Source organism: Arachis hypogaea, chromosome 13, assembly GCF_003086295.3.
Source record: "Arachis hypogaea cultivar Tifrunner chromosome 13, arahy.Tifrunner.gnm2.J5K5, whole genome shotgun sequence".
Lineage (NCBI taxonomy): Eukaryota > Viridiplantae > Streptophyta > Magnoliopsida > Fabales > Fabaceae > Arachis > Arachis hypogaea.
In genome coordinates, this window is record NC_092048.1 from 121,540,484 (window position 1) to 121,612,572 (window position 72,089).

At 35.1% G+C, this 72,089-nt stretch overlaps 4 protein-coding genes across 7 annotated transcripts in view; 1 reads left to right on the top strand and 3 right to left on the bottom strand.

Annotated features, from left to right (window-relative positions):
• The first annotated feature begins 26,726 nt into the window (after positions 1-26,726).
• Positions 26,727-31,211, top strand: LOC112733022 (uncharacterized). Its single transcript, XM_025781866.3, has 10 exons — positions 26,727-27,348; positions 27,582-27,702; positions 28,005-28,090; positions 28,656-29,073; positions 29,172-29,272; positions 29,372-29,438; positions 29,529-29,756; positions 29,996-30,454; positions 30,573-30,645; positions 30,804-31,211. The coding sequence occupies exons 1-10, from the start codon at positions 26,972-26,974 to the stop codon at positions 31,040-31,042; spliced, it is 2,169 nt and encodes a 722-aa protein (XP_025637651.1). The 5' UTR covers positions 26,727-26,971; the 3' UTR covers positions 31,043-31,211.
• Positions 31,212-31,267: 56 nt separating this feature from the next.
• Positions 31,268-32,232, bottom strand: LOC112733023 (uncharacterized protein At4g08330, chloroplastic). Its single transcript, XM_025781867.3, has 2 exons — positions 31,939-32,232; positions 31,268-31,819 (listed from the first exon to the last, which is right to left on the bottom strand). Exons 1-2 carry the CDS (start codon positions 32,034-32,036, stop codon positions 31,429-31,431), a joined length of 489 nt encoding a protein of 162 aa, XP_025637652.1. The 5' UTR covers positions 32,037-32,232; the 3' UTR covers positions 31,268-31,428.
• Positions 32,233-33,223: 991 nt separating this feature from the next.
• LOC112733024 (CBS domain-containing protein CBSCBSPB3) lies at positions 33,224-38,832 on the bottom strand. 2 transcript variants are annotated; one of them, XM_025781869.3, is made up of 14 exons: positions 38,359-38,832; positions 37,760-37,928; positions 37,541-37,673; positions 36,751-36,906; positions 35,888-35,966; positions 35,662-35,781; positions 35,424-35,490; positions 35,173-35,278; positions 35,036-35,094; positions 34,709-34,815; positions 34,499-34,629; positions 34,100-34,182; positions 33,913-34,002; positions 33,224-33,804 (listed from the first exon to the last, which is right to left on the bottom strand). In XM_025781869.3, exons 1-14 carry the CDS (start codon positions 38,487-38,489, stop codon positions 33,604-33,606), a joined length of 1,632 nt encoding a protein of 543 aa, XP_025637654.1. In that variant the 5' UTR covers positions 38,490-38,832; the 3' UTR covers positions 33,224-33,603. The 2 variants fall into 2 exon arrangements, with proteins under 2 accessions (XP_025637654.1, XP_025637655.1); XM_025781870.3 differs by having other exon boundaries at positions 36,769-36,906; positions 38,359-38,790.
• Positions 38,833-70,494: 31,662 nt separating this feature from the next.
• The window catches only part of LOC140177995 (uric acid degradation bifunctional protein TTL-like), an 11,005-nt gene continuing 9,410 nt past the window's right edge, over positions 70,495-72,089 (bottom strand). For 2 of the 3 annotated variants that reach the window (XM_072212411.1, XM_072212412.1), the window contains 2 exons: positions 70,893-70,986; positions 70,495-70,789 (listed from right to left, as the gene is read on the bottom strand). In XM_072212411.1, the coding sequence (XP_072068512.1) occupies positions 70,897-70,986 (90 nt within the window). In that variant the 3' untranslated portion in view covers positions 70,495-70,789; positions 70,893-70,896. Of the gene's footprint in view, positions 70,790-70,892; positions 71,012-72,089 lie in introns of all 3 variants that reach the window. The other variant, XR_011869932.1, reaches the window with a different exon arrangement.

The window sequence follows — 72,089 nt, forward strand, 5'->3', positions numbered from 1 at the left end:
GTCTCAGATATCATCATTTCATAAGCCGTTTGATATTCATAATCATAGAATAATCATTCATCAAAGCCATGACATCATAACTTCATTTAACATCTACATCTCTTTCTTATATTTCATCATGTTTACCTCTTTCTTCTTCCCCAAGCTACCTCAAATTCCTAACTTCCACTAAGTACTAAGCTTACTATTAAAATCTAAGGTTAACAGGGCAAAGCTAGAGGTTTAAGCGTTTAAAACCATGTTTAGATCATAAAAACACAGGTGCTGAAAAACAGAGTGTGTGCGTACGCACACATGTGTTCGTGCGGACAGCTTAACAAGAAAACAGAACGTGTGCGTGCGCACGAGTGCGTGTGTGCACACACCAGCCAGAAATTACTTGGTGTATGTGCATGCACCTCACTCCCTGCGAGCGCCACCAACAGAAAGCATATCCTGGTGTGTGCGTGCGCACAAGAGCGTGCGTACGCACACTTTCTGAAAATTACCAGGTGTGCGTACGCACAAAGGCGTGCGTAGGCACACGCAAAATTTCTGCTTCTGTTGGGTGCGTTCGCACAACAGTGTGCGTGGGCACAAACCAGAAAACATGATTCTGCTGCAACTTTGAAAATTTCAGTTTTTCGCACCGGATTTCTGGCGTCCATAACTTCCTCTACAGAATTTAGTTTTCTGCAAACCCTATATCAATCTCAAGCTTATAAAACATTCTTTAATTCAAAACAAACCTCATTTTCATCCAAAATTTGAGGAGCAAGTTATGGACTACCAAAGTTCATCAAAAATCAATTTTTACCAAAACATGCCAAACCCCATTTTTACCCAAAATCACATTCCCTTTTCAAAACTCAATCTCATTTAGCTCAGCATACCATAACCATCAATACAACTTACCCTTCACCATAACACAACAATTCTTGCAACCCTTGCATTTTCTTAGCTCAATAACACCTTATTTCAATCCAACTTTACAAGTTTTACTCACAAACTAACATATTATTCCATATACACATATTGTCATCATCATAAAATTCTTCAACCATCATCATAACATTAATCAAGATAACAATACCAACAAATCCAAATAAACACCACTCAATCTCAACCATATCATTACATTGCCATAATCATAAATCCTTCGTCCATCATCATTATTCTAGCATTTATATATATTTACATTCAACTCACATTATCAATTACTCAACACATGCCCACATCAACTTATCCATCAATATCATAAAGACTAATCATTTAACATATTTAATCACTTCAACTTATCCTATAGTTCCCTAGCCTAAGTTTTTACAAAACCTTATATATTAAACGCACGAAACCTAAACCATACCTTGGCCGATCACCACGTTTAGTCCAAGGCAGCCACACTAGTCACATACACAGCCCCTCAAGCGTGAGAAATCAACCAAAATCTTAGCACCAATCATCCACCAAGCCTCCAAATGCCCACAGTTCAATTCCAATGCACAAATATATACTTAATTCACACCTAATACACATGTATACTTCAAATTCAGATTTCACATAATAAAATCAAGAGTTGACTAAGGTTTAGGTGATTCGTACCGCACCCACACGCATAGCAACTCAAACCCGATAAGCTCCGCAAGCTAAATTGAACCTAGAACCCCGAATTTGGCAAAATCTCATTACAAGGCTTAATTCAAGAATCAAGAAAGGGGTAGAAAATTTGAGATGGAATTGAGACTTACCTATGAAATTGATCCAATAGAAACGTAGAGCTCGACGTGCCGAACACGTTGCTGCAAACGGTGCGGCGATTGGAGCTCGGACGGAGAAGTTACGGTGAATTGAAGTATAGGTGAGGGTTTGGTGAGCTCTCCTCTCTCCCAAAGTTGTTCAGCGTTTTTGTTGCTGAATGGGGAAGGAGATGATTCTGCCCCTTTTAAATTATGGGTCCGGTTGAACCCACGGGCCCGGTTTGGACCTAATTCAACCGGTTCGGCCCATCTGGTCCAATTTTGGGCCAAATTTTTTCGAAATTGGTTTTAAAATTCTCGTTTTGAAGAGCTCTATCCTATTTTGATATTAGATTTATATTTTTTATTTTTTTAATTAAAATTTAATTTATTGACTAATTATTTACTAATTTTAGCGAGGTTTACAGATATTAACAAGACAATACATCAGGATGAAGGTGAGGCTTTACGGTGCACTAAACGCCTCTGTATTGATCGAAAACTAGAACATCGAACATTTTAGTTCCCAAGTTTGATAGCTGAGACAATGAAAAAAAAAGCTATGCAAATTCGAATTAAGATTCTTACTACGAAAAGCCAACAGAAGAGTTATGTGGACTTGAATTAATGGCAAGGACGGACTATTTCAGATTCTGAAGAGAATTGGGCTAGTGGCATATCGGGTAACTCTATCTCCACATCTTTCAAATCGGTACGACGTGTTTCACGTCTCAGTTTTAGGAGTACACTTCTGATGTCAATCACGTATTAGAACTTAAACCAGCATAATTGAAGGAGAATCTAACGCTTCAAGTAACTTCGGTTAGAATTGATAATATGATATTGGGGCTAAGCGACTACGTAGAGGAGGAGTTTTTGTTAGCAGAGGATGCTGAAAGTAGAACTAGAATTGGAGAACACACCTGAGAACTCGAACCGAATATGCGGAAGGGCTACCCACATCTCTTTTCAGGTAACTAAATCTGAATTTTGAGGGCAAAATTCTTAATTAGGTGGGTAGGATGTAAATCCCATAAAATTAGCAAATAATTAATCAATAAATTAATCTTTAATAAAAGAAACTAGAAATATAAATTTTATAGTAAAATAAGTTAGAGCTAATTAAAATAAGAATTTCGACACTAATTTCAAAGAATTTGGTCCAAAATTGGGCCGAACGGACTGAACTGATCAAACCGGGCCCAACCAACCCACCTAACTTAATGAGCTTCAGCTCATTCTCTCTCTCTCTCTCTCCACATGCAAAACATAGAAGCTCATCCAAGAGGGAGGAAAGAACACTCTCAAGCTTGCAAACCCTCACTCCTTTGATTCCACATAACTTTTTTGCTCCGAGCTCCGATCCCGCACCATTTGTGGCCACGCGACCGCAGCGTCGAGCTCTACAAAACCCATATAACAAAGTTACTGGTAAGCCTCACTTTCATTCCCAGCTGTTCACCCTTTAGTTTGAAAGTCTTGGGCTTTGGTGTTGAGATTTTGTGTAATTCGGTGTTTAGGATCAAATTACTTGGTGGACTTGCCGGGTCTTATTCCAATTCTCCTTTGGTGAGGTGAGAACCCTTAAACCCTATTGGATTTTCTTGATTATATGTGTTTGGGTATTGAAATTTAGTATATGGAAGTGGTAATGTGAATTAGGTGGGTATATATGTGAATAGGAGCTTAATTGCAAATGTTGGATGCTTGGTGAAACTTTGGAGGCTGAATTTCGGTGGTTGAACTTGTGAGCTTGCTTTGTGGGGTTTGTCTTGGGTTATACGAGAAAGTCGGTCAAGATATGGTTTACGTTTCTCGTATTTAATATATAATGTCTTGTGAAAATTTAGGCTAGATAACCATAGGATAGGTTGGAATGCATGATTGTGCTTAATGCTTAGAAAAATTTATGAAGGATGTTGGATGAGTATGAGAATAGATTGATGGTTATTGCTTGTGGTTGATGATGTTGTAGTGAGAATTTATGAATATGAATTATTATTGTTGTACCATTGATGTATAATATTGTTTTGGATATGGATTGTTGGATTGGAGTGGTTGAAATGATGTGTTGTATACTATGGAAAAAAATGAGGATGTGGAGAAGGTAATTTGGATGGTTTTAAATGTTGTGTAAAACCTTGGAATTGTTGGGTGAAAATCTTGTTTTGGTGAAAATAGAGGTTTGGAATTTTTGTGAAATATTGATTTTTGGCCGAATTTTGGCGAGCCATAACTTGGCTTTTGGGATTTGACATTTTGTTCCATTTTGTTATATTATATGTATAGACTCCCCCTATGTATATATGCTTTACCATTGCACCTCATAGAGGTTTTTGGAGAACCAGGGTCTCATCTCATGTATGTATTTTGGGTTATGGTTCTATATATATATATATATGACTATTCTCTGGCCAGCCTTAGCTTCGTAGACTGAGTTCAGAGCTTGACATTTTGTACTCTTGACCTTCTACTCTTGCTTTTATATATATGTTTATGAACCTTAGTTTTCTTCGTACGCAAGTAATCTCTTTCCTGAGTGTTGCGCTTTTAATTTTGTGATTTTGCTTTACCCATTCTTCAAGGCTCCTAGTATATTACATTCTTTCGACTATTATACGTATTTATATTTTTATTTTAGAGGTTGTAGCACCTCACCACCTCTGCTTTACATCCTAGATGTAAAGCTCCGTGTGGTAGGGTGTTACACTTGGAGCTGGATTTATAAGAGTTTCTCCTATATTAGTTGAATAAACCTTCCTTTTCTTTGATCTAGAATGAGGCGGGAGTTTGGTAAGCACACCGCTGTCCGTTGATGAACGTACCGCGGACTCAACATTTTCACCTCCAACTTTAGGTGTGAGTTCATTGCTTGTTGGCTGCATACTGATAAACTCCAATTTTGTGGTTTATCTTATGTTGATTTTAGGGAATTTTATCATCTTTTCTCACATTTATTTAATGAAATGGCATGGTTTTGTGAATTTCTTCTAATTTGAGCTTAAGAGTAAAAACATGCTTTTTAGGCCTTTAAATTGCTAATTTTAATTCACTTTGATTCCATTCGATACCTTGATAAATTTGTTAAGTGATTTCAGGATTAGAAGGTAAAGATTGGGTTGAAGGAATGAAGAAAAAGCATGAAAAAATGGAGAATTCATGAAGAAATGAGGATTTGTTGAACTGAAGGCCACGCGAATGCATCACCCACGTGTACGCGTGAGAAGAAGATTTGCCAGTGACGCGTACGCGTCACCCACGCGCACACGTGACCAAAGAATTATCAAGTGACGCGCACGCGCACGCGTGATGTTGGTCACGTGACTCACTTAAAGGCAAAACCCTGGGGGTGATTTCTGAGCTCAAGGAGGCCCAAATCCAACTCATTTTTGATGCTTTTGAACCTAAGGATGGCAAGGGAATGGGAGGGGAGAAGTCATAGTGTAGTTTTCATCATGTTGTAGTTAGAATTCTAGAGAGAGAAGTTCTCCTTTCTCTCTAGAATTTAGGGTAGTTTAGGTTTAATTCTCTTAGATCCAACTTCCAATTCTTGTTTTGATTTAGTTTTTCCCTTTTAATTTCTTGTTGTTACTTCTTCATTCTTCTAGTTTTACTTATCATTTCCTTTATTTTGTTGCTTTTATATTCATGCACTCTTGTGGATTTAATTTTCCTTTAATGCAATTTCATGTTTTCATGTCCTTTTTATGTTTATCTTAATTGCTATTATTGATTTTTTGCTTGTGTTAGTTGTAGCTTTTATTAATTCTTGCATTTTATGATGTTTACTTTTATTGCACTCTAGGTGTTTGTTGAAATATTTTCTCTAGTTTTTGAGTAGTTTTCTTTACTCTTGGCCTAGGCTAAGGGAATTGAGTGACCTTGAGTCATTGGGTCTCAACGAATTGGTGATTTGAGAACCCTATATGGTCAATTTGATAACCATTGACTCTAGCCTACTACTAAGTTAATTAGTAGCTAGGTTAGGACTTATGGATTGATGTTGATCAAGCCTATTTGACGTACTTAATGCGTTGAGGTAGACATTATACTTACTTCAAGCATAGAAGTAGACTAAATGGGTTGGTCCCTCATAACTGTCAATATATAGTTTGTAGACAAGGATGGTGATCTCAATTCCCATGTCTAGCCAAGAGTTCTTTCCCTTTCTTTTATTAATATTTGTCATTTACTTTCTTGTTATTATATTTTCTTGTCAATTACAAATCAAACCCCCTTGTTCTTCATAGCAAATAATTGATCACTTCATTACAATTCCTTGTGGGACGATCCGAGGTTTGAATACTTCAGTTAATTTTCATTGAGGTTTGTACTTGTGACAACTAAAACAATTAAAATTTGATGTGAAAGTTATTTGTTGGTTTGGAGCTATGCTTACAACGAAGTTCTTATTTCTATTAAGAGAAATTTTAGACCGACAATAATTCTTTGTATCAAAATTTTGGCGCTGTTGCCGGGAAATTGCAATGGTGTTATATTATTGGCTATTGTGAATATGTGAATATGTTTGCCTTTTGCTTGTTTGTTAGTTTTTGCTAAATTTAGGACTTTGTTGCTTGTTTTTGTTAGCTTGTATTTTTATTTGCCACTATGAATTCTCACCCCTTTGGCTATGAGTTTGGTATAAATTATGTTGTAGAAAATGGAAACTACATGCATCAAGGATGGAACAATCAAGGATGGGAGGAGACTCAAGGGATTGATCAACCTTCTTGGAAACAACCTTCTCCGGTCCCTTATAGGTATAATTCCACTTCTAATGCATATTTATCTAATGGATGTGGTGATCTTCGTTGTGGTTGTCAACAACCACCACCATATGCCTATGAATCACCTCCTCAACATGGTTTTGAACCACCTTACTCACAAGCCCCCTACCACCAAACACCTCATTATGACCCTAATCTTTATCCACCATACCAACCACCTTATGAGCCATATGAACCATACATGGAACCACCACCATTCCAACACAATTACTCCCAAGAACCACCTCCATATACACCATCTCCATACCCTTACCAAGATGAACCACCTTCCAATTATGAGCCCTTTCCCCCAAACAATGAACCTTCTCTTACACCACCTCCAATGGATGAGTCTCTCCATACCTTCAAGCTAGCACAATAAAGAGATATTAGCTCTTACCTCCAAAGGCAAAAAGAGACACAAAAGGAGTTCAAGAAGATAGAAGCTGTGCTTGCCACCGTGGCGGAAGCCGTTCGCAACATGGTCTCCTCCTGCCTAAGCCTATGCGATCAAGGTACTCCCATTGTTGAATGTGGAGAAGCAATCAAGGAACATAGTGAGGGAGTGAGTTTGGTGCTTCAAGGTGGAGAAGAGGAGTTGAAGCAAGGAGTGCAACAAGAGGAGAGGGTAGAGATTATTGAAAAGGAAGGAGTGGTTAAAGACCTAGGAGATGTTGGAAGTCCATAGAATGTAGAATTAGAGAGCCCTCTTCCAAGAAGCTTGATATTGATGTTGAGGAGGGTGTACAACCTCCAAAGCATATCATGATTGAAGACTTTGAAGAGGTTGATCAAGAGATGGATTCAATCATTGAGAAGTTCCTATCTACAATTGAATCCTCTCCCATTGGGCTTGACATAGAGAGTAAAGAAGAAGATACCTCACCTCTCATACCCTTGGTAAGCAATGAAGAAGAGATCGAATTGGAAGGAAGTTACCAAGAGGAAGAGGTTGAGCAAGAAGTAAGCTCCATTATTGAGGATAATGCCATACCAACCAATATGTCTTTTGGAATTGATGAACCTCCCTCATTGTGTTATGAAATTGATGACAAGGAGGACCATGCACAACCTTCGACACATGGTTTGAGCAATGAGGGGTGTATAGAAGAAGTTGGTGAGCAAGGAATTGAAATTGAAGAAGCTTGCAAATAGGTGTAGATAGTCAAGGAAGAGCACAAGGGAGTGGAACTTGCAAGATCATTGGAACCACCCCTTCCTAAGTCACCATCCAACATAACATTCAAGTGGGTAAACTTCTTATCCCTAAGCTTTACTTTCTCACTTGAATATGGTTTGATTGAAAATGATGGTCAATTTAGAGCTCTTTGTGGAGTTAAGAGTATGAGAGAATTGTGTAGTGGTTGGAATAATAATGTTAGGCTCATAAAGGTTGAATCCTCAAGGCATAGGTCCCATGGTTGGAAGAGTGCTAAATTGTATGGGTCTAGGAGGAGAATTTGGTGCCCCAATGAGAATTCTATGTGTCTACCACCCGAATAGAACAATGATAATCAATTAAAAGATGGGTGTGAAAATAAGGTATGGGATCTCGGATCACAACATGAAGACCAATTTTGGGAGCTCATACCTTGGGAAGAACTTCACCCAAGCTTGGTGAAGATGGTTGGAAATTCTGACAACCAATTGAGGAGCAAGCATTCTTGGAGGTTCAAGGATGAATACAAGCATAAACCACCTTGACAAGGAGCCTCCCAAATGTCCAACTTAAGGACTTAAACTAAAAGTGCTAGGTGGGAGACACCCCACCATGGTAAACTCTTTCCATTCTCTTGTATATATAATCAATGAATGAATTGAGTTGCCATTGTTAGGTAGTTTTCTTCTTTGCATACTCTTATTTTAGTGTTTTAGTTGCTAGTTTGTTTGATTAGATTTATGCTTTAAGTTGTAGAATAGTTGTTAAATGATATTTTGCTTGAAGTATAAGTTTTGTTTGTTTTGTATTTAAAAATTTTTCAAAAAACCAAAAAATTTGTTGTTAAATTTGGATTTTGGTTGCTTTAGAATAATTATAGATTAAGAGAGTGCCCTATTTCTGTTTTTATGTTTCTAAAAAGAAAAAAAGGTGCACGCCATGCGTAAGCATGGCCGACGCACACGCGTCGTGTGCCATATTTGGACTCCTAGTACAAAAACTAGAGAGTTGCACTGGAGTGGTGCTGGTCTTGTGCGAATAGCACAATTTGACACCCACGCGTACGCGAGTCTGACGCTTACGCGTCACCTGTACTTTTTGCATTCCACGCGTACGCGTGGGCAACGTGTAAGACCCAGAACTTTTGAAAAAGGGCTATTATCAGCTAATCTCAAATTCAGTATTTTTGTAGCTTTAATTTCAGAAATTATTTTATTAAAGGTAATTAAGGCAAGTTTCGATTTATTGAATTTGAGATAAGTTATGATTATTATCCAATTTTATAATTATTGGAATATTTTCTATATTCAAATTATAAAGTTGGTAGTTATGAAATAATAAGGATTTTATATGATTTGGATTAGATAAGTAATATTTTAAATATTAATACTGCTACTTTAGAAAAATAAAGGGTTTAATTATATTATTTCTAATTATTTTGATTTAGGAATTTTATGGAAAATAATTTGTGAAATTGATGAGCAAATAGTATTTTTCCATATACAATTAGTGTTGGATTTACATTGGGTTTCAATTACTATATTATTCCCAATTTTATGTGAAATTACCATAATGCCCTTAACCCTAATTTTCAAAATGAAACCCTAAAACCCTAACCCGATTACCCGGTTTCCCCATCAGTAACGCACCTCTTCTCCCCTTATCTCCATTCACGCGCAGCAGCAGTAGGGGAAAAAGGAACCAGGCAGCAGCCTCACCTCCCTCAACACAGTTTTTCCCCTTAACCCTGCCCTATCTTCCCTTTCACCTTCAGCAAGTTCACCGAAATTGAAGCCCATAGCAGGACCCATGATTTTCTTTTCTTGTTCCATGGAGGAAGGAAATAGAATCAGGAAAGGGGGATCGAGCCAGAAGAAGGGAAGGAGATGGAAAGGGCTTGGCGCCGCCGTTCAGTTTGCCACCATGCCGCACCGTCATCCAGCTGGTTGCGTTTGCTGCCTCACCACCGCCGTTTTCGCATGCGTCGCCGTCTCGTAGAGCCGCACCTTGCTGCCGATCTGTCACTGCGCTGCAGCATCGTCATGGATGAAGCATCTGCCACCGCCATGAAATGCGTGACTGTGAGGGAGATCGGCAGAGGGAAGGTACTGTTCACGCGGCCGAACCTCCCTGCTTCAGATCCATCACCGCCCAGCCGTCCCTGTCACTTACTCCTTTGCCGTTGAAGGTGGTCAGTCACCGATCGGGTCTAGGGGAGAGCGAACGCGATAGCCAGAGAGAAAAACAACGCTGCTGCCATCGCTGCTGTCACCGTGGTGGTCGCCGTCGCTAGGGTCGCCCTTGCCCCCACCAGAGTTCGCCGCTGCTGATGATGGTGAGCCAAGCTGCCGCGGCAGAAAGGGGTTTCGACCACTGCAGGTGTCGCTGCCGGAGAAAGGAGCCGCATCTCTGTGATTTTGACCGCCGGGGATGGTCCTGTGACTTCTGGGATCACCGCCGGAGCTCCAGGCTGAGCTTCTGCTACTTGAGACCTTGCTGCCGTCGCCGGAAAAGTATGCTGGTAAGAGTTTTATTTGAGGTTTCTGCCTTTTGCATTTCGAGAAGGTTTTAACGTTGCGCAGTCTTTATAGTGATCTACCGTAGCTTCTGGCCGCCGCGGGAGCTGTTGCGGGGCCTGTTCGAAATCGCAGCTGCTTCGTTTCGCTAGTTCAGTAAGTATTTATGTTTCGGAAAATCTCGCGTTAGTATTCTGTTGTGTTCGATTAATGAATGAGTTTTGATAACATGGGGTTGAGTCCTGATTATTGTATGTTGCGATTAGTGTTGCTATGGTTATTGCGAACGTGACTGGGAGGTAAGGTTTTGGTTGCCGTCAGTTCGGGTTGAGGCGAAAAGGACTTGATGAGGCGTTTGGGTTATGGATTTGCGTTTTGAGGTAGGGGCGCTTTCTAAAAACTATATTTTAAGTATTGGAATTATTACATATGGATACTGTTGTGAGATATTGTGTATTTGGTGATTGTATCTGCCTTATGTGTTATTTGATTGACTCGAGTGATTATGGATGTTGGTTTGGTTGAATTGTTGTGCGGCTTTGTGAAATGTAATGTTTTGAAGTGATTCTTTAAAGATTTGAAATCTGAGTTTAATCCGTTGAGGATTGATTTGATTTGAGTCAACTATTTGATGATGTGAAAAGTCGAATGCACTTTTGAATTCAGCCTGGTTTACTTTAATTGACTTGATCTTGGACAAATGATTTGTTACTGAACCGTTTCTTTAAAGCTTTGGAAATGAGTTAAATCGGTTGATATTGAGTTGATTTTGAAATGGTTTTCTTGAGATATGCCACTGAGGCGACTGTTGGATTTAGCTTGCTTTGAATTGATTTCTGGTTTTGAGCTGTTGAAAAGGAATGAGAAACGGTTTAGTTGGGACCTGAACTGGGTGGCAAAAGTCCAAGTTTTAGGGAAGGTGCTGCCGAAATTTCTACAAAATCCTAGTCTTGTTTGAAAAGTTATTTAAAAAGGATTGGATTTGAGAAGTTGTATTATTTGATTTATTAAGAGAATATTTATATTTTCAAACTTAATTTATTTAGTGAACTTTATGCCTTGAGTTTGACTTATTTAGAAATGAACTATTTTTATCGTTTGAATCACTGAAGGAAAGAATGATGCTCTAATATTGATTTCAATATAAAAAGGAGCTTTTAGTGATTTCAAAGGAATCTAGACTTTTGATTGAGTAATTAAGTTTGAGGCATTTTGGAAGAGTTAGAAAAATGGGTTCCAAAAAGAAATCTGAAAGTGGTTTGATTCAAATGAACCGGTTCCTTTTCAAATGAGTTAATTTTTGGACCGGGTTGGAACTTGTGATTTTGTATGGTCGGTTTCATAATAAATTCAGTTTTATCTACTTGAACCGAGAATCCATGATTTTAAGAGTTTCAATGAATTTAAGGAATTGATATAGGTTGACCTTCCCTAAAGACTTGGGACTCTGCCGAGAAGCTTTTGTTATAAAATCCCATTGTTGGACGGGTGGTTTTTAATACTTTGAAATAAATCCTTAACTTGCCATGGTTTTGGAAGTTTTGGAAAGAGAATGCCGAGGGTGGCTTTGTTTTAAACAAGGAACTCACTTTGAGTAAATTTGGCTTATGAGCCTGAGATGATTTGAGAAATGAGATCTTTAAAGCCAAGGCTGAAAAGAGTTGAAATTTGATTTCAAAGTGAAATGGCTTGAGAAAAGTGATTTGTGGTTTAAATGCCGGTTTTATGAATTTGATGATGTTGAATGGTTGAAGTGCTGTTTTGTTATGGGCCGGAATGGCTGTGTATGATTATGAATATTGGCTGGTTCTGGATTAAACCGTAAGCCGGAATGGCTGTATATGATATTGGTTTATGGCTGATTGCCGAATAAGTTATGGGCCGTATGACTGACTATGAATTATGAATTTAAGCCGGATGGCTGAGATGGATGTTGATCCATGGCTGGGACTGAATGAATATATGCTTGAGATACCTGGGTAGTAGCAAGGGTTGTGGTTCGTTCCACTCACTCCAGTTTGAGCTTTTAAACACCCGCCTGGGTAGTAGCCGCAGTAGTGGTTATTCCACTGGCTCTGGGTTGAGCGGGTAGTAGCAATGGGGTTGTAGCTCAAACCTACTTGCTCCGCGATGGGTGTTTCTGTCCATGGTTAGCTACCAGGATGTGTCGGGTTGGCTATATAACCGACAGATGATATCATCAGCCACTAGGGACAGGCATGCATCATATGCATCTATGTGACATTGTTTGGGTTTGCATATTGTACTTGGTTTGCCTTTGTGACTACTTGTGATTAACTGCTATTTGTTCTACTTGCTATAACTGTTTGTTTGTGCTTGAACTTCCTATCTGTGTTTGCAACTGGGACTCTGTTGGATTGTGGTGATTGGTTGTTGGTTGGATTGTTTGGGCCTAGGGCCGTGGTTGAATTGAGATGGACCGATGGTTGGTTTCGGTTTTGTGGTTATGATTTGGAAATGTATGAAAGGCTAATTTGGTTTAGCATAGATAAACCTTTTGAAACACTTTTGAATATTGTTTTAAAAGAACAGTTTCCTCCTTCAGAAAAGGATTTCAGATTTCTCTTTATTGTAAACCTTTATTTTTGAAAAAGGGGCATAAGACGATTATTAATCACTGGTACGGTTTATCTTCACGTATCCTATTACGGTAATTCCCAAAAACTCTCTGCTGAGAACCCTTTCGAGGATGATGTTCTCACCCCCCTACATTTTTCCCCTTTCAGGATATGGGCGCAGAAGTTACGAAGAGTTTATTTAGTTGTTGAGATGCTTTGTATTGCCTTAGATTATTTATTGTACCCTCGCCTTTATCTTGATATATTCTGTAAGAGGGATAGGGATTGTATTGGTTAATGCTTGTAATAATATTTATATATTTGTATGTATATATATGGATGTACTCTTTATGAGTTTCTGTAAGTTGTATGGTATGTATGGATGTACGTTGTATAGCAAATGTATTTGTGGGAGCGGTTTTGCGGTTTAAAGTTTTAAACAGGCTCATATTTTAGTATGAAATAATATAAAAGTCGTTGTAATATCCGAGCTATCAGAGTCGCACAGCCGGAAGCGTGAGCTTTGGTAGTTAGGGTGTTACATTATGGTTTTAGAGCAGTCTTTCTTGTAGAGCCTGAGGAATGGACCGACTATGCTTCAGTTGCATGCTCTGAGCGTTTGTCATGTATTAGGTCTTGTCGAAAGACGAGAATTAGAGCTTTATGCACATGACGGTCTATTGATTAACGCTGTTAGTCTTGCATTGCATACTTATTGGTATTAAGTTTGGCCGGCTTAATACTAGTGAATTATGTATATGAAAGCACTGATGGGTTATCGTAGATGAAATCCGAGTTTTGAGTAAAGCGAATCGTGGGTTTTGGAAAAGTTGGAAACTATTTCTCGAGGCTATTCAGTTGTGTGTCTTGAATTTTGTTCGAGTCGACCTGTTCTTTTATATCCTAACTTGAAGTTCTTGTTTGCTAGTCCTTTTAAAAAGTAGTTTGATTTTTCAACTCTATTCCTCTATCCATATGCATTATTGTTTGACCTTAAGTGCATATGCTGGTTTAAGATCCTTGTTGCATCTATCTTCCTCTGTTTGAGTTCTTCTTGATTCAAGTATTCTTTGATATAGCCTTGAACTTGTCTTAATGTGCTGTGACTTTTAACTCCGGGTTCCGAGTTCAATCTTAGAGAACTTGTTGATTCAGTTTTCCTCTTATTTGACAGTGATTACAGCTAATTTTGAGATTTTTATAAAAATTACTTTTGACTAGATATACACTTATCTATATGTGAAACTTTGAAGATTTCTTATATAGTTTAACAATTATTTATTTCTAATACCTCACCTGTACTTTTACTGGTTTGCGGAACTGCATTTACTTCAAATACAATTTGACTTTCTAGTAATTTTACTATAGTTCCAATGCACATCTTCAATTGATTATATATTTGGGGTATTTTTCAAAATTTTGGAAAGAAAGGATTTCTCGCTTTTATCCCGGTTGAGTTTCGTTTGATAAACTTTACTTAATTCATTTTGATTTGAGTTTGATTTAGCATACTACATTGTTTATGCCATTGTTGTTCTTTTGAAAATGTTAGACTCGTGGCTTTCTTATGAGCGAACTCGTTCCTTCTTAAGCTTTTCACCTCTATGAATGTCATACGTGATTCTGTTTTTAATTATACATCTACCTTTTGGGAACACTACAATCAATCACAACTTTCCTTTCTCTGGTGAATCTCATTCTTATATGAGTCAGTTTGATTTGTTTCAAAAATAGTGCATCGTTTATCCTCTCATTGTCTTTACAAGAGTTTTTAGTCAAATATTTCTCCTTGGGAAATTACTAATGATTGGGTTGCCTTTTCCTATGACTTTTGTATTCTTTTGGATCAATTGAAAGCTTGTTTGATGTCTTATACCTAGTGGATCTTGTTTGAACTATTTTGATTTAAGATCCTTTCTAGTATGGCTTGACTCCTTTTTAGTATGTCTTAGACTTCTTGAATGTTCTTCTGAGACGGTGATTTCAAGAACACTTTTGGAGTCTTGTTTTGAACTTTTTAAAGAAGTTTTGAATTCTCTTTGAAGAAATATTAAACGAAATTTATTTTCTGTTGCTTGATTGAGATTGAAAACATTGTTCAATTTTGACGAAGTTAATTTAAAGTTGGCATGCGCTATTTTAAATGAAGTTTTGAAAATCTTCCTTGTTTAGTGGAAACCGGTTCGTTTGTAACGCACCACTTTTTTTCTTTACCAAATTGTAAGCAAATTTCTACCTCGGAATTTCTTTTCTAAAGAGAGTTTAACTTCCTCTTTCGTCCATGCTATAAATGTTATACACGCTTGTTTGAATATGAATTTTGAGAATTTTTGAACAAGCATTTGATTTTCTTCCGAGTTTTATGATTGCTTTTGGTTAGGTTGTGCATCTAATTATCTTTCTAAAATATTTGGGGAAATATTTTAGCTCTTAGCCAAACTTATGTGCATTTTGTTTTTAAAACTCTACATGATCTACTTCAACATGAAATTGTATTGAAGTAAAGCCACATTTATTGCTTTTGCTACTCTCTTGAAGAATGTTTGTTGCTCAACTTTTCTTCTAGACTGCAAAGTGGTTTTTTGCAAGTTTTTGACTCTTTCATGAATAATGTATTTGAAAGTATTTTTAATCGTGCTCTTGAGTTCTGTGAGCCTTGTCTTGGGTCTGAGATATTCTTTTTTGTAAACTTCATACTTCTTCGACTCAACTTGGATTTGTTTCAAACTAATGTGCTGATTTTCTCCTTATTGACCCTATTGGATTCTTTTGATTCAATGGTTATCTTTGAAGTTGTCAATTGAATTGTGTCTAGCAAACTTCATTGCTTGAGCATCCTTGTTTATCTGGAATTTGATACATTATCTCAAATCTATGAGTACTATCCTTGACAATTGTCTCTCCGTTCTAAATCTTGTATTCTTCTGAGTAGACTTTAGAGTTGTTGGATGTCACGTGCGACTTGTAGACGTAGTAACGCGATGCGTTAGTTCTTTAAGACGTGATATGTGTATACGAAAGTTGAAGCGGTAGGTGTGCAACGTTATGATTGTGGTGTTTTATTCCTTGTGAATGGGTTTGCGATTGTTAGGCTTATGATAGGATATGGGGATTGTAAAGTGCTTGGTAGAGTTGGGAGATTGAAGTTCTAAAGTGGGAACGAGATTTGTTAGCGAATGTTATGCCGCTGTTTAAATACCAACATGCCTTGCAGCCTTTTACCACACTAATTACCACTTTGCTTTGTGAACACCTATCTTGATTTGCACCCTATTTTGGCACCTCAAGTTTTTGTAAATCCTTGAGATCATATGACCTTGTGCATTGAGCCTATCTTGTAATGGTTGCCTTGTAATCACACTCCTACCCTTGCATCCTTATGCATACAACAACCCAAGTATCCGAAAACCGTATATATATATATATGTTGAGATATTTTTGCTTCTTCCTTAAATGTGTTCAAGGGTGAACTGTTATGAAATTTCTTTCGTTTTGTATCAATTTTTGAGGGCGAAAATTTTTATAAGGTAAGTAGAATGTAAGACCCAGACTTTTGAGAAAGGGCTATTATCAGCTAATCTCAAATTCAGTATTTTTGTAGCTTTAATTTCAGAAATTATTTTATTAAAGGTAATTAAGGCAAGTTTCAATTTATTGAATTTGAGATAAGTTATGATTATTATCCAATTTTATAATTATTGGAATGTTTTCTATATTCAAATTATAAAGTTGGTAGTTATGAAATAATAAGGATTTTATATGATTTGGATTAGATAAGTAATATTTTAAATATTAATACTGCTACTTTAGAAAAATAAAGGGTTTAATTATATTATTTCTAATTATTTTGATTTGGGCATTTTATGGAAAATAATTTGTGAAATTGATGAGCAATTAATATTTTTCCATATACAATTAGTGTTGGATTTACATTGGGTTTCAATTACTATATTATTCCCAATTTTATGTGAAATTACCATAATGCCTTTAACCCTAATTTTCAAAATGAAACCCTAAAACCCTAACCCGGTTACCCAGTTTTCCCATCAGCAACGCACCTCTTCTCCCCTTATCTCCATTCACGTGCAGCAGCAGTAGGGGAAAAAGGAACCAGGCAGCAGCCTCACCTCCCTCAACACAGTTTTTTCCCTTAACCCTGCCCTGTCTTCCCTTTCACCTTTAGCAAGTTCACAGAATCAGGAAAGGGGGATCGAGCCAGAAGAAGGGAAGGAGATGGAAAGGGCTTGGCGCCACCGTTCAGTTTGCCACCATGTTGCGCCGTCATCCAGCCGGTTGCGCCTGTTGCCTCACCGCCGCCGTTTTGGCATGCGTCGCCGTTCCGTAGAGCCGCACCTTGCTGCTGATCTGTCACCGCGTTGTAGCGTCGTCATGGATGAAGCATCTGCCACCGCCATGAAATGCGCGACTGTGAGGGAGATCGGCGGAGGGAAGGTACTGTTCACGCGGCCGAACCTCCCTGCTTCAGATCCATCACCGCCCAGCCGCCGCTGTCATTTGCTCCTTTGCTGTTGAAGGTGGTCAGTCGCCGATCGGGTCCAGGGGAGAGCGAACGCGACAGCCAGAGAGAAAAGCAACGTTGCTGTCATCGCTGCTGTCACTGTGGTGGTCGCCGTCGCTAGGGTCGCCCTTGCCCTCACCGGAGTTCGCCGCTGCTGATGATGGTGAGCCAAGCTGCCGCGGCAGAAAGGGGTTTCGACCGCCACAGGTGTCGCTGCCAGAGAAAGGAGCCGCATCTCTGTGATTCTGACCGCCGGGGATGGTCCTATGACTTCCGGGATCACCGCCGGAGCTCCGGGCTGAGCTTCTGCTACTTGAGACCTTGCTGCCGTCGCTGAAAAAGTATGCCGGTAAGAGTTTTATTTGAGGTTTTTGCCTTTTGCATTTTGAGAAGGTTTTAACGCTGCACAGTCTTTATAGTTGATCTATCGGAGCTTCTGGCCACCGCCGGAGCTGTTGCGGGGCCTGTTCGAAATCGCAGCTGCTTCGTTTCGCTAGTTCAGTAAGTATTTATGTTTCGGAAAACCTCGCGTTAGTATTTTGTTGTGTTCGGTTAATGAATGAGTTTTGATAACGTGGGGTCGAGTCCTGATTATTGTATGTTGCGATTAGTGTTGCTATGGTTATTGCGAACGTGACTGGGAGCTGAGGTTTTGGTTGCTGTCAGTTCGGGTTGAGGCAGAAAGGATTTGATGAGGCGTTTGGGTTATGGATTTGCGTTTTGAGGTAGGGGCGCTTTCTAAAAACTATGTTTTAAGTATTGGAATTATTACATATGGATACTATTGTGAGATATTGTGTATTTGGTGATTGTATCTGCCTTATGTGTTATTTGATTGACTTGAGTGATTATGGATGTTGGTTTGGTTGAATTGTTGTGCGGCTTTGTGAAATGTAATGTTTTGAAGTGATTCTTTAAAGATTTGAAATCTGAGTTTAATCCGTTGAGGATTGATTTGATTTGAGTCAACTATTTGATGATGTGAAAAGTCGAATACACTTTTGAATTCAGCCTGGTTTACTTTAATTGACTTGATCTTGGACAAATGATTTGTTACTGAACCATTTCTTTAAAGCTTTGGAAATGAGTTAAATCGGTTGATATTGAGTTGATTTTGAAATGGTTTTCTTGAGATATGCCACTGAGGCGACTGTTGGATTTAGCTTGCTTTGAATTGATTTCTGGTTTTGAGCTATTGAAAAGGAATGAAAAATGGTTTAGTTGGGACCCAAACTGGGTGGCAAAAGTCCAAGTTTTAGGGGAGGTGCTGCCGAAATTTCTACAAAATCCTAGTCTTGTTTAAAAAGTTATTTAAAAAGGATTGGATTTGAGAAGTTGTATTATTTGATTTATTAAGAGAATATTTATATTTTCAAGCTTAATTTATTTAGTGAACTTTATGCCTTGAGTTTGACTTATTTAGAAATGAACTATTTTTACCGTTTGAATCACTGAAGGAAAGAATGATGCTCTAATATTGATTTCAATATAAAAAGGAGCTTTTAGTGATTTCAAAGGAATCTAGACTTTTGATTGAGTAATTAAGTTTGGGGCATTTTGGAAGAGTTAGAAAAATGGGTTCCAAAAAGAAATCTGAAAGTGGTTTGATTCAAATGAACCGGTTCCTTTTCAAATGAGTTGATTTTTGGACCGGGTTGGAACTTGTGATTTTGTATGGTCGGTTTCATAATAAATTCAGTTTTATCTACTTGAACCGAGAATCCATGATTTTAAGAGTTTCAATGAATTTAAGGAATTGATATAGGTTGACCTTCCCTAAAGACTTGGGACTCTGCCGAGAAGCTTTTGTTATAAAATCCTATTGTTGGACGGGTGGTTTTTAATACTTTGAAATAAATCCTTAACTTGCCATGGTTTTGGAAGTTTTGGAAAGAGAATGCCGAGGGTGGCTTTGTTTTAAACAAGGAACTCACTTTGAGTAAATTTGGCTTATGAGCCTGAGATGATTTGAGAAATGAGATCTTTAAAGCCAAGGCTGAAAAGAGTTGAAATTTGATTTCAAAGTGAAATGGCTTGAGAAAAGTGATTTGTGGTTTAAATGCCGGTTTTATGAATTTGATGATGTTGAATGGTTGAAGTGCTGTTTTGTTATGGGCCGGAATGGCTGTGTATGATTATGAATATTGGCTGGTTCTGGATTGAACCGTGAGCCGGAATGGCTGTGTATGATATTGATTTATGGCTGATTGTCGAATCAGTTATGGGCCGTATGACTGACTATGAATTATGAATTTAAGCCGGATGGCTGAGATGGATGTTGATCCATGGCTGGGACTGAATGAATATATGCTTGAGATACCTGGGTAGTAGCAAGGGTTGTGGTTCGTTCCACTCACTCCAGTTTGAGCTTTTAAACACCCGCCTGGGTAGTAGCCGCAGTAGTGGTTATTCCACTGGCTCTGGGTTGAGCGGGTAGTAGCAATGGGGTTGTAGCTCAAACCTACTTGCTCCGCGATGGGTGTTTCTGTCCATGGTTAGCTACCAGGACGTGTCGGGTTGGCTATATAACCGACAGATGATATCATCAGCCAATAGGGACAGGCATGCATCATATGCATCTATGTGACATTGTTTGGGTTTGCATATTGTACTTGGTTTGCCTTTGTGATTACTTGTGATTAACTGCTATTTGTTCTACTTGCTATAACTGTTTGTTTGTGCTTGAACTTCCTATCTGTGTTTGCAACTGGGACTCTGTTGGATTGTGGTGATTGGTTGTTGGTTGGATTGTTTGGGCCTAGGGCCGTGGTTGAATTGAGATAGACCGATGGTTGGTTTCAGTTTTGTGGTTATGATTTGGAAATGTATGAAAGGCTAATTTGGTTCAGCATAGATAAACCTTTTGAAAGAATTTTGAATATTGTTTTAAAAGAACAGTTTCCTCTTTTAGAAAAGGATTTCAGATTTCTCTTTATTGTAAACCTTTGTTTTTGAAAAGGGGCATAAGACGGTTATTAATCACTGGTACGGTTTATCTTCACGTATCCTATTACAGTAATTCCCAAAAACCCTCTGCTGAGAACCCTTTCGAGGATGATGTTCTCACCCCCCTTACATTTTTCCCCTTTCAGGATATGGGCGCAGAAGTTACGAAGAGTTTATTTAGTTGTTGAGATGCTTTGTATTGCCTTAGATTATTTATTGTACCCTCGCCTTTATCTTGATATATTCTGTAAGAGGGATAAGGATTGTATTGGTTAATGCTTGTAATAATATTTATATATATTTGTATGTATATATATGGATGTACTCTTTATGAGTTTCTGTAAGTTGTATGGTATGTATGGATGTACGTTGTATAGCAAATGTATTTGTGGGAGTGGTTTTGCGGTTTAAAGTTTTAAACAGGCTCATATTTTAGTATGAAATAATATAAAAGTCGTCGTAATGTCCGAGCTATCAGAGTCGCGCAGCCGGAAGCGTGAGCTTTGGTAGTTAGGGTGTTACACGACGCTTACGCGTCGATTGTCCCTGCTGCCTTCCATGCGCACGCGTGGGCGACGCTTACGCGTCGCCTCACGCCCTGTTTCTTCTCCTTTCTATTTCTATCCTCTTCTCTCTTCCTTTTCTTTTCTTCTTCTTTCTTCTCTCCTTTCTTCTTCTGTCCTCTTCCTTTCTTACTTTCTTCTTCTCCCTCTCTTTAAAATTTTACTTTTCATTTTCTTTTGTTTATTGTATTTTCTTATTTTCATTCGTTGCATTTTAATTTTATTTTTATAGCTTGTTCTTATTTTCTTTTCTAAATTTCTTATTTTAATAATGGTGTTGAATTCTCCTACTCAATTGTTGAGAATTTCTTGGTTAGTTTTGGTGCTTCTTGACTTGTTTGTATTGTTGAGTGATGAAATTTTTAAGTCAATTCTCAACCTTTGATGACTCTTTTGTTCTTTGTGCATTGATATGAACTCATAATGTCTTTCATGACCTACTTTTTCTTGTTTGAACTTGATGCTTAACATGCTCTTCATGTTTTTCACTTATACTTTGACTTTACTCTTGCATCAAGTATTAGTTGATATGCCCTTTGCCTATATTGCTCTCTCACTTACATGCGTAGCTAACATGTAGTGAGAACCCTACTCTTATTTGGCATTAACCCCCGCCTATATTCTATTTGCTTTAATATCTTTGTTGTGGACTTAACTTCTTTCTTTTTCTCTCTTTTTAGGCTGGCCACCAAGAGGAAAAGAAAAAGCTTCTAAATGGGGCAACAAACAAGTCCACCGGCACAATCCTTTGAGGAAGCTCATCAGTTGTAGCAACCCATCCACCTTGCTCTTCTTTGCATGCACCGACGACGGTGCAATCTTCAAGTGTGGGGAGGTCGTCCGACCGATCTCTGTGGGTAACCACTTCCTCTTTCAACACCAATTCTTAATCTTCTTTTTTAGTTAGTTGTTACATTGCATGATAGGTTGCATGATAGTTAGAATTTGTATATATTTTACCACTTCTTTTTATGATTAGGACTACTTGGTTAGGGTGATGATTTCTTTTCCAAGAAACCATTTTTAGGGCACCCTACCAATTTGAAAAAAAAAATTTTGTTGAACTTGGTTGAAGAATTTATTTTGGAACATGGTTTTTGAGCTAAGAACACAAGCATATGAGTTTTGAGCCCAATTGTGTGGTTACATCATATAACCACTTATTTCCATTCTTATGTGCATTATTCTCTCTCTATGATTGCAATCCTTGATTTGTTTGATTCTTTATATCCATTATTCTATGTATACATGCATTTATATGATTGAGGCCATCATTTCATTTAGCTCACTTACCCAAATAGCCTACCTTTCATCAACCATTGTTAGCCAATTTTGAGCCTATTTAATCCCTTTTGTTCTTAATTTTAGCACATCACTACCTCTAAGTGAAAAATAATAAATGTCCCTTAATTTAGATCTTTAATTATCTTAGGCTAGTGAGAGTATGTATCATTTGGGGTATAAAAAACTTGGGAATATTGGTTGAGGTAAAAGTATATTTTGTACTTTTGTTGAAAATCATGGGATTGGGTACATATTCATGCATTAGGTACATCAACCATATGCATTGATACGTTGTATACACTTTAGAAAAAAATGATAAAGAAAAAAAAAATATATGTAAAAGAAAAGGAAAAAAAAGATAAAAAGAAAATACAATAAAAAGGGGACAAAAATGTCCCAAAGTAAAGTAACAATAACAATGCATATGGGATGTGAATTAAAGAAGAATGCATGAGTGTGTGGAAAAAAAAAGTGGGAATCATGGGTAGCTAGGTTGTGTATTAGAATTGTATAGGTTGTTATATGTGTTTGGTGAGAGCTTAGGTTAATCAAAGATTCAAATTTCAAGCTCACTTGACCATATATAATCTTACCTTGACCCTAGCCCCATTACAACCTATGAATAAGTCCTCATGATAAATATATGCATATATTGAATAATTGTTGATTGTTAGATGAAAAATAAATCCTGGAAAGCATGATTAGAAGAGAATTGAGCAAATCAACCCTATACACTTGAGCGATTAGAGCGGATACACTTCCGGTGAGGGTTCGATGCTCAATTCCTTGTTCCCGGCTTTCATGAGCTTTCTTCTTGCAAGTCTATTTGAACTTTATTTTGATATTTGAATTGGTAGGATCCACAAATCATCATACTACTTTAGTCCTACTTGTTCATATATGTTCTGGAGATTGATTTACTTTTAACCAAGTAAGTAGAATCATTTTGCATTTAGTTGCATTCATATAGATAGGTGCATTTAGTTTATTTGCATTGAATAAATGTTCATACCCCTTTTCTTGTCTTTCTTGGTTTAGCATGAGGACATGTTTGGTTTAAGTGTGGGGAGGTTTGATAAACCCCAATTTTGTGGTTTATCTTGTGTTGATTTTAGGGGATTTTATCATCTTTTCTCACATTTATTCAATGAAATGGCATGGTTTTGTGAATTTCTCCTAATTTGAGCTTAAGAGTAAAAACATGCTTTTTAGGCCTTTAAATTGCTAATTTTAATTCACTTTGATTCCATTCGATGCCTTGATATGTTTATTAAGTGATTTCAGGATTAGAAGGTAAAGATTGGGTTGAAGGAATGAAGAAAAAGCATGCAAAAATGGAGAATTCATGAAGAAATGAGGATCTGCTGAACTGAAGGCCACGCGCACGTATCACCCACGCGTACGCGTGAGAAGAAGATTTGCCAGCGACGCGTACGCGTCACCCACGCGCACGCCTGACCAGAGAATTATCAAGCGACGCGCACGTGTCATCCACGCGCACGCGTGATGTTGGTCACGTGACTCACTTAAAGGCAAAATACTGGGGGCGATTTTTGAGCTCAAGGAGGCCCAAATCCAACTCATTTCTGATGCTAACGAACCCAAGGATGGCAAGGAAATGGGAGGAGAAAAGTCATAGTGTAGTTTTCATCATGTTGTAGTTAGAATTCTAGAGAGAGAAGCTCTCCCTTCTCTCTAGAATTTAGGGTAGTTTAGGTTTAATTCTCTTAGATCCAACTTCCAATTCTTGTTTTTTATTTAGTTTTTCCCTTTTAATTTCTTGTTGTTACTTCTTCATTCTTCTAGTTTTACTTGTCATTTCCTTTATTTTGTTGCTTTTATGTTCATGCACTCTTGTGGATTTAATTTTCCTTTAATGCAATTTCATGTTTTCATGTCCTTTTTATGTTTATCTTAATTGCTATTGTTGATTTCTTGCTTGTGTTAGTTGTAGCTTTTATTAATTCTTGCATTTTATGATGTTTACTTTTATTGCACTCTAGGTGTTTGTTGAAATATTTTCTCTAGTTTTTGAGTAGTTTTCTTTACTCTTGGCCTAGGCTAAGGGAGTTGAGTGACCTTGAGTCATTGGGTCTCAACGAATTGGTGATTTGAGAACCCTATGTGGTCAATTTGATAACCACTGACTCTAGCCTACTACTAAGTTAATTAGTAGCTAGATTAGGACTTATGGATTGATGTTGATCAAGCCTATTTGACGTACTTAATGCGTTGAGGTAGACATTATACTTACTTCAAGCATAGAAGTAGACTAAATGGGTTGGTCCCTCATAATTGTTAATATATGGTTTGTAGACAAGCATGGTGATATCAATTCCCATGCCTAGCCAAGAGTTCTTTCCCTTTCTTTTATTAATATTTGTCATTTACTTTCTTGTTATTATATTTTTTTGTCAATTACAAATCAAACCCCCTTGTTCTTCATAGCCAATAATTGATCACTTCATTGCAATTCCTTGTGAGACGACTCGATGTTTGAATACTTCGGTTAATTTTCATTGGGGTTTGTACTTGTGTCAACGAAAACAATTAAAATTTGATGTGAGAGTTATTTGTTGGTTTGAAGCTATGCTTACAACGAAGTTCTTATTTCTATTAAGAGAAATTTTAGACCGACAATAATCCTCTATCACATACATATAAACATAACAAATGAACAACAACATATATCAAATTATTATCTAAAAAATTTGTTATCAAATAACAAGAATTACAACAAATCTGTTCTCAAACAATAACAACAAATTATAGTAACAAATATTCATTGTACCCGCCATAAAAAATTAGGACCAGCAACAAATTATTATCTAATTAAAAATTAGGACCAACAAATCAGTAACAATGACAATAAATTTAACTCAACAACAAATTAAGGCCAGTACAGAATCATCAACAATAGAAACACTGAAGTATAGAACCAGCAACAACAAATTTTATTCTAAAAACTGGTGAATATATTGACCTCCAAATAAGACATTGTTGAGTTGTAGGAAATGACTTGATGACGGCATGAGATTCTTGGCAGATTGGAGACGGCACGAGGTTTTTGACGACAAAGAGGGCTGTTTAATAGCGAGGGCTTCTTGGCAACGCCGTGACAGAGGGGTGCTTGGTGACAGCGCGGGCTTCTTGGTGACGACGCAAACTACTTGACAACGAAGAGGGATGCTCATTTACAACGGTGATGAAGATTGGACAATGATTCTCTCTGCTACAATTGCGAGGGAGAAGAATGTTGTAGTTGGGACTCGCAACAGCGCGACGAAAAACGCACCACCATTGCGAATTGCATGAGAATGGTGGGGGGTAGGAGAAGAGCACCGAATATGGAAGAGGAGGGAAGGAGGCGCTATGGAGGAGAATGGAGGGAGGGAGAGAGGGAGATTCTGAGATTTAAAAGAGGAGAAACAAGGGAGGGAGGCGCTGCATCCGACGTGAGTGAGTCACTCACTTAGGGTTATGGATTTTGATGTTATGTTAAAGGATAAAATAGTAAAAATATTGGCACTATATGTTACCCTTGATTCGGTTTGGTTCGATTCGTTTTTTTTATTAAACCAACTGAAAACCGAATCAAATCGATCGATTTTATTGGAAAAACAAAAAAAAATGATTTTTTTTGCTTTTCAAATCGATTGTTGTAAATTTTAGTTCGATTTTACGGTCTTTTTCGGTCTAGTTCAATAACTTACACCTCTAGTATAGGAATAAATGAAAAATGAATTTTATTTGTCATTTATTTCTTAGATATTATCTATTGTTTTTTCTACTTGATCAAGTATTAAAATTTTATCATGTGAGGAATTTGAAAGAGAAATATGGCCGTGTATTGTGGAAAAGAATTTAGATAAATTTTATATTTTATTTCTCTTTATTTTTATGTATAACCATCATACATATCTCTAGGTTAATTTACCATGTGGTAAATGAACTTGTGGTGAGTAGTGAATTAGAAAAGGAGAAGGAATGTAGTTAGGGATAAAAGTGAAAAAATATGTGGTTAAGAATTAGTCTTGAAGGATAATTACTAAAAGTAATAATTATTTGATTACTTGTTTTGCTGTATCAGATAAAACAGATAATCAAATCGGTAGGAATACTACTAGTATCATCTATTATCTCAACTCTAAAATATTTCTAAAATTTTTTGGTAAAGTTAAACGGATCAAAGAATACTAATAAAAAATTTTTACGAGATAAATTTAGACTTGTTAATTAAATGTTATAATTAAAAAGAATTTTTTTTGTCTTATATAAAAATTATTATTTTAATATTTTTTAATTTTTTATACGGACTCGTCTTATTAATACGAGTTAAATCATAGTTCTCAAATTTTACAAATTCTACTCGTAGAAAATTCAAAAAATTATATTACAAAAAATTGGATTCTTACAAACTATATGTGAGTTTCTACGTACACTAATAGTAATGCTTTTAAAGACAAAAAAATATTAGAGTATTAATTTATCCTTCTAATTATTTTTTAATTTTTAAATAAAAAACTTTAAAATTTTTATCGTTTGAATGTTTTCAAAAAAATAATATATTTTGAATTTTTACTTATTTAAATATTAGAAGATAATTAAGAAGATGAATTAGCACTCCTAATCATCCTCTTTAAAGACATTGGTTTATTTTATAAATTTCTTTTGGTATGATATTTATTATGTGATAATTATATTCAAGAAGTAACTATATTTTCTGATAATAATTGTTATATTTATTTTGTGGTTAGAATGAAATGACAAAAAAGGGGCAGAGGAACGTGTATGGAGTTGGAGCCAGCAATTGTGATTTGAGATTTTGAGGTGAAAAGAAAAGGAGAGAATCATAAAGTGGTGGCTACCGTTAATCCAATAGTATTCATTCCTTGTCCACACTCTAAGCAGGTGATGAGTGATGATCGCAGCATGCAGAACTTGTTGTTGTTCAACCTCAACGACAACCACCACCAGCTTTGGAGCTCCAACGACCTTATCCCTATCCAGATCGGCCGCATTCCTATCTCTCAGCTTCAACCTTCTTCGCAGCAAGAGCATTGCTGTTTCTTCAACACCTTCCGTACGCTGCAGAAGCCACTTCAGCAATGATAGTGGAAATGGAGGTGGAGGAGGAGGTGACACTGACACAGAGGTCAACTGCGAGGTCCATGTGGTTTCATGGAGGGAACGCAGAGTTAAGGCTTCCATTTCCATTGATGCTGACATTGAATCCGTTTGGAAGGCTCTTACTGATTATGAGCATCTTGCTGATTTCATACCAAATCTTGTTTGGAGGTAAGTCATTACTACTAATTATGTAGTCAAGCTTTTCTATTTTTGCTGTAAGAATATTAACAAAAAACACGAATGATTGTGGAATGGAATGGTGTGGTAGAGGTAGTAGGGACTAAGGACAGGCTCGCTTATGCCATACCTGTTTGTTAATGTTACCTCTGCGGCTTTGTCCAATTGCTTGAAGTTTCTAGATCCATTGCTAGTAACACTAATGTGCATTTTATTGTTGGTAGTGGACAAATTCCTTGTCCGTTCCCCGGACGAATATGGTTAGAGCAGAGAGGGTTTCAGAGGGCAATGTATTGGCACATTGAAGCTCGTGTTGTGTTGGATCTTCAGGAATTCTTCAATTCTGTAAGCATCCATAAATCCTGGTAACTTTTTGGCTATTATGTGATCCAGTTACTACATATTTGTATTTAGTAATGAATTATATTTATAAGTCATAGATAGGTATCAAGCAAGCCATTGCGTAGCTTGATTGGAAGGAATTTGAAAATTCATAAGTGGAAAACACATCCTCAAAAAATATTTTCCAAGCAAAGTATGCATACATTGCATATTGAATAGATTAGTCAGAAAATAATCGAATGTTACCAAAGAGGGATAGAACTTTGTATGTCCTGATACTTCCTATTCTTTTGACGATACTTCAGACATGGGATCGAGAACTTCGCTTTTCCATGGTTGATGGAGACTTTAAGAAGTTTGAGGGCAAATGGTCCTTAAAATGTGGAACAAGGTAGAATCTGCACCTCTGAATGAAAAATATATAAACAGGCTTGCATAATAAAGTTATATTGTAATCTTACTTCTGGTTCTGAAGTCATTGGAAGCTCTAAGGTTGCATCAATGTTCAGTACAAACAAGCATGAATTTTTATGTCATGGCACTTAAAATTTGAATCTTGGATGAAGTGGCTTTATCTTTTGCCTTTATCTGAAGATCTATGATTCCCCCAATCTTGAAGCTTTTACAAGAAGCTCATACATCATTCAGTAGAATAGCATCATTGCAATTGGCAATGCATTTTGAACTTGAATATGTTCTACTTCTGTATAGATGAAAATGCTATAGTATGGGGAGAGGGAAGAAAAAATACTAACTTACTATACGTAACACTGCAGCTTTTGTATCCTATATTTGTTTTCAAGTGTTCTCTATTTTTTGTTTGGGATGTTTTTATTTGTTTATGTTGTGGCTTTTTTTGGGGTGGTGGGGGTGGCGGCATATTTACAGTTAACTATGATTTTTATTGACATCACTTTATAGCTTTGTAGTTTATTCTTCAATTCTGATTCTTGCAGGTCATCAACAACTAATTTATCTTATGAAGTTAATGTGATACCAAGATTGAATTTCCCAGCTATTTTATTGGAAAGGATTATTAGGTCAGATCTTCCTGTAAACCTCCGAGCCTTGGCATGTAGAGTTGAAAATAATATCATGGGAAATCAGAAACTTTCCGTTGCAGATAATCACTTGGATAAAACTCCTGGGGCTATTAATGGGTCATCAGTCAAAAAGATAAATGGCACTTTGTCTGAGAGTGATAAATTACTAAGTGAAGATAACAAAGAAGGTCTGGCCAGCTCAATTTCTGGTCCCATTCCCGCATCTTCTGGTGAGGCAAACAGCAAATGGGGTGTATTTGGAAGAGCATGTAGACTTGACAGGCCTTGTGTGGTGGATGAAATTCATCTACGCAGATTTGATGGACTTTTGGTAACTCATCTATGCTAACTTGTTAACTTAGAGGTCGGCTTATTTTGAGTGACCTATTTTCGTAATCAAACTTACCAGTAAATTATTTGCATGTAAAGGAAAATGGAGGTGTTCATCGTGGTGTTGTTGCAAGCATAACAGTTAAGGCTCCTGTTTGTGAAGTATGGAATGTTCTATCTTCCTATGAGAGACTTCCAGAGTAAGTAATGTGTGTTAGAATAGAGATGGAATGATGCCATGAAAGATTTCATAATGTGATGCTTTATTTTCATGGCTTCATGAAAAAATATCATTGCAGAATAGTTCCAAACTTGGCAATCAGTAAGATTTTATCCCGAGATAACAATAAAGTCCGCATTCTTCAGGTATGCAATACAAGCATGAAGTTGTCATACTGGCATTCTCTATAAATTGTGCACGCTTGATGCAATATCTTGATTAAATTAAATACACAGGAAGGGTGTAAGGGCCTGCTGTATATGGTGCTTCATGCTCGTGTTGTGTTAGATTTGTGTGAATATCTAGAACAAGAGATCACATTTGAACAGGTTGAAGGGGACTTTGACTCGTTCCAAGGAAAATGGATCTTTGAGCAACTAGGAAATCATCACACATTGCTAAAGTACTCTGTGGAGTCGAAAATGCGCAAAGATACTTTTCTTTCTGAATCTATCATGGAAGAGGTCTGTCTATTCGTTTGATTTGGATCATCAATATCAACTCTTAAAATTAAACCTTAAATAGATACTGGAAAGGGGCAAGCTAATTTTTTCCGAATTTCTGTGCATACCCCTTTTCTGTTTAACCCTCCCCCGTTTCTCTCATCTCCCCCCTGTTAGTCTTAAATACAATATTGTGACAATAATCTTGTCACAATAAATTATATAAATAAATGTGAGTTCTTTGAATAACATAAATTCAGGTCATTTATGAAGATCTCCCATCAAACTTGTGTGCAATAAGAGACTATGTTGAGAACAGGACAGCATCACATTCTTTGGAAGTTTGTGAGGACATTACAGAAACAGGGCAAGAAATTGTTACATCTGCCTCTGGAGGTGATGATGGCTGTAGTTCCGCTGACGACTTATCCAATTGCAATGCTCAAAGTTCATCTCGTCAAAAGCCAAGAGTTCCAGGTCTACAGAGAGATATTGAAGTCCTAAAGTCTGAACTTTTAAAATTCATTGCAGAATATGGTCAGGAAGGATTTATGCCAATGAGGAAGCAACTTCGATTGCATGGAAGGGTGGATATTGAAAAGGCTATAACTCGCATGGGTGGATTCAGGAAAATCGCATCAATAATGAACCTATCTTTGGCTTACAAACACCGCAAACCAAAGGGATACTGGGATGATCTTGAAAATTTGAAAAATGAGGTGGGGTTGTTATCGGAATAACATACTAAAGTTTAATGACAATGACATGATGAAATATGATCGTATGATAAAGAATATACATGACATTTTCTACGTCTGAAAGTGTTTGTTCGTGCAGATAAGTAGATTTCAAAGAAGCTGGGGAATGGACCCTTCGTTTATGCCCAGTAGAAAATCGTTTGAACGTGCAGGTAGTTTAAGATTTGAGATCCTTCCTCCTTGAGTGTTATTGCTTCTCGTAAATCATAGTTTATTTTCAATTCATTTCAAGTTTAAAGATTAAAGATGGAGAAAACATGTAGCATCACGGTTATGAACACTAAACAAATACATTTGGAATTTCTGGCAGGGCGTTTTGACATTGCACGTGCTCTGGAAAAATGGGGTGGACTTCATGAGGTTTCTCGCCTTCTGTCGCTGAAGGTGAGGAGAAAACGAAGAAGACAGGGCAACCTTGCCAAGGATAAGAAAATTGACCCAGTAACAGCCACACGTGAACATGATGTAGGCAGTGAAACCAAGACACCAAGACAGATGTGGCTTGCTGGACTAAAACAAATAGACGAGGACATAAATTGGGTTGGGTAACATTGTATGTTTACCTATATATGTATAGCAAGTGTTCATAGGTCAATATTTCTTTTTTGCGTCCTTATTTTGTCCAAATTGACCTGAGGGAAGTAATTGTAAATTTTGGGTTTCCAATTAGCAGCTCCTGAAAGCTGCTAAAAATACAGAGTTTATAGCATTGATCAAATACCTCTGCATTCTAGATTTCTAGTTTATAGATTGAAAATCAAAAAGGGAAGAGAATTTCTGGTGTGTTGGAGCTCAAAATTGCTTACAGCTGAACAGATTACAACAAGAACACCATATATGATCAATTTACGTACAAGATAGACAAAATGATTACAACCTCAAAAATCAAAAGCAGAAACTCCAATTTCGTACAGCACCAAGTACACCTCAGAGAATTAGAACACAAATGAAGAAGAAGATGCACTCTCGTACTTGCTCATATCAACCGGCATCAGACTTGAATCCGCAGAGAAGGAAGGTTGTAGAGTGTTGAGTTTGATATCATAGATTCTAGAGTCAGAAATGCCGTCCCATGAGTGAGAAGGCAAAGTGTAAGAGAAACCGACATGGTTCCGGCACCGGCGGCAGAGTATCTTGGTTCTCCTTGGCTTGAAGAAGGGTATCCATGACCATCGAAGTTGGTGGATCTGAGTGAACCTGCTCTCATCCACAGAGAAGAAGGAGATGACACCCTTCTTGATGGACTTGCCGTACTTGGAAGAATCAATGAGGGATGTGTTGCGGTTGCTGGAGCTCAAGTTCAACTCATATCCACAGGAACCGCAACTGCATCAAACAAACAGTAACAGTTAACAGCTAAGCCAAAACACATGACATTATTGTATGTTTTTAAGGTTGTACTTGAAAAAGCTCAAAGTGAGAGGCATGAATCATGATAGATATACCTGTAAGTGACATCTCTGATAAAGGGGGACAACTGAAGTTGTTGGTGACATTGGAATGAAGATCCCTTAAGGATGTCAGTGTCACCAAATGCGATCATGGTTTCTGTGGGTTTTAGGAGTTAGGGAAGTTCCAGTTCCACTTATGGATCGGAGAGTTTATAAATAGAACAACGCAATTACGCAAAGCAAGGTGTCAAGGGGAAGGGAAGCTAGTTTTTCCATACGGCTCTATTGTCAGCTATGTAACGGTAACAATGTAGAGCCATCAAAATATAGTAATCATTTAAATGTAACATTACATATTCACGTGTCCCACCATCTTTATTTGTTGGTCGCTTTCGGCATCATATTCAATTCAAACTTGTATAATGTGTCTCATTAGTTATTATAACTCTGTTATTTGGCAGCAACGTTTTAATTTCTTCCGAAAATTATTTCCCTCATCTTATAAAATGAACAAATCCTCAACTTTGTCCCAACTCCCAACCAGTCAAGTACCAGGCATTGATTTTGATGTGTGTGTGTATGTTTTTTTTTTTGGCATGAAGATATTAATTTTTTCTGTGACAATGAAATTTACAGCCAGTGTTTCTAATTTGATGCGCTCTTCCTTTTTTTCGGGTGACTTGATGCTTACAAATATATCAAATTACTTACTATAAATCTCCCTGTTTTTACCTCTGGCCAACAGTATTTAGCATAATATTATAAATTATTTATAAAACATAAATGCAGAGATAAATACAAGAAAAGAGAAAAGATTCTGTCTAAAAAAAAAAATTTGTCCAGTCTAAAAGTTGGATACAAAACTTACTTGAAAGACAATGTGATTTAGATGTTATATTCTTAGATTTGCATTTTTTATTTGTGTTGATGATATTTGGTGAGGAGTAGAGGTAAAAGAAAATCGAGGATTGTTTAATACAAAAATGTGGGAAAAATAATTTTTTTTTTAATTTTATCAGTATTTATATCTATGTTTTCATTAATCAAAATATAGAGATAATTTTTTTCAATTTCTATTTATGTTTCTTTATCTCTCTATTTTTATATCTCAGGACACAATTCAAACGGAGCTTTAGTATTTGGAAAAAGGAAGATGAATACTCTCACCGATAACATTCTCACGTGAAGATAATTTTGCGAATCGTTAGATGATTTGATATATTTGACTAAATATGTTTAACTGAACCATCTAATAATTTACAATACCATCTTTATGTGAAGATGTCAGACCCAAAAATAATTAAATAAAATATTTTTTTAATAAAGGAACAGAAGCAAGAACAACAAAAAAACAGAGATTCCACCTTGATGGGAGTTCCTTTATGAAATTTTAAGAAAGTCGTAAGTCGTGACCTTTCTGAATATTGTTGTATGCCAAAACATTACGTAACCTATACATAGGAGAAGGAATTTCTAATTGCACTTACATTAGAGACAGAAATATAAGTAGCCATCTTCGTTAAATAAACCTAGCTTGACCACAAGTGATGAATATTACCAACAAAGAAAAAGGACACGGGACTAGAGAGCCCCAACATCATTCACCTATTTCATCAGACAAAATTTCCTTTGTTGTAATGAGCGCATAAGTATCAATGGAACTCTGGAATTTTCGCAGCATCTGATTATTTTGCATTGCCTTTTCATACTGGCAACACATCACTTTCTGCAGCTCCTTAGGTAGACAAACACACCAACGCTAGTTATAGCAATCGCACCTGCAAAAATACCAGATCGCATGGAAAGAGAAGAACTACGAGTCTGTGTTACTGTAGTAGTAGTAGTAGTAGTTGTATCTGATTGTGGTGGTCGTGGTTCTGATTTGGTTGGATTGCCTAACACCAAATGCAACTTTACAGCCTGAAATACAAAGATTTTTTTTATTAGGATGTATGGATAAATTCCAATGAACTACCCCCCATATAACATCTTCAAAATTGAAAATCTAGTATAAGCAAACATCTTCACCTTTGCTCCAGCAGATCTAGCATAGCCGACAGCAGTAGCAAGATCATGATCCGTTGCTAGAATAATTCTATCACCTTCATCATCCTCATACTATATTAGGCATACAAAAAACAAAAACATCAGTGTGATAATAAATACATATCCTACTGCCAAAAAGCAGAAGAATTTGAAGTAGCAGAAAACACACCAATATTGTAGGGCGTTGTTCTTCGTCATTAAGTTCAACTCTCTGCATGACTATGGATACAAGCTCATCTAGATGTTCGGTACCTACAATAAGGGCAAGTTAAAATACTTGAAAGTTCTTATAAGAATGGAAAGCGGGTAAGGAAGAGTGATGAAAATTTCCCATTATCTTGTCATGTTGTAATTATTTTCCCCATTGATCATTGAATGCAATTGTAAGTCTCATACTTGGCTGCAACTTTATAATCAATGATGAACATCGGTAAATAGATCATGTGAAAATTTCACATGAGAGAGGATCCATTTCCATGCAGCTATATCATTGCACACGATTTTGTGACTAAGATCCAAGAACACAACACAATATTTAGATTCAAGTCCTAGCAATGCTTTGACTCACCACAGTTGAATCGATGCACATGACCATTGAAATCCTCAAGTTTAAAGGAAAATGTGTTTCCCAAGTCTATGTGTTGCACAGGAGACTTCCCTCTCTCTGTGCCATCTGCTGTCATGTGGCTAGAAAGTTCACTGCAATCAAAGAATTATATAGGATGGTTCACTAAGAACAAAACAAATCATGTGTCTAATCATCTGTATAACAAAATACCTATGAGTGTCAGAATCTTCTGGTGGCTCTAAAGAAAGAGCCGAGTCCCAAAACTTTTGCATAATTGTATTCGCTACATCATTAGCAGCTCCAGTGCTACTCTCAACCTATAAAATACATCATACTTATCAGAAATTGACCTCTGTACAGCATTATTAAATCAAATCATAATAAGATAAACATACTTGTAAGGACACGTTACCAGTTATACAAACATTATGATTAGCAAGTGAGATTGGGAGAATAAAAAGACTGACCACAAGATTACCCAAGGTACAGATTCTGATAGTTTTTCTTACAAATGAGTATCTCGAACCTAAAACTTACCAAGGAAATCGCTGCATGAGTTATCTGCAAAACATCCAAACAAGCAGCCACATATCCATCTGAAGAAACAAAAATAGTCAGCAAAACAAGGCAAAAATTATAAAACTTCTTTATGAAATCGAGGAAGCAAAGCTCACCTCTGTCTACAACAGGAAGATGCAAGAACTTCCCTTTATGCATCATATGCAGTGCGTCAACAATTGTTGTGTCTAGGGTGGCACAATCTGGGTTTGGAGTCATCACCTAAAAAATTAAGTGAGAAATATAAGACCTAGGACGAAAATCAAATCATTTCTCAATGCCTAGCAAAACTAAGAAACTGCCAGAAGAAATAGCATCTCCTCCAATAAGCCTCTTTTTGCTGGAAATAAATAAATAAAATACCAACCTTTTCCACTAGAGTCAACTCAGGAGAAAGATTTTGGGCCACAACACGCATAAGGAGATCCTTTGAACTGCATACAAGAGTTAGAGCACAATACATAATACCTCTCAAAAAGGTAAATCCACATCCATTTTTTCATTCATACCAGGTCTTATAAAAAGAAACATACAATTGTTAATGCCCGTTATTCCATATCATGGAGTCCTAAGAGAAGAATAAAGCCTTTGAAAACAAACCGTACGTCAATATTCCTTGAATCTTGGTTCCTGACTGTGAAACAACAACTGCCGAATTAACACGCAACTCCCGCATCTTTAATGAAACTACGTAGACAGGATCTGCTAACGATGCAAAAGCAACCCTAGAAACATAATGCTATAGAGATTTGTAAAACATTTATATCTGATTATATGAGCGCCTACTGACAATATAAACAAACACGCAAGAAAATATAATGTGGAAATTACTTTGTATCTTCACTTATTAGAGTTGATAGGGAAGGCTTGAACATGTGCTCTCTCAGTGTATCTATCAAAGCATTTGGACCTGATAAGATGACGATGATCAAAACAGAAAATTAGCATCATCATCATTACAATATGGAGCAAAAAAAAAAATGGAAATTTCCAAGTCATTTAAATATCGATAAAGCACACATCAGAAGTAAACTATTTATACATGCACAACTTAAAAAAGAGGTCAAAACATATGCTAACCACTCAAATCAATTTAAAAATTAAAATGCATACAGCAGTACTCTACGTTAATGCCTGAACTTGCAAAATTTCATGTACTTCTCGTAAAAGCAAAAACATTTATGCAAGATATATCTAAAGTACTTTGAGAGAAGTAAAAGAAAAAAGGGAAATGTGTAGCAAGAATATTTCCACTTTGGGAATTTTAACCAGACAAGCAATTAAAATAAACGCATTGAACTTTTCTGATAAGAAGGAGAACATATATTAGCAGCAAAAAGGAAGAGAAAGTCCATGGGAGGATGTGTATGTAGAATTAGATGTCCTCATAAGAATACAGAAAAATAACAGCAAGATCAAGCAGTAATTTGGTAACTATCTCTAACAAAAAAATACGACCACTTGCAGGCTGCAGAAGCTTGAGGTTTTGTAAGAAACAGTCAGGTCAGCTTATGAGTAAGAGAAGTGAAAGTATTTTAGGAGAAAAATTCTTATTCAACAACTAATATTATCAACATTAACAAGACACATGCATGAAAGTGGGTGCAAATAATGCAATTCGGAAAATTTGTGCACAATCAATTCTATAAGAAGTATATATACAGATAATTGTTAATAAGTAGATCCATTGCTACCATATTGGCATTCAGCACCTTCAACTGTGGCAGCAATAGCGCTCCCCTGCTCAACCGCCTTCTCCAGCCTAAATATGGCATCATAAAGACATCTGGTGATATCCAATATGGCAATGACTTCTCCATTTTCCACAACAGGGAGGTGCCGAAATTTACCTATCATTTGAAAAAATTGAGTTATATACGTCACTCTATGAATTGATAATTTATAAGTCAATTAATACAAGGTGTAAATAAAAGAGAAGTTATTTAAAACATCTACCCAATTTTTTTCACAATTTGGCAACAGCTAGGTATAGAAACATAAGTAATAAAGGTGAAAAAGAATCATATGTCAGAGAACACAATAAAACCATGATTTTTCCCTTTCTTTTTTTCTTTTTGGTTTATGGGATGATAATATGGAAATCAACAAAGTAACTCAGAGTTATGCCTGATGTAATGATACAAATAGTAAAGGAATACAATGAAAAGCAAGAATATACGCAGGAAAATCATTAATCAATAATATAATTGAAGTCGCGGTAAGAACCAAGAAAATTGTGGATAAAAAATTATAGAAGTGCATATAATCTGAAACTAAACCACCAAGTAGTGTAAATATGTAATGTAGAAGTCACCAATGGTGTAAACAAAAATGACAATAGACCTCTGATACATTATTTCTCTGTAAACAAAATTATTAGCATTGAACGCTACAGAGTATAGACTCTAAATCTCTAATGCAGCTCCATGTCTAACTATATATTAGTCTATTACAATGCATTGGTGCCACAGTAATAATGGTAACCTTGGATCATCTTCTGAAGGGCGTCAATCGCCAGAGTATCTGACGTCACGAATGTAGGATTCCTAGTCATCACTTTTGACACTACCGTCTGATCTGTGCGTAAACCCTCAGATATAACTCTAGTAGCAATGTCCTGAACAAAATATACACAAGCTTGTAACAATTCATATGCGCAATCTCTTGATCTCTTAATTAACACAAGCAAACACCATAACAAACCTTGTCAGTCATGATTCCCGAAAGCAAAGCATTCGAATCAGTCAACAAAACAGCATTAACTCGCCGAGCCGCCATGCGTCTACATGCATCAAAAACGGTAGTCCCCTCGGGTATCGTGAGGGCTTTCGACAATCTAAGCTTCCTCACTGTCCTTTCTTGCTCATCAAGCCTAAACAATTATATTCAGAAGAAAATTAAATCGAGCTAACGGTATATCAACAATGATACGAAGCAGATGCGTTCAAAATAGTAATCATAAACGTAAATTACAGTAACTGCGTTAAGTTCCGCAAAGATCAAATCAAAATCCAAAAACTGAATGGAAACCAAAACATCAATTATCAATTATAGTATAATATCATAAGTTAAAGCTATATTACTACATCTACATTGTCCATGCAAAGAATCTATAACGGTTGGTGTGGATTTACACAGATCCGTTCATACTTCAACGGAATTCACGAATCGCATCAATGCGCAAACGAATCAGAACATGGAAATAATATAACATAATAACGATACAACAGTCTCTCTGTTCTATCTCAGAGAATGTCGAACGAAAGGATGAGAATGAGAAAGAGAAAGGAAAAGGTTCTTACTCAGGAGGAGGCGGAGAAGAAGCCTTGCTAGGAGGTTCGCTTGTGATTCCGTTTACGGCCTTATTCGACATTGGCGGAGGCCGTTTGTGCACACTGTTCCTCCTCGGAGCAGGAGGAATGTGACCGCTCATTCTTTTCTTTTTTATCTTCCTGTTCTCTTCTCTATCAGAATTCTTCACCGACGGAATATTCCGTTGAGAAAATAACACACGACACGAAGGAAGCACGTTAGGGTTCAGCCGCTTCTAACCGCCACCGCCGGTCTTCGACCTCTGCAAATGCTTTCTGCTTCTCCAGGTGAATATATAATTTTTTTTGTTTTTATATAGGTCGGTTTTTTTATCAGCATTCTGTTTACGCCAGTTTTCAGTTGAGTTATTATTTTTGTTGTTTTTTGAAGAAAAAGAAAGTTGAGAAGTGGATTTGATTGTCAATTTTGTAATTTGATTGCAAAAATAGAAAGGTTTTAGAGTTGTGATTTGTGTGTGTCCACCTGTTATTGTTATTGGCCCTCCTCCTCGGGTGGATTGCGGTATTATTTTTATCAAAAATACTTTATAGGCGAACAGAAAATCAATGGTTAAATACTTAAATCCATCAATATATATATATTTATGTATAAATATATATTTTATTTAATATAATTATATTTTTATAATTTTTTACTTTAATAATTTCGGTTAAGCTCACAATTTAATTGGCTAACTTTTGTATTTTTTATTTTTTTATTATATTATTTCAACCATTAAAAATTATTAAACAATTTATCAAGTATAATAAAGATGTGAGTTTTACTTTATTTTTTATTTTAAAAAATTATGGATATTGCATTATCAACCGAAAGAATGTGTCCTTAAATTTGAATATATTGTTTGTTCCCTTGAAGAAGAAGATAGCACAGCACGTGCATCAATTCATGCAGATACATCATGGATCATGCAGTCGGCTTTTTTGGTAACAATCATACAGTCAACTTTAGTTTGTCTGAAAGTCAGCTCAGGTAATTATTACTAATCATTTATTTCTAGATTATTCATCATCAATGTAATACTGATCTGCAAGTTTAAAATAATTGGATTCAATCAAAAAATGTTCTAAAAATATTAGTTAAAGTACCTATTAAGCTTCTGAGTTAATTTAACGCTTATTGCCACAATAATACATAAGGAAAAGATGATATAATATTCTTAATTATTTTATAAATATTTACTAATATATTATTAATTTTGTATATTATTTACTAATATAAAATTCTTAGATTAATTCAATTCGATTTATTTTTTTTAGATTCTTCTTAATTTTTTACTATATATAGTTAGATGAATTCTTTAGGTTATTAATTATTAGGGTTGTACCAAGAAGTAGAAAAATAGAATAGAGAAAGAACAAAAAAGGAGTGATGTATTACTGAAATGAATTATATCATTTAGGAAATTGGGCCTAACTAGTTTATATAACATACACCTTAGTAGACTTGAGAAAGTTAATTAATTCCTCTAAAAATTGAACCGTAAATTATATCTAACTCTATAACTATCTCACTCACTAACATGGGCCCCCTCAAACTTAGTAGTGGATTTTGAATCACTCTAAGTTTGAATTTGAACTTATTAAACAAGCTAACAGAAAGGGGCTTAGTAAATGTATCAGCCACTTGATTAGCGGCAGGTATATTGACAACATACAACTTTTTACTGTTAACTCTATCACGTAGGAAATACAAATCAAGCTCTAAATGCTTGTATCGGCGGTGAAGAACAGGATTTGCTGCCAACAAACACGCACTTTGGCTATCCGAATAAATAGTGGGAGGATAGGTTGTGGGATACAAAGTTCTTGCAACAACTGCTGCAACGAGATGAGTTCTTCTTGAGCAGTGGCAAGTGCTCGATACTCTACCTCTGTAGAAGACCTGGACACCTTAGACTACTTGCCACTCTTCCAAGATATTAAATTGCTTCCCATGAACACACAGTACCCACTGATGGATCTCCGATCATCCAAATCGGCTCCCCAGTCTGCATCAGCAAAGAAAATCAAACGATAGTCAGTACACTTATGAAAAACTAAACCATCACTTACCGTCCCTTGAACATAGAGCAGGATACGCTTGACAGCTTTCCAGTGATTAATAGTTGGATAGTGCATGAATTGAAATACCCTATTGACGGAATATGATAATTCTAGACGAGTGTTCGTCAAATACTGCAAGGTACCTACAGTAGATCGATAATGCTTGGGATCTTCATAGACATCATAATCATTTTGTGTTAGCTTAAGAGATGAAATCATGGGAGTGGACATTGATTTCGAACTAGACATCTTTAATTTCTTCAACAATTCACTAGCATACTTAGATTGGCTTAATAAGAGTCTTCCACTGTCCAAATAATTCACTTCTAATCCAACAAAGTAGCTCAACTTACCTAAATCTTTTAAAGAAAAAAATTTATTTAACTCTAATATTAAAGTATCTATATCAGAATTGAAGCTGCCAGTTAGAATAATATCATCCACATAAACTAGTAAATATAAAACAGATGTATTAGTTCTTCTAACAAATAAAGAGTGATACCTAGACGCATAAAAGAGAATAGAGAGAGAACAGATAAGGAGTAATGTATTATTGAAATGAATTATATTACTCAAAGAACTTGGGCCTAACTAGTTTATATAACACACATCTTTAGTAGACCTGATAGAGTTAATTAATTCCTCTAAAAACTGAACAGTAAATTATATCTAACTCTATAACTATCTCACTCACTAACATTAATTAATTTAAAAGATTTTTTGTTGTCTAACTTTTAAACATCTTTGTATTTTATTTTTTAATAATTAATAAAATATAACCTAAAATATTTACTAATATATAATAGATATATACAATCTTATTATAAATTCAACTTGCTGACAACTCTTCCTTTAGTGTTCACTCCCTATAATTTGGTTAATAATAAGAGGATGATTTCTTTGAAAAAAATCATTAGATATAGAGGTTTTAATTTTCCAATACAAATTTTTTAACATACTTGCTAAGAAAATAATAATAATATTTTAAAAAAACTTTTTTTTTGTATCGTGGTTTTGTAAGATCATTAGCTTTTTCTAATGATATTTAAACATGTTCGCTAATGAATAGCACTCCACCATGTGTATATCATCAATTAAACTTTTATTTATATGTTAACTTTAGGGAAGGAAGAGGGGGGGGGGGTACTTTTATTGTGAGGCTAACATATCTGTTAATTTAGTAGATCTCTCAGGAAAAATTAAATTGAGATCTTATTATTAAGATCACGGTATATATCTCTATATTTATATTAATTTAATGAGTAAACATTCAAAAATTAGTTTTAAAAAAATAAGTTTGGATAAAATACTTTGATCTTTAACAAATTTTAATTGTTCTAAAAAATCTCTAAACATATTGGTCTTTCCCAATTTGTCTTATAACGATATATATATTTCAAAAGTTAAATATTTTATAATAAAATTTATTATAAATATTTATTTGTTCAATACGTATATTGAAAATGACAACAAAATTCGTTAATCTATTTGACGAAAATAATTATGAAAATTTTTTAGAACAATAAACAGGGGCGGAGCCAGATAAAATATTAGAGGAGGGTCAAAAATATTTATACAATAAAATAATACTAAAATAAAATTTTAAAAGAGGGACTAAACTGAAATTTACATATAATTTATATATAAAAAATTAAAATTAGGAGGCATCTCCCCCTTTCTATGTATGTAGCTCCGTCTCTGACAATAAATATTTATTAGGATAATTAAAATATCTGTTGTTTTGGTTGCTGAAGACTAAAATATCCAGTTTAAAGTTGATTGGAAACGAACCAATTTAAATATTTCGTAAGTACCTGCATAAAAATTTCCATTAAAAATATGAAGTATTATTTTGGGAAATGTTTTGGTTTGGCCGTTTGATCGGATAGTGTATGGGAATATATATAATGCTGTTTTGAGTTGGTGTTAGCGTGGTCCCAATCTTCAGTACTTCACCCAAACACTATCCATTTTCCATTCGTTATTCTATTTTGGCTTTTGACATTACAATAAATATTTCAATTATCGTAATTGATACCATATAAGGTAAAAAGAAAAAAAAAGTACTGTTTGGTTCCATTATTTAAAGGGCCCATGTTCGCGCTATCAACCATCACTAGTCATTCATGTCTATTAATGGAAACAAGATTATTGATAATAGCACATCGCGCATATATACCAAATCTATTGAGAATATTTATATTGGAAGGCAACTGTCAATAGCAAAACGACTTATACTTGCATAATGCCATATATACCATACCAATAAAGTCATGTGAAGATAAATTTCATAGCTTTTTGAAATGATCATATAATTGTTTTAATAATTTTGAAATGCATCATTATATGTATCTTGCTTACTCTTTCGTGTAAAATCAATTCTTTTAATCATGTAAATACTAACCATCAGTGATCGTAGTTTTATACGCAATGAATAATGATACCACCTCAAGTGTTTAATAGTTTTAATGTTTATAAGATTGTAAAATTGAATTTTATACGCAATATCATCAACTCATGACATTTGCTCACCTTATAAATTAAATATCAAATTTGTTTGGCTGATTTTTTTTTATATGAAAAGAATGTGGTGTTTGATATTGAAATAGAGGGACGGATTTCGTATGCCAAATAAGTGCCAAAAAGTGATTTGGCTGATCGGTGAACACTTTTAATGAAAAACTATTAAATTATTGTATATTTTTTAATCTAACAGTAAAGATCTTTTTAAATTTAGTTTCATATGATTAGCTAGTTAATATTTTATACAATTTTTATGTCAGTGAGATAACTTTATAAATATTAGTTTTATGATGGTTGTTGTTAAATTTAAAATGTTTTGTGCTATTATATCAAAAAACTAAAAATTAGATATTTAAATTAATTCAAAATTAATAATTTTTTTATTGAATAAGATACTTTTTGTTGTATTATTTTGCACATGATTGAACGCCGGAGTGGGGGCATCAACCCAAAGTGGAAGATGGAACTTCACCTCCGATGATAGTACAGTGTGTGGGCAGGATAGCTTCTTTGGCAATATTCTCGCTGTCAACGCGCACGACCCTTCTCAGCAACACGGTCCTTCACCTCCGATGACGGCATCCCAAACGCCCGCAACCGCGTCGGCGACGACAATACTTCAGCAACGCCTCGACAGCAACCATGTCGCAGATGCCCCGACGAGGAGGATTACGGTATGGTAGGGATGAGATTAGGAGGGAAATGCTGTCGCGTGTACATAGGGCAGATGCCTTCCTCCCCTTCGTGGTTCTCTTAGCTTCCTCCTCTTTCTTCGGTGGTGCAAGCCCACTGCGCCTTCCACTATCTTCATCGCCGACGATGACTCAAAACCTCCCCACTGATCTGTTACTCACTTTTTCGTCCCACCATCAACTCCTTCTCCTCTCCAATCAGCTATGGCGGCTTTGACACCGTCTTCTCCGGCATCCTCCTTCCTCCGCGAGAACTCGGTGAAGCTCTGGACTCTACAACAACTTTGCAGCAAGGAGAGCGTGAATTTTACAACAAGATCTTCCTTTTAATTTGTTGGATTATTACTATTTACAATTTTTAATTTTTTGTTAAACAAAAAGTGAAAAATCAGGTTAGTAAGATTTATCTACTGGTCATTATTTGTTGGAGTTAACATTTTATGAAAAGAAAAAATAAATAATAAATGAATTTTACATTTTAAATTAATTCTAAATTCGAATCACCAAAAAAAATTAATTCTATATTCTAAACCAATTATTATGAGTTAAATAATTTTGTTCAATCTTCTTTTAAAGTAAGATATTTTGAAAATTAGTAATATTTGAAATAACTTAATTAATTATAGTAATATATATTAAAAAATAGTGATTTTGATACGTTAATTTTATTAATTATAGTTAAATAATATCAAAAATAATTTGATTAATTATAGTAAGATGTTATGTGAAATTAGTAATTTTTTAGAGTAAATTTATGAATTATAGTAATATAATTTAGAAAATTAATTCTTTTTTAGTAATTTTATAAATTATAGTAATATGATATGAGAAATTAATAAATTTTTAAAATAATTTTATTAATCATATTAATATGATATAAGAAATTAATAATTATGTTAAATTAATTTTATCAACTATAGTAATATGTTATGAAAAATTATTAATTGCATAGAGTATTAATTATAGTAAGATACTATAAAAATTAGTATAGATAGAGAGTATATAGAGAGAATAGATAGTAGAGAGTACACGCAAAAGAATTCAAGAAGATGACATGAAGAAGAAGTCTCATATTACACAAATAAAAATCTCATAAACCCTGAATCCTAGACTCTAAATTAGTAATTTTGTTATATTAATTTTATTAACTATAGTTAAATGATATGATGAATAATTTTATTAATTATAATAAAATATCATGTGAAATTAGTAATTTTTTTAGAGTGATTTTATAGGTTTCAATAATATGATTTAAGAAATTAGTTATTTTTATAGTAATTTTATCAATTATAGTAATATAATCTTAGAAATTAAAAGTTTTTTAAAATAATCTTATTAATTATACTAATATAATATGAGAAATTAATTATTATGTTAAATTAATTTTATTAATTACAGTAATATGTCATGAAAAATTTATTAATTATATAGAATATGAATTAAAATAACGATATAAAATTTTTAAATTAAAAAATAATAATTTAAAATCTGAAATGTATGTGCAAAACCAATACAAATAACCATATTCATATTATTCCACTTATAAACTTTGGCTATTTTTAACTTAGATAATATTTGTATTTTATTTAGTTTATTAAAATAAAAAAGTCAAGGAAAAAGAGAGAAGTGACCAATGAGCTATGACTCAAATGGTATAGTCTTTCGATACTCACCTAAGAGGTTGTGGGTTTAAATCTCCCTATCTTTGAAAGTAAAAAAAAAAATTATTTAATCTGTAAAATTTGATAATGTGTTTTAAAATTAAATTTTAATTTAATTTATGCACTTTAAAATTTTTATTTTATTAGTATGATAAAAATTTTAACCCTAAACTCCAACTCCAAAACCCCAAAATCCAAATCATAAGCTCCCAACTCAAAACTTCCGACTTCAATCTCCAATCTCTAATTCCCAAACTTTAAATCCTAAATCCTAAACCCTAAACTCTCGTAATTAATGTTTTATTTTTTTAAAAAATAAGATAAATATATTTTATTATAGTCAAACTAATATTTGAAAATTTTTATAAATATTCATATAATATTTTAATTTGATCAATTAAAATATTTTTAATATTTTTTAAAAATTATTTTGTTTTTTTTTTACAAAATCTAATAAAAAAAGATAAAAAATAAAAATAAAATAAGAGTGATATTTGTATATATAAGATAAGAGTAATATTTAAATATATAAAATATTTTTTTTTTTAAGGTAAGATGTTATGAGAAATTAATAATATTTTGAGTAACTTAATTAATTATAGTAATATATATGTTGAAAATTAGTGATTTTGTTACGTTAATTTTATTAATTATAGTTAAATGATATCGAGAATAATTTTATTAATTATAGTAAGATTTCATGTGAAATTAGTAATTTTTTAGAATAACTTTATAAAATATTATAGTAATATAATTTAGGAAATTAATTATTTTTAGTAATTTTATTAATTAAAGTAATATGATCTGAGAAATTAGTAAATTTTAAAAATAATTTTATTAATTATATTAATATGATATAAAAAATTAACAATTTTGTTAAATTAGTTTTATTAACTATAGTAATATGTTACTAAAAATTATTAATTATATAGAGTATTAACTATAGTAAGATAGTGTAAAAGTTAGTATAGATAGAGAGTATACAGAGAGTACAGAGAGTACACATAAAAGAATTCGAGAAGATAACACAAAGAAGAAGAAGTCTCATATTACACAAAGAAAGATCTCATAAACCCTGAATCATAAATTCTAAATTAGTAATTTTTAGAGTAATTTGATTAATTATATATATATATATATATATATATATATATATTAAAAATTAGTAATTTTGTTATTTAATTTTATTAACTATAGTTAAATGATACGGAGAATAATTTTATTAATCTTAGTAAGATGTTATATAAACTTAGTAATTTTTTAGAAAAATTTTATAGGTTTCAGTAATATGATTTAGGAAATTAGTTATTTTTTTAGTAATTTTATTAATTGTAATAATATAATTTAAGAAATTAAATTTTTTTTAAAATAATCTTATTAATTATGTTAATATGATATGAGAAATTAATTATCATATTAAATTAATTTTATTAATTATAGTAATATGTCATGAAAAATTATTAATTATATAGAGTATGAAATTAGTATTTTTTAAATTAATTTTATTAAATAATTGATAGGTATTATCATTAACTTAGGAAATAAATCGAAAATGAAAAGAAAAATATACGTAGAAAGTTCTAAAGTTCAAATAATAAGATGGAATATATCGAGGATAAGAAGAAGAAAAAAAAAATCTTAAACCCTAAATCTTAAACTCTAAACACTAAATTAGTAATTTATAGAGTAACTTGATTTATTATACTAATATATATATTGAACATTAGTGATTTGTTACATTAATTTTATTAGTTATAGTTAAATGATATGGAGAATAATTTTATTTATTATATAATAAGATGTTATGTAAAATTAGTAATTTTTTAGAATAACTTTATAGGTTATAGTAATATGATTTAGAAAATTAGTTATCTTTTTAGTAGTTTTATTAACTATAGTAATATAATCTGAGAAATTACTATAATTTTAAAGTAATGTTATTAATCATAATAATATGATATGAAAAATTAATAATTATTAAATTAATTTTATTAATTATTTAGAGTACAGTAATATGCTATAAAAAACTAGTATTTTTTAATTAATTTTATTAAATTAATTACTTATATTTTTGGTAATTTTATTAATTATAGTAATACAATCTGATAAATTAGTAATTTTTTAAAGTAATTTTATTAATTATAATAATATGATATGAAAAATTAGTAATTGTTAAATTAATTTTATTAATTATAGTCGTCAAAAAAAGTAATTAATTATTCAAAAACACTTAAACTTGTTTTAGGCTTTGACAGAATATTCGAAAACGCAGTCGAGAAAGAAACAGGAGAAGTGTGTGGCCATGGCGGATCAGCAGAATTTGCCAGAAAAAACGGTGCAGAATATTCTAGAACAAAAAACTCTCAAATGGGTCTTCGTTGGTGGTAAAGGTGGCGTTGGCTAAACTACATGCAGCTCAATCCTCTCAATTCTTTTCGGCGCTGTTCGCGATTCTGTTCTCATGATTTCCACCGACCCAGCTCACAATTTCAACGATGCTTTTCAACATAATTCACAAAGACTCCAATTTTAGTCAATGGCTTCACCAATCTCTATACTATAGAGGTGGATCCAACTGTTGAGCATGAGGATGTGAGCACTTCTGAAGGGATAGACGGTATGAGTCAGTGCAATTTTTGGCGGAGTGTGAGTAGTGGACTTTGGACGTGCCAGAGAAGACGGTGCCGAAGCCACCATGGCTGAGTGGGGAAGAGAAAGAGTTGGTAGCATGAAGGAGCGATTAGGAGAGACGGTGGGGAGGGTTGAGTCGTTGTTGGCGGTGGAGATAATGGAAGGGGGTGCGCTTGCGACGGCAAAGAAATGAGAGGAAGAGAACTTGCAGGAGGAGGTTAGGGGCTTTTAATAACTAAGTGAAATACTGAAATGTATTCATTTAAAAAAATTAAAAAAGTTACCCCTCTGCCCTCTATTTTAGCGTGTAATTGAAAAAAAACCCCACAAAAACAAAAATTTTGATTTTGATACTTTCTGGCTGATTAGTGCGCCAAAGAGCATTTTGGCGTTTCGGTGTGCAATCTTGTCCCGCATACCGAATCCATGCCCTTGAAATAGATGTGTGTAAAGTAATTAAACTCGTACGGCGTCAAAGTCAATGCATGTCAGGTTTGGCCTTTGCACAAATTTTTAAAACAACCTACAAAATATAGGTTGCGTTTTACATATGCTTTTATCCTGTTTTTATTATTATTTTTTTAAGGAACAAAACGCATTTTGTGTTTTGAACGTTTTAATATTTTTTATTCAAAAATTACAAAATATAACACTCTATTACACAGAGTCTTACGCTTAAGTCGTAAACCAGAGGTGTCGAGGTATTATGACCTCTAAAAGAAAAAACGTATATAAATATAGTTGAAGAATTTATATCTAGGAGCCTTGAAGAAGAAGTTAAGCAAAAGCGAAAAACAGAAAATCGTTTCACACTCGCATGGATAATCGTAAAAGGATAGGTATGATCAAAAGAAGGCTAAAAACATAATACACAGATCGGAATCTCAAAATATAGATATCAAGCTCCAGACTCGACCTGTGAAGTTAAGGCCGGCTAGAGTATGTAATAATATATATACATATATATATATATATATATATATATATATATATTTATTTATTTATTTATTTATTTATACAATCCAAAATATAACTCATACCATAGAATATACACCTGTTTCTCCAAGTCAACCTCTAGGAGGGACAAAATACAAAATATACATACGAAAACTTCTATATACATATATACATGGCCTAAAACAAAATACAACAACCCAAAAGACAGTTCTTTGCTTGTAAGGAGGGTCTCCAGACGCTTAACGAGGTACCTCTCGACCTGCATCTGAAAAACAACAGAAATATGTATGGAATGAGAACCAGGGGTTCTCAGCATAGTAAAGGTGTCCGCATAGTTAATATAAAAGGCCCCAGAAAAATCAGAGGCACTCCTAGAACTTCGAAACTCAGATTTTAGCTTAAAGATCTAACTAAACTAGAAACTAAGTTATCTAAGGTATTCGAGTTCTAAATCTAACTTTAACCTAACACTTTACTTTCTGTCTCCTCTAATCCTCCAAATCACCGGTGGAACAACCCCCTCACACCTCTGCCAAGAGGAGTCTCTCAGAAAAATACACATACAATTCAAGTAAGGAAAACACAGATAGAAGTGCAATTACAACAAGTAGAACAAGTATCAAATAAGCAGTATTAAGCAATTAAGCAAACTAAAACAATGCACACTGAGGCGAAACATACAAATGCACATGATGTATGCCTGTTCTATGGCTAATGAGTCTCATTTGTCAGTTATATAGTCAACCCGATATGTCCTGGTATCTAACCATTGGACAGTCCCTCTGTACGCACATCCCTAAGCTCAATAATATCCATGAAAAAATCCCAAGCTCAATTTATCCATGGGAGAACCCAGAAAGTAAAAGTACTCAGTCACATCTCGCGACAGAGGGTCAACAATATCTCAATTATTCAAGACAAATAGAATTTTAATTCATCATTCTTAATGTCATCGTCATTCATCAATTCATATCTCATTAAATTTCAAATTCATCATTATCCTCATTATCACTATCATCACCTCATCCATTATAATCTCAATATTTATTTATCTCAACTTCAATCATAATTCTCAACATAACAGAGGGTCAATGATGAATCCATATTTGATGATGATTTTTGGATAGAATTGGATGGATTTTCATCATATAAACTTGCACTTATTCCCTTGAATAGCATGCTTTTGAACTTTCTTTCCAAATTGCGCTTGATGATGAAAATGTGCTCTTTTATGCCTAATTTAATCTATTTTATTCCGTTTGCCTTCCATTCGATGCCTTGATGTTGTTTATGAGTGATTCCAAGTGTATAAGGTAGGAATGGGTTGGAGAAAATGGAAGAAGAGCATGCAAAGTGAAGGAAACATCAAGAATCAAAGGAGATGAGTTCAGAGACGTGTGCGTGCGCACAGCTACCTGTGCGTGCGCACAGTCGGCCAATCAGAGTGCGTGGAGTGTTTCGAGCGCGTCACGCGTCCAGCCAAGCATCGCTTAGTGTGCATGCGCACAGCTCCTTGTGCGTACGCACAGGTGTCCGCACATGACTTCATTAAAATAGCACGTGCCTCGCGATTTGGGGGCTTTGGAGGCCCATTTCTGAAGTTCTCTAGCTCATATTGATGGGGAAAATGAAGACATAACATAGCATATCATTAGGATAGTTTTAGGAGTAGCAGTAGGAAGCTTTTAGTTAGTTTTTCTCTAAGTTTTTCATCATCTCTATTAGGGTTTATATTAGGGTTTTACATTCAAGTGTCATTTCCATTTTTGATCTTAGATTTTGCTAGCTTTCATTATAAGTATTCTCTTGTTATTACTCTTTATAGTTACATTGTCATTACTCTTTCTTCTAATTCAAGTTATAGTTCAATTTTGCTTCTCTCTTGCAATTTTAATTTCTTGTTGATGAATTTGATGTTTGATGTTTGTTTCATGCTTCCTTATATTATTCTTGTTGATTGAGATCAATTGTTGCTTTTAGTTTCAAGCCATTTCTCATTTTCTCCATGTTTAAGGTTTATGCCCACCAAGTGTTTGACAAAATGTCAAACATGATTTTAGGCTAAATTTTTGGTTCTTGGCTTGGGTAAAGTGAGCAATTGGGTTTCTAGAGTTGGAATGTCCAACATTTAGTTTCAATTTTTGGATTGTTAATTGTTCTTATTCCCACTAACGCTAATTGTTACTAAAGTGATTAGCAAGCAAGTTAGGATTTGTGGGTTAAGGACACTTATGCTCATTTAACTTACCTTCCGATGTGAGGGTTGATCAAGTGAGACTAATCTATCATAATTATCATAGTTGTGGTTCCAACAAGGAAAGGACCCTTAACTCACTCCAATCCAAGATTCTTTTTGATTCTTTTAATCTTTCATACATTTCCATGTTAATCTCTTTTATACTTTACTTGTTTATATTACATAGTCGATTCTTTAATTTCTTAATTAGTTCAATCGTTACAATTTTGCATGTTCTTTTATTGCTTTATATGTTCATTTCTTCATTCACAAACCCTTGATCACTTCAACCGAATTTGCACACTCATTGTTCTAAGGTACTCCTTGGGAGACGACTCGGGAGTCAAATACTCTCAGTTTTGAATTAGTTTTGAATTGTGACACATTTTGTGAACCTCTAATTTGATCGGTGGCCAACTTGTTGGGTTAGGACTATACTTACAACGCTAATACCAATCTTAAGGAAAAATCCAAACCCATACTTACAACTTCTATTATGACTTTTAATGGTAGAAAATTGAAATCATCAATGCATTTCTTTTTTTGTTGATGTGAAGTTTTGGTTGCAATTGCCTTGTGTTGGTGTAATCTAAGTTTCATTGTTCATCCTGGAATTAAATTGAGTAACCACTTTACAAATGTTCAACTTTTAATGATGTCTTGATCAAACATCTTTTGGGTTCCAATTAAGAACATTGTATGTATGATTACCACTCTTTGAGGATGAACAATGGACAATCCCCTTTTTGGTGCTTGCTTGAAGTTGTTTGCATTTCTCTGTTTTATACTTGCAACTTGAGCACTAAATCGTGAAGCTTTGAGCTGTGAATTGCCTTAAGGGTGTGATTGCCGTGATATCCGGCCGGTGTGTGTGTTCCAACCGCGCGCATCATGGGAATATACACACCGTGTTTTCTATAAATCACACTACTTCTATAAGCTCTTTTATCATTGTTAGTGCTTCCTCATTGATATTCCTTTATTATTGCCCTATGGTCTCAAAATTCTTTTGCTTGTATTTTTAGGATGAGAAAGAAGGGTAAGGCACCGGTTGCGTCGCCAGTTGAGCAACCTACCACTCACTTTCCTGAGGTTTGGTGGGATCGCCAAGGTCATAGACCGGATACCTTGATCAACCGGAGAGCCGACTCTCAATACAAGAACATTATGAAGCGTACAATCCGTTGGGAGAGGCCATTGAAGGTTCTAAGCAAATACAAGGCAACTATTCACCAAAGGATCACCTCGCTTCATTGGGAGTTTCTAGATCAAGAACCCATTGAAGTCAATGAGACTATGGTGCGGGAATTCTATGCAAACTACCAAGCTTGGGAAACAAAGTCAGTCTTCCTCTGGGGTAAGATGTTGGATACATCCAATCAAACTCTAGAAGCTATCCTGAACACCCCCCACATTCTATTTGAGAAAGATGGATACTCCAAGATAAAAGAGGATGTCTTCGAAGGAAGAATATATCTGACTCCCATTCTTGAGAAAATAGGCCGTCCTGGTGCATCTTGGGAGTATAGCAAAGGGAGGAATTCTGTTCCCACTAGTATTGCATACTCTGATTTGAATGCTGAAGCGCGTATATGGCATCAGATTGTGGCAGACTACATCATCCCGAGCACCCACTATATCCATGTAAGATTTAGGACTGCTTTGCTACTTTGAGCTATTATGCAAGAGAAGCATATAGCCATATTGCCTTTATTGCACAAATCGATTTGAAAATTGATTGAGAAGAAGAATGTCAGCATTCCATTCCCGTCGATGGTGATGCGCTTAGCAAACGCAGTGGGGGTAGAAAGGCGACCAATGGACATTATGTTCCGGATTCCTAGAGGCAACAAGTTCATTCCGAGGGGAGATTTAGAAAGATCAACAAACACTACACCCTCCAAGAGGAAGACACCCACAGCACCACCATCAACTCTACCAACTTCATCAACTGCTTTGCCATTTCTCCGTCCTCTTCCGGATCTATTCTGAGACATCTTGCACGATATCCACCACATGGAGCATTTGGAGCGCAAACGTTTTGAGTGGATCGCGACAAAGCTAGAAGGAAGAGACCCCGGCCCGCTTCCTAGACATTCATCCGAGCTAGCTGGGGAGGAACATGATGCAGTTGACCATCCCACTCATGAGTCCACCAGCTGAAGGTGGCCCCTCTTCATCCTCCCGGATCGTGAGCATGCACGGAGAACCGTGCACAACTTAAGTGTGGGGGAGGATCGATGACTTCAAGGGGGGTAAAAATTTATCTCTTAAAGACACTTTGCAATGTTTCTTATAGTACTTTTTCTTTATTTTGAGTAGCTTTATTTCTATTGTATCTTGTTTGGTTTGCTGTAAAATATTTCTTTATCGTTTATAGATATTCATTAGTTAATATTTTCATGTTGCATGATAGAACGAATAAGTTGGTGAAACACCAAGAAATTTCCATGAAATTTTTCTTTTAAGGGTATACCATTGATTGAATTGAAGAAAAATTTGTTTACCAACTTGCTTGGAGTATTTTGTTTGTAGAACATGGAAAAAAACTAGAACAATATGCCGTGTGAGATTTGAGCTTTAATAGATGGTTGCATTTTTCAACCATAATATTGTTCTTGTGTGTGATTATACTCCTTTTTTATTGTGATCATTGATTTGCATGATTCTATATGTCCTGTATTTGTGTTTTGCATTTAGCATGATTGAGGCCATCCTTGATGATAAACTCACTAACCTATATGGCCAACCCTTGCATTCACCCTTGTAAACCCCTTTTGTGCCTACGAATCCCCTTTTGTTCTAATGATAGCACATTACTCCACTTAAGCGGAAAACCATTGATGTCCTTGAATTATTCTTTGATTAGCTTGGGTGGATTAGTGTGTAAATTCTAAGTGTGGGGGAATTTTGGGAAGCATTGGTGATAAAGGCATGAACTCTTTGTGAAAAACTTTTTGGGAAATTAGGTAATGCTCATGCATTTCACTAATTAAAACATATGCATTCATAGTTCAATTTAAAGAAAAAAAAAAGAAAAAAAAACTTGTGCATAACGAAGTATGAATAAAAAGAAGTAAATAAAGGATGCATATGTCATGTTTGAAAAGAAAATGCATGAGTGAAGTGAGATAGGAAAGAGAAAATGGGTAAAAAGGTTGTATTGTTATGTGTACATAGGTGAGGTTGGATTAGGTGGACATTCAAGCTAATCAAAGAACTAATTCTTTAAGTCCACTTAACCATATTTCATCCGACCTAACCCTAGCCCCATTACATCCCTTTAAAGACCTCATGATACTTGTTATTCATGCATTAAATACTAGTTGATTGTTAGATGAATTGTAAATCTTTGAAAAGCATGATAAAAGGAGAATTGAGTGGTTAAACCCTAAACACTAAGAGAATTGAGTGGATATACATCCAATGAGGGGTTCGATCGCTCAATTCTATGTTCTTATGCCTCATATTGCATCTTCTTGCAAGTTGTTTAATTGGAACGTTTTGATAACTTCAATTCAACTCTTTGGACATTGATCTTAATACATGAACTCTTTGCATTGGCCCAATAGTTTCTTGTGATGGATTGGAATTCCATGGTTTGTTTCTACCAACTCTCATCATAGTATATTTTGGTGATTAGTCTTAGGATAGTTGCGTGCATTTAAGTAGTATATAGCATAAGCCATTTTCCCTTTCATATATCTCCTTTGTGTGTTAAGCATGAGGACATGCTAGTGTTTAAGTGTGGGGGAATTGATGAATCCATATTTGATGATGATTTTTGGATAGAATTGGATGGATTTTCATCATATAAACTTGCACTTATTCCCTTGAATAGCATGCTTTTGAATTTTCTTTCCAAATTGCGATTGATTATGAAAATGTGCTCTTTTGTGCCTAATTTAATCTATTTTATTCCGTTTGCCTTCCATTCGATGCCTTGATGTTGTTTATGAGTGATTCCAGGTGTATAAGGCAGGAATGGGTTGGAGAAAATGGAAAAAGAGCATGCAAAGTGAAGAAAACATCAAGAATCAAAGGAGATGAGTTCAGAGACGTGTGCATGCGCACAGCTACCTGTGCGTACGCACAGCCGGCCAATCAGAGCGCGTGGAGTGTTTTGAGCGCGTCGCGCATCCAGCCAAGTATCGCTTAGTGTGCGTGTGCACAGCTCCTTGTGCGTACGCACAGGCCTGGATTTATCGCGAGGTGTGCAGACACACGCATCTGTGCGTCCGCACAGGTGTTCGCACATGACTTCATTAAAATAGCACGTGCCTCGCGATTTGGGGGCTTTGGAAGCCCATTTCTAAAGTTCTCTAGCTCATATTGAGGGGGAAAATGAAGACATAACATAGCATATCATTAGGATAGTTTTAGGAGTAGTAGTAGGAAGCTTTTAGTTAGTTTTTCTCTAAGTTTTTCATCATCTCTATTAGGGTTTTACATTCAAGTGCCATTTCCATTTTTAATCTTGGATTTTGCTAGCTTTCATTGTAAGTATTCTCTTGTTATTACTCTTTATAGTTACATTGTCATTACTCTTTCTTCTAAGTCAAGTTATAGTTCAATTTTGCTTCTCTCTTGCAATTTTAATTTCTTGTTGATGAATTTGATGTTTGATGTTTGTTTCATGCTTTCTTGTGTTATTCTTGTTGATTGAGATTAATTGTTGCTTTTAGTTTCAAGCCATTTCTCATTTTCTCCATGTTTAAGGTTTATGCCCACCAAGTGTTTGACAAAATGTCAAACATGGTTTTAGGCTAAATTTTTGGTTATTGGCTTGGGTAAAGTGAGCAATTGGGTTTCTAGAGTTGGAATGTCCAACATTTAGTTTCAATTCTTGGGTTGTTAATTGTTCTTGTTCCCACTAACGCTAATTGTTGCTAAAGTGATTAGCAAGCAAGTTAGGATTTGTGGGTTAATGACACTTATGCTCATTTAACTTACCTTCCGATGTGAGGGTTGATCAAGTGAGACTAATCCATCATAATTGTCATAGTTGTGGTACCAACAAGAAAAGGACCCTTATCTCACTCCAAGCCAAGATTCTTTTTTATGCTTTTAATCTTTCATACATTTCCATGTTAATCTCTTTTATACTTTACTTGTTTATATTACATAGTCGGTTCTTTAATTTCTTAATTAGTTCAATCGTTACAATTTTGCATGTTCTTTTATTGCTTTATATGTTCATTTCTTCATTCACAAACCCTTGATCACTTCAACCGGATTTGCACACTCATTGTTCTAAAGTACTCCTTGGGAGACGACTCGGGAGTCAAATACTCTCGGTTTTGAATTAGTTTTGAATTGTGACACATTTTGTGAACCTCTAATTTGATCGGTGGCGAACTTGTTGGGTTAGGACTATACTTACAACGCTAATACCAATCTTGAGAAAAAATCCAAACCCATGCTTTTGGCCATTGTCAGTCAACAATTAGTCTCAAAATATACAAGTAACATAATGATCTCTTTTCTTGTTTAACATAACACTTCAAATCAAATTTTCAATTTTTATAGAAATTTTGGCAGCATCCCCTCTAATACTCAAACTTCTACCACCCTTCAAGGGTCCCAACCACCAAATCAAACACCTCTTAGTCATTCAGATCATTCCTAGTATCAAATTATTTCAAAATCAAACTAATTTCAATATTAAATCATTTTCCAAAACCAACCAACTCTAATAACAAATCGTTTACAAAATCGAATCGCACATCTCTCAACCAATTCATTCAATTCAATTTCACAAACTCACCATCAATCCTCAACACATGAACAATCTTCATTAATTTTATTACTTATTAAATACATAATCTAACACATAAAAATTCATTCATCCTTTATACACACATCATATACCATATACACAATCCATGAATAATTCATTCAGTTTATTCTTATCTTAAGATCTTTTAGCCTAAGTTTTTATGTGATATTAAATATTAATTACGAGAAACCAAAACCATACCTGGCCGATTCCTCCCTAAGCTCGAAACACCTAAAAAACCTCTCCTTTCACAAGCTCCAAGCTTTCAAACGTCAATTTCTCAAGCATAATTACCCAAATTTCATTCCAAACCGCCAAATTGAACTCCAAATCGATAAGAACACAATCTAATTTACACAATATCACTATAATCATCATAGGTTTCACAAATTCAATAATTCACAAGGGTTAAACAGTTCCGTACCTTACCCACGGATCAATTGGACAAAATCCAGTGATTATCCACTACTAGAGTTCACCAAAACTATCAAAATCATTCAATTTTTTAATACCCAAACTCAAAATCTACAAAATTGAGGAGGGGAAGAACTGGGTGAAAAATGCAAATTTCTTACCATTTTATGCCGGTTGATCCAATACACAAGCCCTCAATATATCTTCTAGGGTTTGTATTGTCCTCTCCAATTGACCATTAGTTTGAGGATGGTACGTGGTATTTAAGCTCAATTGAGTTCCAAATGCTTTCTGAAAAATCCCCCCAGAATCTTGAAGTGAAACAAGGATCTTTATCAGAAATTATGGTTGTAGGCACACCATGCAGTCTTACAATCTCCTTGATATACAGACGGGCTAACTCTTCTAAAGTATAATTCATCCGGATAGGTAAGAAGTGAGCAAACTTCGTCAACCGATCCACAATCACCCATACTGCATCAAATGCTACCCTAGTACTCGGCAATCCAGACACAAAGTCCATTGCGATACTTTTTCATTTCCATTGTGGAATTTCTAAAGGTTGTAACGTTCCAGATAGTCTCTGGTGTTCAATCTTTACTTTCTGGCAGGTCAAATATTTTGAAACATGTAAAGCTACATCATTCTTCATTTCTGGCCACCAAAACATTGCTTTTAGATCATAATACATCTTAGTACTCCCTGGATGGATCGAAAACTTACTTCGGTGAGCTTCTGTTAACACATCTTGCCATAAGTATCCTACATTCGGTATCCAGACCCTTTTCTTGTACCTCCAAACTCCTTCTATGTCTTTACTAACTTTTCCTTGTTTTCTCTGTTTAATGACTTGCAATATTTTTTGTAGCTCCTGATCATTCTACTGAGCCTTATGAATCTCATTCTTGAAATCACTAGAAATATGTAACTGATTCATACACATATTCCCAGCTACCTCTCTAACGCCCAAGTTCAAGTTCTCAAACTCCTTCACTAACATTTCTTCTTTAAGGATCATCCAAGCAATGCATAATGATTTTTGGCTCAAAGCATCTACCACGACATTAGCCTTTCCTAGGTGGTAACTCAGTTCAAAATCCTAGTCCTTCAGCAACTCCATCCACCTTCTTTAGCGCATATTAAGCTCCTTCTGATCAAAGAGATATTTCAAACTCTTATGATCAGAGAAAACATGAAACTTAACCCGATACAGGTAGTGCCTCCAGTCCACACCTTTAATGCAAACATAACTACAGCGAGTTCTAGGTCGTGAGTCAGATATTTTACTTCGTGCGGTCTCAACAGTCGTGAAGCATATGCTACAACATTGCAGTGCTGCATTAGCATACACCCCAGACCCTTCAATGAAGCATCACAATATACTTCAAAAGGCTCATTAGGCTCGAGTAATACAAGCACAGGTGCTGTAGTCAGTTTCTGTTTCAAAGCTTGAAAACTCTCCTCACATTCTGATGTCTAGACAAATGGCGCATCCTTTCGAGTTAACTTTGTCAAAGGCAACGCAATTTGTGAAAAGCCTTTGATAAACCTCCGATAATATCCTATTAAACCTAAAAAGCTTCTGATCTCCGTCACTGATGTAGGTCGTCCCTAGTCCATCACTGCGTCAACCTTAGAAGGATCTACTGCTATTCCCTGCTTACTTACTATGTGAGCCAGAAATTTCACCTCTTTTTTCCAGAATTCACATTTAGAAAGTTTAGCGTACAACTTCCTCTTTTTCAAAATCTGCAGCACGATCCACAGGTGTTCCGCGTGCTCCTCCTTAATCTTAGAGTAGATTAGAATGTCATCAATGAAGCCGATGACAAATTTATCCAGGAATGGACAAAATATCCGATTCATATAGTCTATGAACACAGTAGGGGCATTGCTTAACCCAAATGACATCATAGTGTATTCGTAGTGACCATAACGAGTTTTGAAAGTAGTTTTCAGGATATCTTCATCTCTTACCCATATCTGGTGATAACCAGACCTTAAGTCAATCTTGGAAAAGACATCAGCTCCTTACAATTGGTCCATCAGATCATCAATTCTCAGCAACGAGTATTTATTCTTTACTGTCACTTTATTTAGTTGTCTGTAGTCCACACATAGCCACATATTTTCATCCTTCTTTTTCACCAAAAACACTGGTGCTCCCCATGGTGAAACGCTTGGACGAATGAAATTCTTACTCATTAACTCCTCCAGTTGAGCCTTAAGTTCAGTTAGCTCTAAAGGCGATATTCGATAAGGCGCAATTGAAATTGGTCCTACTCCAGGTACCAGTTCAATCGCAAACTCAATTTCTCGAGAAGGAGAAAATTCAAGTATATCCTCAAGAAATACTTCTGGAAATTCACTTACAACTGGAATCTAATTCAAACTCTGTTCGTTGCCTGACACACTGGCAACCAATAGTATGAATCCCGAACACTTACTTCCACTATAATTCACCATAACAGAATTCAAATAATATCCATTCGCCACCACGGTCCTTTAGACCCTTCAGACATAAGTTGCACTGACCGTTCAAAACAGTCTAGCTGTACGTGATGATTTGACAGCCAATCCAAACCGAAAATTAGGTCAAGTCCAGTCATCGGTAAGCAAATTAAATCATGGACAAAAGTTCGATGCTTACTTCGAAATAGAACTTGTTGACAACCTAATCTAGTTACAACAGTCTTAGAGGCAGTAGTATGTACTTGCAAATCATAGGCTAACATGGTTATCTTTAATCATAACTCACTGAATTTCTCAAACGATATAAATAAATGTGATGCCCCAGTATCAAACAAAGCAATTAAGATTTTACCACCAATTTCACAATTACCTCTAATCAGAGTGTTTGACCTCTCAGCCCCATCTGCCGACATGGTAAATACACGTCCCTACTGAACTCTATCAGCTTCCTGTCTATTCCTCTCTGGACAATTCCAAGACAGATGCGCGACTCTACCACAGTAGTAACATACACCCAAACCAGCTATGCACGGAGTATTTGAGTGGTATTTCCCACGTCTCCTACATGTCAAGTTATTGGGAGAATTCTGAACATGCTTTCCCTTGCCTCGTCCTTGATCGTTGTTATTATTGAATCTCCGGAAGTTATTCTGACCCAGATGTTATTGTGGGACATAACTGCCTCGCTTGAAATTCCGATCTCTAGATGCAAATTTCCTCCCCCGATCTCTTCAAACAAAATCCCGGTGATCGTCCTTGTCTAACGTGACCTTTCTTGCACAATCTTCAGCAACTCAGTTTTTGTTTACTAATTTAGAATTTTTTTTTTTTATCTCTATTGGGCCCACTGTACTCAGAATGTCGCTTCAAAGTCCACCTTCAAACTTGACGTCTTCCACTCTTCAAAATCCCCCGCAGCGCTTTGACAAATCCTGGAAAACTGACACAATTCCTTAAATCGATTATTGTACTCTGTCACTGACATAGGACCCTGCTTCAGCTGTAGCAACTCAAGCTCCTTCACCGTCCTTACTGAGTTTGGGAAATATTTCTTCTAAAACTCAGATTAGAATATATCCCAAGGGATTGCAATATTATCTCATTGTAGAAGGCATCTGGTTTCTTGCCACCAATACTAAGCTTCACGCACCAGCTGGTAAGTAGCGAACTCAACACACTAGTCCTCAGGCACTTGTTACACTTGCAAAGTTTGTTCCATCGCCTGAAACCAATTATCAGCCTCTGTGGGATTTGTGGTTCCTCAAAATATCAGTGGATTTATCTTCACAAAGTTCTCTAATTTCATCGGCCCATTTCTACCATTACCCCCATTTTTGTTGTTAGCTTGCTGACCAAGTACTGTCGTTGTTGCCTGCATAGCAGCCGCCATATTCTCCAGGGCATTGATAAAGTTTACGGGATTATTTGCAGTTATTTTAGGTTCCTCATTTCTATTTTGGCCACTGCCTTGATCGTGTCCGCGTCCACGAGTCATCATTTGGTTACTGTTCGCACCAAACAAGTGATATCAAGGTGATCAGTTGAAAGAACTTGGAAGATTGATGATTTAGAAGTTATAGTAAACTCTCGTTGCAAGTATAGTTACTAAACCAAGCAATCAACCTTTCTTACAAACGTTTTGGTTGTCACAAATAACAAACCCCTTTAAAATTGATAACCAAGTATTTAAACATCGGGTCGTCTTCTCAAGGAATTGCAGGGAAGTATGTTCTTATTATTGGTTATGAGTCTTGTAAATTGGGGTTTTGAAAGTAAGGAACCAGTATGTTAAATGATAAAAAGAATAAAATAAATAAATAACTATAAAATAAACTCTTGACAAGGTATGAGGAATTAGAAGTCCTATCCTAGTTATCCTTATCAATTGTAATGAGAATTGGATTTTTCTCCCACTTTGTTAACCTCTAACTATGAAGGTAAGTTAAGTGGATGAATTAATTTTTGATTCCTCAGGTCCTAGTCTTTCCTTGGGAAAGGCTAGAGTTATTGGAACTCAAATTAATTATTGAATAATTCCAATTTTCAATCAACAATGAGTTTGATAACTCAAGTGTCTCCAATGACTCAACCAAAGCCAAAAGAAAAAAAATCTAAATTATTTATATAAATAAAAGAAAGCAATTATAATTCTAAAATACCTCAAATTATATCAAATAAAAAGAATCCTTAACATGGATGGTTCATAAGCCAATTAGGCAAAATAACTAATACAAGCATTAAAGCATCTGAAAGTAAAAGAGAAATATAAAATAAAAGGAATATTGAACCTGTGACTAAAGATGAGTTGAACTAAACTAATAGAAATCCTAAAATCCTAATCCTAAGAGAGATGAGAGAACCTCTCTCTCTAAAAACTACATCTAAATCCTAAAATTGTGAATATGAAAGCTTGTTATTATGAATGAATGGATTTCCCCACTTTATAGCCTCTAATCTGTGTTTTCTGGGCCAAAAACTGGGTCGAAAACAGCCCAAAAATTGCTGGAGAAGATATCTGCCACGTTGATTTTCGGAACTGCGACGCGTCCACGTGGAGCCTGCGATCGCGTCATCTAGCATCAGGGAAACTATGACATATTATATATTAAATCGAAGCCCCAGATGTTAGCTTTCCAACGCAATTGGAACCGCGTCGTTTGGATCTTTGTAGCTAAAGTTATAGCCGTTTGAGTGCGAAGAGGTCAGGCTGGACAGCTTAGCAATTTCTCCAACTTCTTGTATTCCTTCCACTTTTGCATGCTTTCTTTCCATCCTCTGAGTCATTCCTGCCCTGTAATCTCTGAAATCACTTAACACACATATCAAGGCATCTAATGGTAATAAGAGAGGATTTAAACATAGGGAACTTAAGGCCAAAGAAGCATGTTTTCAATCAAAGCACATAATTAGGAAGGCAAATGTAAAACCATGCAAATAGTATGAATAAGTGGGTAAAGAGTTGATAAAAGCCACTCAATTGAGCACAAGATAAACCATAAAATAGTGGTTTATCATCAGTCTTAATATCTCAAGTCTAATGCTTCAAATTTCCAAATGCATGCTCATGAACAAATATGCCACATATATCAATTAGATATCCTAATTAGCATATACACACTCCCAAGGTATGCCCAGAAGCATAGTCAGTCTGTCCCTCAGGCTCTATTAGAACGAACTGCTCTGATACCATAATGTAGAAACCTAATACAGGGCCTTACGCTTAAGTCGTAAAGCAGAGGTGGCGAGGTATTACAACCTCTAAAAGAAAAGACATATAAATATAGTTGAAAGAATTCATATCTAGGAGCCTTGAAGAAGAAGCTAAGCAAAAGCGAAAACAAAAAATCGTTTCACACTCTCATGAATAATCATAAAACAGATAGGTAAGATCAAAAGAAGGCTAAAAACATAATATAAAAATCGAAATCTTAAAATACAGATATCATGCTCCAGACTCGACCTGCAAAGTTACGGCCGGCCAGAGTATGTAATTATATATATTTATACAACTCAAAATATAACTCATACTGCAGAATATACACCTGTTTCTCCAAGTCAACCTCTAGGAGGGACAAAATAAAAAAATATACATGCGGAGACTTTTATATACATATATACAAGGCCTAAAACAAAATATAACAGCCCAAAAGACAGGTCTTCGCTTGCAAAGAGGGTCTCCAGACGCTTAATGAAGTACCTCTCGACCTGCATCTGAAAAACAACAGAAATATGTATGGAATGATAACATGGGGTTCTCAGCATGGTAAAGGTGCCCACATAGATAATATAAAAAGTCCCGGGAAAGCCAGAGGCACTCCTAGAACTCTGACACTCAAATTTCAGCTTAAAGATCCAACTAAACCAGAAATTAAGTAAGTTATCTAAGGTATTCGAGTTCTAAATCTAACTTTAACCTAACACTTCAATTTCTGGCTCCTCAATTCTCCAAATCACCAGCGGAACAACCACCCTCACACCTCTGCCAAGAGGGGTCTATCAGAAAACATACACATACAATTCAAGTAAGAAAAACATAGATAGAAGTGCAATTACAACAAGTAGAACAAGTAGCAAATAAGCAGAGTTAAGTAATTAAGCAAACCAAAACAATGCACACTCAAGCAAAACATACAAATGCACATGATGTATGTCTATCCTATGCCTGATGAGTCTCATCTGTCGATTATATAGCCAACCCGATATGTCCTGGTAGCTAACCATTAGACACTCCCTCTGTGTGCGTATCCCCAAGCTCAATAATATCCATGGAAAAATCCCAAGCTCAATTTATCCATGGGTGAGGCAATCCAAGCTCAAATTCATATATATATATATATATATATATATATATATATATATATATATATATATATATATATATATATATATGCATGCTCATGAGGGAACCCGGGAAGTTAAAGTGCTCGGTCACATCTTGTGACAGAGGGTCAACAATGTCTCAATTATTCAAGCCAAATAGAATTTTAATTCATCATTCTCAATGTCATCATTATTCATCAATTCATATTTCATTAAATCTCAAATTCATCATTATTCTCATTATCACTATCATCACTTCATCCATTATAATCTCAATATTTACTTATCTATACTTCAATCATAATTCTCAACATAACAGAGGGTCAACAATTAGTCTCAAAATATACAAGCCACATAATGATCTCTTTTCTTTTTTAACATAACACTTCAAATCAAATCTTCAATTTTTATAGAAATTTCGCCAGCATCCCCTCTAAAATTCAAACTTCTTCCACCCTTCAAGGGTCCCAATCACCAAACCAAACACCTCTCAGTCATTCAGATCATTCATAGTATCAAATTATTCCAAAATCAAACCAATTCCAATATTAAATCTTTATCCAAAACCAACCAACTCCAATAATAAATTGTTTACATACAAACTCACTAACAATCCTCAACACATTAACAATCTTCATTATTTTTGTTACTTATCAAATACATAATCCCACACATACAAATTCATTCATCTTTTATACATACATCACATACCATATACACAATCCATCAATAATTCATTCATTTCATTCCTATCTTAAGGTCTTTTAGCCTAAGTTTTTATGTGACATTAAACATTAACTACGAGAAACACTACAAAGGAAACGGAAAATAGCGGCGGTTCTTGGAATGATTTGCGGCGGTTTTGAGCCGCCGCAAAACGGGATTCCAGCGGTTTTTTAAACGTCGCCTATTAGGGGGTGGTTATATGATTTTGTGGCGGTTCTCAGGAACCGCTGGCACAACCGCCGCAAAACCCCAGAATTAGCGTCGCAATGTTTAGCGGCGGTTTCAAACCGCCACTGTTTAATGGCCACGGTTTTGTTCAAATTTAATTACCGGCGGTTTGAAAACGTTACTGTTTAACAGCCAACGTTTTTTGAAATATAAACCGCCGCTATCTCCTAACCTGAATTTTCAAATTTCTAACGGTTAGTTCACAACCGCCACTATTTTCCGATTGAATGGCTGCAAAAATACTGTATTGTATACTGGCAATCCACTCTGTTTTTTTTATTTTAATGTACATTTTTTTCCTTTTTTTAATCCTTCTTAATATTAGTAAGTTAAATTATTTTATATCCCGAAAAATAAATTGCAAGGTAAACGACAATAGCAAAACCATTAATTTAATTAATATAATTATCCGAATATCAACAAAGTGTACTCCTTACTAAGAGTTGCATAATCAACAACATAAAAGTGTATAACTGAAAGAAGAAAAGGTTCCATAATCCTAAGATCTACCTTCTATTCTGTCCTTCCAACGCACTCATCCATGCGGCGACGTCTGATGGCAGCTTCCTACCTTGCCCTTGAAGTAGACATATCAAAGCACTCTCCATTGCCTGCATCCTGACCTTCCCAGCTGCTACTTCATCCTCCACTGCCTATCTTTTTGTCTTCTCGGCTGCTACTTCATCCTCCACTGCCTGTCTTTTGGTCTTCTCGGCTGCTACTTCATCCTCCACTGCCTTCCTTTTCAATTTCTCTGCTGCCAACTCTGCTTGTAGTTCAAGTAGCACCCTTTGGGTCTCCTCCCTTTCAAAACCATTGCTCGGCTGATGGGAATTCATACTGAAGACTTGACTAGAAGTCGGCTCCAACCCTATGCCACGCACCCTACCCGGGTGCTCCTTTCCGAGAGCTTGAGCAAGCGAATCATTATGAGACAACAGTCTAGAGGATTCATCACTTTGCTCAATAGCCTCAATTCTTTCCTACACACATAGATAAGCAATTATAAGCATTTATTAGCTAGTCACTAACCGCACAGACTTCCAATAAAATTTTAAAAACTAAAACATAGGAGAAACTACTTCCCGATTCTCAACACATTACTTACTCCAATAGCCCGAGCTACATCATGGACATAGGAGCCGTTAGCTCTTTTGTGCGTTAAGAGATACAACTCTCCTCTACTAACTCTCCTCCCTTGTCATTCCGACTGTACCAATAATGATGACAAAGTGAATAAGTAGAGGAAGAGATAGTTAAAAAACATTCCCAAAATTAGATTACCTCTTCTTCTCCGAGCCTTGCCAAGCTTTTCGATCCGCCGGTGTGGGTGTAAAGCTGCTTTGATCGATTCTCAGCATTTTTCTTACACTTCTCCTGTCATGCCATCAAATTAAGAGTTACTAGACACTAGTTCTGACTAACTCAATGTGACATAAATGGACTTTTTCTGTTATAAAACAAAACTATATTACCTGTGCCTCTTCACTATTGCGATAATCGAGAAACCATTTCCAATGGTCTGCAGTAATTACATCTGGGCGGTTTTCAATATTTTCTTCAAGTGAAAGTTCTGGGTCATAGCAGTGATGGTATAATCTGTTCCTCATTTTCTTCCAAGCCCTTCCTAGCATTTTGAATATTATACGCTTGATAATTCCTCTACTATCTTCTTCAAAATGGAACATTTCCTGCAACATTAAATTAAGTTGTCAGTAGTGTTCAAATTTTGAGTTTGGAATGGTACAAAAAATTAAAAATAACATTTTACCTTTACACATTAATTATAGACCTTGTCCCTGGTGCGAACCTTTCTCCAGTACTTCTCACAGATTGGGAATTTGGTGTAGTCAGATCCCAGCAGTCCCATAACGCCGCTTAGTAGACCTGCTTCATCCCCAACTGGTTGCAGTGCACTGTTAAATCTGAGTACGATCTTTCTTCCGTTAGGTGGCTTCATAGCTTCCTTCACACTCAGTTTGACCTGTTTGATTGTGTCATCAGATTCTGCAAAACATGTTTATTCTTAGTTAGTTACCATTGGAGCCAAGCTGCGATGACATCATAGGAAATAGCTGAATGAAAATTAGAATTAAATAAATTCTCTTATACCAATTGTTTTAACATCCCAAAATTCTGTGGTCTTGCGTCCCTTGCACTTCTGAGCATCCGATGCAGCAAAAAGGTTATCAACATGTTGGTCAAAAGAATCTACCTCTTCTGCCTCTGGGTCTAAGTCTTCGGCGTCCGGCTCCGAGTTTTGAACATCATTCGTGCAAGCCTGTGGAGCAGGCAATGGTTCGCTGCGGGGCAGACGAAAGGGGCATAAAGACGAGGATGTGGGGGCACTACTGCCACTGGGCGGCGGAATTGGGCAATCCGCTCTCTGCAAAGTTGAGGCCGCATCAAATCCTACTTGAGGCTGCTGACATGCTGTGTCTACACGGGCTTTCTTCGTGAAACGACCTACCTTGGACATCTTTCCTAACTGCATTCGGATCATAGCAAAGTGATAATAATTAATATACAGATAATAATATGTATTAACATGCAAAAATGACATTGGCATACCCCAGTTACTATTAATCGAATTTGGGTATTTATGGCATATTGAATTAAACAATTTATAAAATGAGACCAAAGACCGCAGTTAAGGGTAATAATAGATAATATAATATATAATATATACAAGCACAAGTGGACAATATATTATTGCTTTGTAAAATCCCTCTCTCATAAATATATCATAATATATATCTGTATAAAAATGTTGATGAAATAAATATTAATAAATTAAAGCCTACATTTGATGTACTTTTGTGGAAACTTGTTCATTGGAATGGTCTGGTTGTAATTCTAGATCTCATTATATATTTCTACAAAAATAACAAGGCTTATAAAGACTATAGCATCATCATCATAGCACAAAATACTACAAGCCAAAAAGTTAAATAAAAAAAATATTCTATGAATTATTAATTATGTTCGAGGATAATGTAAATTTAGCTATATATATATATATAATAAGTAATAAACTCAATATGTACTATTCAAAAATCATTACAAAGGAAAAAAATCCTATCTGTCTCCCTTTACTGCAACAAACAAATTTGGTTTATCACGAGTAACAGTGGTTTTAGGAAATAGAAACATTAAAATAGTTCACCACACCTCAATCAAAAACTTGATTATTCAAAATAATTTCAGTATTTTTTAATAAAATATAAAATAGGCAGTTCCTTTCTCAAAATGTCATTCATGTCTATGTTATTTTATTTGCCAATCTGAAATCATAACTATTCTAATTATGGCAGCACATAACATATAGATTAGGAGAGTACATGAGTAAATAGATTGAGAGTACATATATAGATTAGGAGAGTACATGAGTAAATGGATTGAGAGACTCTATTAACAAAGAACTCAAAGTTGGGCCTAAAAAGGTTAACCATTGATGTATTCATAATTACTCTATAATGCCTAGATTCATCATAATATTCTGCACTATTGGAGGTTAATTTTGGGCTTGAGACTTAGCAGTAGCATGTTTATCAATTAGAAATTTGAATCAATAGAAGTATCTAGAAAAGTAAAAAAGCCAAGGAGCACTACAGCCTTCAGAGAATTCATGTTTTGTTATTTGATTATGCTTATATTGATCATACACGTTATTCTAATACTACTTTTTCTAAGTTTGAACTAAGACAATTCATTTGACCCAAAATATATAGTCATGAATACATAACAAAAGTGCAAAGTCTCTGATACATAGCAAACAATATTTGATAACTAGAATCCTAATTCTTGTATATAATACTCCATGCCCATTCTTATTAGTTTAAGTCACTTCTCCTGTATTTTAAGGTTACTAATTTCTAAAAGATTGAAAATTTCCCCTTTTCTAAGGTCTAATTGTGCTTGGAATCATTATCAAGCATTAGGTATTTTTTAGCATTTAAAATAAGTTAAAGGATCCTATATGGTAAGTAGGAAGTGGAAGACTTGAGAATCATGATAAATTGGTTTAGCGTTATTAGTATTGACTAAGAAAATACTGAATGCAGTCAATACTGAGAATAAAAAATGCAGGTAACCATTATCAGCAACAATATTCAAATATAACAGTGAGAACATAGAAAACGTAGTTCACTGAGAGTTAATACCCAACTCAGAATCCACTATTAACGGACTCATGCTCCTCATCAACAAATGGCACTCCTCATTAACAAATTAACTCAGCTAACTAACCACATTAGGAGCAACTTGCATGTCAACTTTAAACTCATTATTGGCTTCTTTTTCAAACACTAAACAAGAAAAAAAGCACAGGGTGTCCAGTGGTGCTTACCCGCAGGTGGATGACTGGATTGACGGTGAGAGTGGAACCACCAGGCTTCGGGCAGAGCGAGAAGGGGCTCTCGACACTGGATCGCCGTAGAGACAAGCGTGGAGGAGAAGAAGCTGGACGAAGAAGGCTTCTTAGTGGTTCGACAATATTAAGCAGGTTTAGTATTAGAGGAAAAATAAAGATTATAGATGTGACGGTATCTTCTCTGATTTTAAATTTAAGTTTTTTTTTTTGTTTTTGTAATTTTTTATAAGTATTATTAGTTATTAATAAAAAAATTATAAAAAAATATAAACTCAACGAATAATCACCAAATTAAACAAATTTGGTTTTGTAAAAATTTAAGAATAATATTGGTTGTTTACAAGGAAAAGTTTATAACAAAAATATATACTTAGTGTAAAATTACCAACATTTTGCGTATAAGAATATCTTATTTTTATAATCATGGATTCCAAAAACATAATAAAAAATTCAATCTCTAAGATTCATTTTAAAAATATATATTTACTGTTGGGTATTGTTGTTGTATTCTTAATCTACTTGAAAGTAAATTTAAATAAAAACATAAAAAATTTTCTTATTAATATCATAATGTTATTACTAATATATAGAATGTAATACTACTTATAATAATAATAATAACAACTCATTATTGTTACGGTGATACTAATATTTTTTATCGTTATATTATAATAATATTATAACTAATTATAAATTAATGAGTGCATTAATTTGGTGTAAACTAAATTGGTAAATTATTTGGATAAATTAAACTATTTCGATATTTTAGGTTATGAATTCAGGATGTAGCTATAGATATTGTTTAATCAAATCATGGCTATTAATTAATTCATGTCATTTTGCCCATGTGATAGTCATGATTACATAATGTAGTTTAATAAGTAGTTTCACCACCTAGGTTTGTGCATTTATATTTGTATTACATTTAAAAAGGTATATATATGACAAATCGGTAATATAAAAATCTTGAATTCGTACGAACCATTAATCCAACAAGTCACAATATAAATTAATTCAAGAATTATATACTAATTTGAGATTAATCTCCTCCAAATTCATAGCTACTTCATCAAATTCAATATCCAAAGGAAAAAACACAAACAGTCACATTGTTCAATTTAGTCCCAATATTTCATAAGATAAGCCAGACTAATAATAAAGCGTTGAGTCAACAGATATCATTCTCCTCTGGAGTTTTATTGAGGTCAAAGGTTATGATGGAAGGTTGTTGTCCTTTAGAGACAACCTCATCAGAACTATCTAGCATAACGTCTTCTTCGAACATTGAATCTTGAACTATCTTGCCTGTCTCTTCCGGTACTTCTTGAGTCTTTTCCCGAGCCAAACCTGACGGATACACCATAAGCAACCAAGTTATTAGAATTTACAAATTTTACCAAAAACCAAATCACAAAATAGCTCGATGTTATAAACTGCTGGTTTGGCTTACGTTTCTAAAGTTTCGTAAGACCTCTTTCTATAAGAGTGAATTCCTCCCGAGATGCAATATCAAGTTTAACCTGCAGACTATTCTGATAGCGTGCCTTCACAAATATAAAGAGGTTCCAACTGAAAATGTGCAGTAATTGGTAGCTAGAAGTCATCAACAATACTAACCAGAGGCACTTTCTAGATACTTCAGCAACATTTAAAGCTTCACGTGTCAACTTAAGAACATGCCCTATGGAAATTGTGGTAGCTAAGTAACTAATAAAGTACCATTCAAACACAATCATTTTCAGAACCATCCAGACCAAACAGAAATATAAATCAGGTATATGTGTTCTATTCTACCTACACATGAACATGCTAAGGTCAACACTTGGAATCTGGAAGGGGAATATAAGATAGAAGAAAAAAAAGAATACAAGATACAATAAGAAGGAATAATGTATGAAGCCATCCTGAATCAGATTGATAAAACAATCCTCAAAATAAATTCCAAGAAAGGTATCACAGGAGTTCAAGCATACAAAGTACTAAACAGAATAAAGGTTATAGGGAGTATCTTAGAGACACCAGATCATTCATAAAATAGGAAAAAAAAGAGAAGGAAAAAAAATTATCTTGCAACATTTCATACAAGGAAAGTAAGAAAGCGTGTTCTCAAATGGACATTTCATATAGATAGGCATCTATGCAAGTAAGAAAGTGTATTCCAACAACAAAATAAGAATTCATCACCTTGACATTTCACTACAGAAATTCAAAGAATTGCACCTCAATACGTACATAATAAAAAGGAGTGATTTTTTAGAAGAGTATAAATAAGCTAATCTTAAATGTGTGAGTAAATTAGAAATCTGTCTTGCTGATTTTAGAATATGTAAATTTACTAATATATCTTCTACATCAGCAAGTAAATTATAAAATGAACCATGTATCTTTACTAAAGCCTGATGCCAAGTGCATTCTATACCATACTCCACCTTTTCAATAGATTAACAAACGACACTGTGTAAAATAAAGTACCAAATGGACATGTAAATTAAAAAGTGTGCAATGCAAATAGAGCAATAACAGGTGCCAGTTGGCAAAGTAAAATCCATTCCTTAAAAAAAGCTATTGGGGTTAAAACCAATGCACAACCATTGTATATATCTTATTCCTAGGTCAGCTACCAGGCTGTCAGCAACTACATACAATC

Bases quoted from the DNA above. Each gene is read 5' to 3' on its own strand.
- LOC112733022 (XM_025781866.3), top strand. From the start codon at position 26,972: ATGATCGCAGCATGCAGAACTTGTTGTTGTTCAACCTCAACGACAACC. The intron at 29,273-29,371 runs GTAAGTAATGTG...ATATCATTGCAG, and splicing joins TCCTATGAGAGACTTCCAGA to AATAGTTCCAAACTTGGCAA. The intron at 29,439-29,528 runs GTATGCAATACA...TTAAATACACAG, and splicing joins ATAAAGTCCGCATTCTTCAG to GAAGGGTGTAAGGGCCTGCT.
- LOC112733024 (XM_025781869.3), bottom strand. From the start codon at position 38,489: ATGAGCGGTCACATTCCTCCTGCTCCGAGGAGGAACAGTGTGCACAAA. The intron at 37,929-38,358 runs GTAAGAACCTTT...ATAATTGTTTAG, and splicing joins TCTTCTCCGCCTCCTCCTGA to GCTTGATGAGCAAGAAAGGA. The intron at 35,095-35,172 runs GTGAGCTTTGCT...TTGTTTCTTCAG, and splicing joins TCTTCCTGTTGTAGACAGAG to ATGGATATGTGGCTGCTTGT.
- LOC112733023 (XM_025781867.3), bottom strand. From the start codon at position 32,036: ATGATCGCATTTGGTGACACTGACATCCTTAAGGGATCTTCATTCCAA. The intron at 31,820-31,938 runs GTATATCTATCA...TGTTTGATGCAG, and splicing joins ATCAGAGATGTCACTTACAG to TTGCGGTTCCTGTGGATATG.